The 58145-nt window shown below is 47.9% G+C and overlaps 12 non-coding genes across 12 annotated transcripts; 10 read left to right on the top strand and 2 right to left on the bottom strand.

The window, feature by feature from the left end:
• Positions 1–21202: 21202 nt before the first annotated feature.
• trnaq-cug (transfer RNA glutamine (anticodon CUG)) lies at positions 21203–21274 on the top strand. Its single transcript has one exon. It is a non-coding gene; the product is annotated as a tRNA-Gln (tRNA).
• Positions 21275–23031: 1757 nt separating this feature from the next.
• On the top strand, positions 23032–23103 carry trnaq-cug (transfer RNA glutamine (anticodon CUG)). The gene has a single exon. It is a non-coding gene; the product is annotated as a tRNA-Gln (tRNA).
• Positions 23104–25574: 2471 nt separating this feature from the next.
• Positions 25575–25646, top strand: trnaq-cug (transfer RNA glutamine (anticodon CUG)). The gene has a single exon. It is a non-coding gene; the product is annotated as a tRNA-Gln (tRNA).
• A 5669-nt stretch (positions 25647–31315) lies between these two features.
• On the top strand, positions 31316–31387 carry trnaq-cug (transfer RNA glutamine (anticodon CUG)). Its single transcript has one exon. It is a non-coding gene; the product is annotated as a tRNA-Gln (tRNA).
• Positions 31388–33146: 1759 nt separating this feature from the next.
• On the top strand, positions 33147–33218 carry trnaq-cug (transfer RNA glutamine (anticodon CUG)). Its single transcript has one exon. It is a non-coding gene; the product is annotated as a tRNA-Gln (tRNA).
• A 3468-nt stretch (positions 33219–36686) lies between these two features.
• Positions 36687–36758, bottom strand: trnaq-cug (transfer RNA glutamine (anticodon CUG)). The gene has a single exon. It is a non-coding gene; the product is annotated as a tRNA-Gln (tRNA).
• A 630-nt stretch (positions 36759–37388) lies between these two features.
• On the top strand, positions 37389–37460 carry trnaq-cug (transfer RNA glutamine (anticodon CUG)). Its single transcript has one exon. It is a non-coding gene; the product is annotated as a tRNA-Gln (tRNA).
• A 2584-nt stretch (positions 37461–40044) lies between these two features.
• On the top strand, positions 40045–40116 carry trnaq-cug (transfer RNA glutamine (anticodon CUG)). Its single transcript has one exon. It is a non-coding gene; the product is annotated as a tRNA-Gln (tRNA).
• An 8850-nt stretch (positions 40117–48966) lies between these two features.
• On the top strand, positions 48967–49038 carry trnaq-cug (transfer RNA glutamine (anticodon CUG)). Its single transcript has one exon. It is a non-coding gene; the product is annotated as a tRNA-Gln (tRNA).
• A 2144-nt stretch (positions 49039–51182) lies between these two features.
• trnaq-cug (transfer RNA glutamine (anticodon CUG)) lies at positions 51183–51254 on the bottom strand. Its single transcript has one exon. It is a non-coding gene; the product is annotated as a tRNA-Gln (tRNA).
• A 3011-nt stretch (positions 51255–54265) lies between these two features.
• trnaq-cug (transfer RNA glutamine (anticodon CUG)) lies at positions 54266–54337 on the top strand. Its single transcript has one exon. It is a non-coding gene; the product is annotated as a tRNA-Gln (tRNA).
• A 2907-nt stretch (positions 54338–57244) lies between these two features.
• On the top strand, positions 57245–57316 carry trnaq-cug (transfer RNA glutamine (anticodon CUG)). Its single transcript has one exon. It is a non-coding gene; the product is annotated as a tRNA-Gln (tRNA).
• Positions 57317–58145: the final 829 nt, after the last annotated feature.

Here is a 58145-nt window from a genome sequence, read left to right as displayed (position 1 = left end):
TCAACGCAGTAGATGCTCGCTCAATGAATCATTTTAAATCTGAGGTCGATAGATTTTTGCGAGCCGAGGATATGGAGCCGATGCAGGTGGATGGAGTTAGGATACAGATCAGTCAGGATCTCACCGAATGGCGGAACAGGCTCGAGGGGCTGAATGGCCTCCTCCTGTTCCGATGTGTATTGAGTATCCAATCTTACCGGTTTCTAAAAGCCAGGTCCACCTTCAGCAACCTTTTCGCACTTGAAGAAATAGCAGAGAGGACACGGGGAGGCAGGAGTCACTAACTCATCGAATCGTGCAGCATGGAAGGAGGCCATTCAGCCCATCAGTCCTGTGCTGGCTCTTTGAAAGAGCGATCCAATTAGTCCCACTCCCCTGCTCTTTCCCCACACCCCTGAAAATGTTTTGAAGTATAGGCACTGAGTACAAAAGCAAGGAAGTTATCCTCAACCTTTATAAAACACTGGTTAGGCCTCAGCTGGAGTATTGGGTTCAATTCTGGGCACCGCAGTTTAGGAAGGATGTGAAGGCCTTGGAGAGGGTGTGGAAGAGATTTACTAGAATGGAACCAGGGATGAGGGACTTCAGTTATGTGGATAGACTGGAGAAGCTGGGATTGTTCTCCTTGGAACAGAGAAGGTTGAGAGGAGATTTGATCGAGGTGTTCAAAATCATGAGGGGTTTTGATAGAGTAAATAAAGAGAAACTGTTTCCAGTGACAGAAGGGTCAGTAACCAGAGGACACAGATTTAAGGTGATCGGCAAAAGAACCAGGGGCGACATGAGGAAACATTTTTTTACACAGCGAGTTGTTCTGATCTGGAATTCACTGCCTGAAAAGGTGGTGGAAGCAGATTCAATCGTAACTTTCAAAAGGGAATTGGATAAATATTTGAAGGGATGAATTTACAGGGTTATGGGGAAAGAGCAGGGGAGAGGGACTAATTGGACAGGTCTCTCAAAGAGCTGGCACAGGCTCGATGGGCCGAACGGCCTCCTTCTGTGGTGTGCCTCCTATGATGTCCCATTCCCTTATGAAAGTTATGACTGAATCTCCTTCTCCTATCCTTTCCGGCCTTGCATTCCAGTGGACAAATTGGTCCTAAGAAGCTTTCGATAAGGTCGAGACTTAAGGCGGTGATAACGAGGCGTGGAATTAAAGGGATAAGGATGGTGACTGGGCAGAAAAAAGAAAGAAAGAAAGAACGTGCATTTATATAGCACCTGTCACAACCTCAGGGTGCCCCAAAGCACGTTACAGCCAGTGAGTTATTTTTGAAGTGTAGGAAATGCGGCAGCCAACTTGGGCACAGCAAGATCCCACAAACAGCAATGAGATAATGACCAGATAATCTGTTTTGCTGATGTTGGTTGAGGGATGAACAACGGCCAGAACATGAGAAATAGGAGCAGGAGTAGGCCATTCGGCCCCTCGAGCCTTCTCCGCCATTCAATCAGATCATGGCTGATCTTCGACCTCAACTCCACTTTCCCGCCCGATCCCCATGTTCATTAGAGTCCAAAAACCTACCGATCTCAGCCTTGAATATGCTCAACGACTGAGCATCCACAGCCCTCTGGGGTAGACACCGGGCCGGGAGCTCGCCTGCTCGTCTTCCAATAGTGGCCGAGGGATCTTTCACAGTCTCCTGAGGGGGCAGAAGGGCCCTCGATTTAATGTCTGATCCGAGAGACCCTGAATGTGTGAATAAGAGCCTGAATTACCAGTCCCTGTGAGCCCATGAGCTTCTAACTCTGAGGGGTGAGATGCTACCCACTGAGGCACAGCAAAGTCTGGAAGCCACAGCAAGTTTCTCGGAAAGGAGACGTGCAGGGAGTGGCCGGTGTCGGGGTAGATCTGCCTGACTGTTAAATAGAGGTGAACTGGGTTTGGACTTTAGGACAACCATACCACTATATTCGGATGGAAGCAAACAGTCAAGTTGTTAAAAGTTATTTAGAAACTTGTATTTTTGGTTTTGCTTACTCATGCATGATTACACAACCTCGGTCCTGAGAGAAAGGATTTAATTCCCTCTCTGAAGTGTTAGAACAGTTCAACACGTGACCAAAAACAGGAAGCTTCTCACTCTGCGGCTGACCAGAAAATCGATCCCAGTTCTGAAGAAATGTTTACAGTCAAGTCAACAGGCAACAGGTCATTGGGTCATTGGTCATCGGGTCATCAGGTCATTGGAGAACAGGTCATCAGGTCGCTGACCTTCAAGTCACTGGGCATAGATCCACTGAACCAGGAGTAGTCTGAGCCAGGAGTTGCCTGCACCGGGAGTTGTCTGAACCGGGAGTTGTCTGAACCGGGAGTTGTCTGAACCGGGAGTTGTCCTGCACCGGGAGTTGTCTGAACCGGGAATTGTCTGAACCGGGAGTTGTGTGAACCGGGAGTTGTCCTGCACCGGGAGTTGTCTGAACCGGGAGTTGTGTGAACCGGGAGTTGTCCTGCACCGGGAGTTGTCTGAACCGGGAGTTGTCTGAACCGGGAGTTGCGTGAACCGGGAGTTGCCCTGAACCGGGTGTTGTCTGAACCGGGAGTTGCCCTGAACCGGGTGTTGTCTGAACCGGGAGTTGTCTGAACCGGGTGTTGTCTGAACCGGGCGATGCCCTGAACCGGGAGTTGCCCTGAACCGGGAGTTGTCTGAACCGGGAGTTGTCTGAACCGGGAGTTGTCCTGCACCGGGAGTTGTCTGAAACGGGAGTTGCCTGAACCGGGAGTTGTCCTGCACCGGGAGTTGTCTGAACCGGGTGTTGTCTGAACCGGGAGTTGTCTGGACCGGGAGTTGTCTGAACCGGGAGTTTTCTGAACCGGGAGTTGTCCTGCAACGGGAGTTGTCTGAACCGGGAGTTGTCTGAACCGGGAGTTGTCTGAACCGGGAGTTGTCTGAACCGGGAGTTGTCTGAACCGGGAGTTGTCTGAACCGGGTGTTGTCTGAACCGGGAGTTGTCTGAACCGGGAGTTGTCCTGCACCGGGAGTTGTCTGAACCGGGAGTTTTCTGAACCGGGAGTTGTCTGAACCGGGAGTTGTCTGAACCGGGAGTTGTCTGAACCGGGAGTTGTCCTGCACCGGGAGTTGTCTGAACCGGGAGTTGCCTGAACCGGGAGTTGTCTGAACCGGGAGTTGTCTGAACCGGGAGTTGTCCTGCACCGGGAGTTGTCTGAACCGGGAGTTGCCTGAACCGGGAGTTGTCCTGCACCGGGAGTTGTCTGAACCGGGTGTTGTCTGAACCGGGAGTTGTCTGAACCGGGATTTGTCTGAACCGGGAGTTTTCTGAACCGGGAGTTGTCCTGCACCGGGAGTTGTCTGAACCGGGAGTTGTCTGAACCGGGGGTTGTCCTGCACCGGGAGTTGTCTGAACCGGGAGTTGCCTGAACCGGGAGTTGTCCTGCACCGGGAGTTGTCTGAACCGGGTTTTGTCTGAACCGGGAGTTGTCTGAACCGGGAGTTGTCTGAACCGGGTGTTGTCTGAACCGGGCGATGCACTGAACCGGGAGTTGCCCTGAACCGGGTGTTGTCTGAACCGGGAGTTGCCCTGAACCAGGTGTTGTCTGAACCGGGAGTTGTCTGAACCGGGAGTTGTCTGAACCGGGAGTTGTCTGAGCCAGGAGTTGTCTGAACCGGGAGTTGTCTGAACCGGGAGTTGTCCTGCACCGGGAGTTGTCTGAACCGGGAGTTGTCTGAACCGGGTGTTGCCTGAACCGGGCAATGCCCTGAACCGGGAGTTGCCCTGAACCGGGTGTTGTCTGAACTGGGAGTTGCCCTGAACCGGGTGTTGTCTGAACCGGGAGTTGTCTGAACCGGGAGTTGCCCTGAACCGGGTGTTGTCTGAACCGGGAGTTGTCTGAACCGGGTGTTGTCTGAACCGGGCGATGCCCTGAACCGGGAGTTGCCCTGAACCGGAAGTTGTCTGAACCGGGAGTTGTCTGAACCGGGAGTTGCCCTGAACCGAGTGTTGTCTGAACCGGGAGTTGTCTGAACCGGGTGTTGTCTGAACCGGGCGATGCCCTGAACCGGGAGTTGCCCTGAACCGGGAGTTGTCTGAACCGGGAGTTGTCTGAACCGGGAGTTGCCCTGAACCGGGTGTTGTCTGAACCGGGAGTTGTCTGAACCGGGTGTTGTCTGAACCGGGCGATGCCCTGAACCGGGAGTTGCCCTGAACCGGGAGTTGTCTGAACCGGGAGTTGTCTGAACCGGGAGTTGCGTGAACAGGGAGTTGTCTGAACCGGGAGTTGCCTGAATCGGGAGTTGTCTGAACCGGGAGTTGCCCTGAACCAGGAGTTGCCCTGGAGCGAGAGTTGTCTTAACCAGGAGTAGTCTGAACCGGGAGTTGTCTTAACCAGGAGTAGTCTGAACCGAGAGTTGTCTGAACCAGGAGTAGTTTTAACCAGGAGTAGTCTGAACCGGGAGTTGTCTGAACCGGGAGTTGTCTGAACCGGGAGTTCCCTGAACCGGGAGTTGTCTGAGCCGGGAGTTGCCTGAACCGGGAGTTGTCTGAACCGGGAGTTGTCTGAACCGGGAGTTGTCTGAACCGGGAGTTGTCTGAACCGGGAGTTGTCTGAACCGGGAGTTGTCTGAACCGGGTGTTGTCTGAACCGGGAGTTGTCTGAACCGGGAGTTGTCCTGCACCTGGAGTTGTCTGAACCGGGAGTTTTCTGAACCGGGAGTTGTCTGAACCGGGAGTTGTCTGAACCGGGAGTTGTCTGAACCGGGAGTTGTCCTGCACCGGGAGTTGTCTGAACCGGGAGTTGCCTGAACCGGGAGTTGTCCTGCACCGGGAGTTGTCTGAACCGGGAGTTGTCTGAACCGGGAGTTGTCTGAACCGGGAGTTTTCTGAACCGGGAGTTGTCCTGCACCGGGAGTTGTCTGAACCGGGAGTTGTCTGAACCGGGAGTTGTCCTGCACCGGGAGTTGTCTGAACCGGGAGTTGCCTGAACCGGGAGTTGTCCTGCACCGGGAGTTGTCTGAACCGGGTGTTGTCTGAACCGGGAGTTGTCTGAACCGGGAGTTGTCTGAACCGGGTGTTGTCTGAACCGGGCGATGCACTGAACCGGGAGTTGCCCTGAACCGGGTGTTGTCTGAACCGGGAGTTGCCCTGAACCGGGTGTTGTCTGAACCGGGAGTTGTCTGAACCGGGAGTTGTCCTGCACCGGGAGTTGTCTGAGCCAGGAGTTGTCCTGCACCGGGAGTTGTCTGAGCCAGGAGTTGTCCTGCACCGGGAGTTGTCTGAACCGGGAGTTTTCTGAACCGGGAGTTGTCTGAACCGGGAGTTGTCTGAACCGGGAGTTGTCTGAACCGGGAGTTGTCCTGCACCGGGAGTTGTCTGAACCGGGAGTTGCCTGAACCGGGAGTTGTCCTGCACCGGGAGTTGTCTGAACCGGGTGTTGTCTGAACCGGAAGTTGTCTGAACCGGGAGTTGTCTGAACCGGGAGTTTTCTGAACCGGGAGTTGTCCTGCACCGGGTGTTGTCTGAACCGGGAGTTGTCTGAACCGGGGGTTGTCCTGCACCGGGAGTTGTCTGAACCGGGAGTTGCCTGAACCGGGAGTTGTCCTGCACCGGGAGTTGTCTGAACCGGGTGTTGTCTGAACCGGGAGTTGTCTGAACCGGGAGTTGTCTGAACCGGGTGTTGTCTGAACCGGGCGATGCACTGAACCGGGAGTTGCCCTGAACCGGGTGTTGTCTGAACCGGGAGTTGCCCTGAACCGGGTGTTGTCTGAACCGGGAGTTGTCTGAACCGGGAGTTGTCTGAGCCAGGAGTTGTCTGAACCGGGAGTTGTCTGAACCGGGAGTTGTCCTGCACCGGGAGTTGTCTGAACCGGGAGTTGTCTGAACCGGGTGTTGCCTGAACCGGGCAATGCCCTGAACCGGGAGTTGCCCTGAACCGGGTGTTGTCTGAACTGGGAGTTGCCCTGAACCGGGTGTTGTCTGAACCGGGAGTTGTCTGAACCGGGAGTTGCCCTGAACCGGGTGTTGTCTGAACCGGGAGTTGTCTGAACCGGGTGTTGTCTGAACCGGGCGATGCCCTGAACCGGGAGTTGCCCTGAACCGGAAGTTGTCTGAACCGGGAGTTGTCTGAACCGGGAGTTGCCCTGAACCGGGTGTTGTCTGAACCGGGAGTTGTCTGAACCGGGTGTTGTCTGAACCGGGCGATGCCCTGAACCGGGAGTTGCCCTGAACCGGGAGTTGTCTGAACCTGGAGTTGTCTGAACCGGGAGTTGCCCTGAACCGGGTGTTGTCTGAACCGGGAGTTGTCTGAACCGGGTGTTGTCTGAACCGGGCGATGCCCTGAACCAGGAGTTGCCCTGAACCGGGAGTTGTCTGAACCGGGAGTTGTCTGAACCGGGAGTTGCGTGAACAGGGAGTTGTCTGAACCGGGAGTTGCCTGAATCGGGAGTTGTCTGAACCGGGAGTTGCCCTGAACCAGGAGTTGCCCTGGAGCGAGAGTTGTCTTAACCAGGAGTAGTCTGAACCGGGAGTTGTCTTAACCAGGAGTCGTCTGAACCGAGAGTTGTCTGAACCAGGAGTAGTCTTAACCAGGAGTAGTCTGAACCGGGAGTTGTCTGAACCGGGAGTTGTCTGAACCGGGAGTTCCCTGAACCGGGAGTTGTCTGAGCCGGGAGTTGCCTGAACCGGGAGTTGTCTGAACCGGGAGTTGTCTGAGCTGGGAGTTGCCTGAACCGGGAGTTGTCTGAACCAGGAATTGTATGAACCGGGAGTTGCCGGAACCGGGAGTTGTCTGAACTAGGAGTTACCTGAACCGGGAGTTGCCCTGAACCGGGAGCTGTCTGAACCAGGAGTTGTCTGAACCGGGAGTTGCCTGAACCGGGAGCTGTCTGCACTGGGAGTTGTCTGAACCGGGACTTGTCTGAACCGGGAGTTGCCCTAAACCGGGAGTTGCCTGAACCGGAAGTTGCCCTGAACCGGGATCTGTCTGAACCGGGAGTTGTCTGAACCGGGAGTTGCCTGAACCGGAAGTTGCCCTGAACCGGGATCTGTCTGAACCGGGAGTTGTCTGAACCGGGAGTTGCCTGAACCGGGAGTTTTCTGAACCGGGAGTTGTCTGAACCGGGAGTTGTCTGAACCGGGAGTTGCCCTGTACCGGGAGTTACCTGAAACGGGAGTTGTCTGAACCGGGAGTTTTCGGAACCGGGAATTGCCTGAACCGGGAGTTGCCCTGAACCGGGAGTTGCCTAAACCGGGACTTGCCAGAACCGGGTTTTGTCTGAACCGGGAGTTTTCTGATCCAGGAGTTGTCTGAACCAGGAGTTGTCTGAACCGGGTGTTGTCTGAACCGGGAGTTGCCCTGAACTGGGAGTTGCCCTGAACCGGGTGTTGTCTGAACCGGGAGTTGCCTGAACCGGGAGTTGCTTGAACCGGGTGTTGTCTGAACCGGGAGTTTTCTGAACCGGGAATTGCCTGAACCGGGAGTTGCCCTGAACCGGGAGTTGTCTGAACCGGGAGTTTTCTGAACCAGGAGTTGTCTGAACCAGGAGTTGTCTGAACCGGGTGTTGTCTGAACCGGGAGTTGCCCTGAACTGGGAGTTGCCCTGAACCGGGAGTTGCCCTGAACCGGGTGTTGTCTGAACCGGGAGTTGCCCTGAACCGGGAATTGCCCTGAACCGGGAGTTGCCCTGAACCGGGAGCTGCCTAAACCGGGAGTTGCCTGAACCAGGTGTTGTCTGAACCGGGAGTTTTCTGAACCAGGAGTTGTCTGAACCAGGAGTTGTCTGTACCTGGAGTTGCGTGAACCGGGAGTTGTCTGAACCGGGAGTAGCCTGAACCGGGAGTTGCATGAACCGGGAGTTTTCTGAACCAGGAGTTGTCTGAACCGGGAGTTGCCTGAACCAGGTGTTGTCTGAACCGGGAGTTTTCTGAACCAGGAGTTGTCTGAACCAGGAGTTGTCTGCACCGGGAGTTGCGTGAACCGGGAGTTGTCTGAACCGGGAGTAGCCTGAACCGGGAGTTGCATGAACCGGGTGTTGTCTGAACTGGGATTTGCCTGTATCGGGAGTTGTATGAACCGGGGTTTGCCCTGAACCGGGAGTTGCCTGAACTGGGAGTTTTCTGAACCAGGAGCTGTCTGAACCGGGAGTTGTATGAACCAGGAGTTGCCCTGAACCGGGATTTGTCTGAACCGGGAGTTGAGTGAACCGGGAGTTGTCTGAACCGGGTGTTGTCTGAACCGGGAGTTGCCCTGAACCGGGTGTTGTCTGAACCGGGAGTTGTCTGAACCGGGTGTTGTCTGAACCGGGCGATGCCCTGAACCGGGAGTTGCCCTGAACCGGAAGTTGTCTGAACCGGGAGTTGTCTGAACCGGGAGTTGCCCTGAACCGAGTGTTGTCTGAACCGGGAGTTGTCTGAACCGGGTGTTGTCTGAACCGGGCGATGCCCTGAACCGGGAGTTGCCCTGAACCGGGAGTTGTCTGAACCGGGAGTTGTCTGAACCGGGAGTTGCCCTGAACCGGGTGTTGTCTGAACCGGGAGTTGTCTGAACCGGGTGTTGTCTGAACCGGGCGATGCCCTGAACCGGGAGTTGCCCTGAACCGGGAGTTGTCTGAACCGGGAGTTGTCTGAACCGGGAGTTGCGTGAACAGGGAGTTGTCTGAACCGGGAGTTGCCTGAATCGGGAGTTGTCTGAACCGGGAGTTGCCCTGAACCAGGAGTTGCCCTGGAGCGAGAGTTGTCTTAACCAGGAGTAGTCTGAACCGGGAGTTGTCTTAACCAGGAGTAGTCTGAACCGAGAGTTGTCTGAACCAGGAGTAGTTTTAACCAGGAGTAGTCTGAACCGGGAGTTGTCTGAACCGGGAGTTGTCTGAACCGGGAGTTCCCTAAACCGGGAGTTGTCTGAGCCGGGAGTTGTCTGAACCGGGAGTTGTCTGAACCGGGAGTTGTCTGAACCGGGAGTTGTCTGAACCGGGAGTTGTCTGAACCGGGTGTTGTCTGAACCGGGAGTTGTCTGAACCGGGAGTTGTCCTGCACCGGGAGTTGTCTGAACCGGGAGTTTTCTGAACCGGGAGTTGTCTGAACCGGGAGTTGTCTGAACCGGGAGTTGTCTGAACCGGGAGTTGTCCTGCACCGGGAGTTGTCTGAACCGGGAGTTGCCTGAACCGGGAGTTGTCCTGCACCGGGAGTTGTCTGAACCGGGAGTTGTCTGAACCGGGAGTTGTCTGAACCGGGAGTTTTCTGAACCGGGAGTTGTCCTGCACCGGGAGTTGTCTGAACCGGGAGTTGTCTGAACCGGGAGTTGTCCTGCACCGGGAGTTGTCTGAACCGGGAGTTGCCTGAACCGGGAGTTGTCCTGCACCGGGAGTTGTCTGAACCGGGAGTTGTCTGAACCGGGAGTTGTCTGAACCGGGTGTTGTCTGAACCGGGTGTTGTCTGAACCGGGAGTTGCCCTGAACCGGGTGTTGTCTGAACCGGGAGTTGTCTGAACCGGGAGTTGTCCTGCACCGGGAGTTGTCTGAGCCAGGAGTTGTCCTGCACCGGGAGTTGTCTGAACCGGGAGTTTTCTGAACCGGGAGTTGTCTGAACCGGGAGTTGTCTGAACCGGGAGTTGTCCTGCACCGGGAGTTGTCTGAACCGGGAGTTGCCTGAACCGGGAGTTGTCCTGCACCGGGAGTTGTCTGAACCGGGTGTTGTCTGAACCGGAAGTTGTCTGAACCGGGAGTTGTCTGAACCGGGAGTTTTCTGAACCGGGAGTTGTCCTGCACCGGGTGTTGTCTGAACCGGGAGTTGTCTGAACCGGGGGTTGTCCTGCACCGGGAGTTGTCTGAACCGGGAGTTGCCTGAACCGGGAGTTGTCCTGCACCGGGAGTTGTCTGAACCGGGTGTTGTCTGAACCGGGAGTTGTCTGAACCGGGAGTTGTCTGAACCGGGTGTTGTCTGAACCGGGCGATGCACTGAACCGGGAGTTGCCCTGAACCGGGTGTTGTCTGAACCGGGAGTTGCCCTGAACCGGGTGTTGTCTGAACCGGGAGTTGTCTGAACCGGGAGTTGTCTGAGCCAGGAGTTGTCTGAACCGGGAGTTTTCTGAACCGGGAGTTGTCCTGCACCGGGAGTTGTCTGAACCGGGAGTTGTCTGAACCGGGTGTTGCCTGAACCGGGCAATGCCCTGAACCGGGAGTTGCCCTGAACCGGGTGTTGTCTGAACTGGGAGTTGCCCTGAACCGGGTGTTGTCTGAACCGGGAGTTGTCTGAACCGGGAGTTGCCCTGAACCGGGTGTTGTCTGAACCGGGAGTTGTCTGAACCGGGTGTTGTCTGAACCGGGCGATGCCCTGAACCGGGAGTTGCCCTGAACCGGAAGTTGTCTGAACCGGGAGTTGTCTGAACTGGGAGTTGCCCTGAACCGGGTGTTGTCTGAACCGGGAGTTGTCTGAACCGGGTGTTGTCTGAACCGGGCGATGCCCTGAACCGGGAGTTGCCCTGAACCGGGAGTTGTCTGAACCGGGAGTTGTCTGAACCGGGAGTTGCCCTGAACCGGGTGTTGTCTGAACCGGGAGTTGTCTGAACCGGGTGTTGTCTGAACCGGGCGATGCCCTGAACCGGGAGTTGCCCTGAACCGGGAGTTGTCTGAACCGGGAGTTGTCTGAACCGGGAGTTGCGTGAACAGGGAGTTGTCTGAACCGGGAGTTGCCTGAATCGGGAGTTGTCTGAACCGGGAGTTGCCCTGAACCAGGAGTTGCCCTGGAGCGAGAGTTGTCTTAACCAGGAGTAGTCTGAACCGGGAGTTGTCTTAACCAGGAGTCGTCTGAACCGAGAGTTGTCTGAACCAGGAGTAGTCTTAACCAGGAGTAGTCTGAACCGGGAGTTGTCTGAACCGGGAGTTGTCTGAACCGGGAGTTGTCTGAACCGGGAGTTGTCTGAGCCGGGAGTTGCCTGAACCGGGAGTTGTCTGAACCGGGAGTTGTCTGAGCTGGGAGTTGCCTGAACCGGGTGTTGTCTGAACCAGGAATTGTATGAACCGGGAGTTGCCGGAACCGGGAGTTGTCTGAACTAGGAGTTACCTGAACCGGGAGTTGCCCTGAACCGGGAGCTGTCTGAACCAGGAGTTGTCTGAACCGGGAGTTGCCTGAACCGGGAGCTGTCTGCACTGGGAGTTGTCTGAACCGGGACTTGTCTGAACCGGGAGTTGCCCTAAACCGGGAGTTGCCTGAACCGGAAGTTGCCCTGAACCGGGATCTGTCTGAACCGGGAGTTGTCTGAACCGGGAGTTGCCTGAACCGGGAGTTTTCTGAACCGGGAGTTGTCTGAACCGGGAGTTGTCTGAACCGGGAGTTGCCCTGTACCGGGAGTTACCTGAAACGGGAGTTGTCTGAACCGGGAGTTTTCGGAACCGGGAATTGCCTGAACCGGGAGTTGCCCTGAACCGGGAGTTGCCTAAACCGGGACTTGCCAGAACCGGGTTTTGTCTGAACCGGGAGTTTTCTGATCCAGGAGTTGTCTGAACCAGGAGTTGTCTGAACCGGGTGTTGTCTGAACCGGGAGTTGCCCTGAACTGGGAGTTGCCCTGAACCGGGTGTTGTCTGAACCGGGAGTTGCCTGAACCGGGAGTTGCTTGAACCGGGTGTTGTCTGAACCGGGAGTTTTCTGAACCGGGAATTGCCTGAACCGGGAGTTGCCCTGAACCGGGAGTTGTCTGAACCGGGAGTTTTCTGAACCAGGAGTTGTCTGAACCAGGAGTTGTCTGAACCGGGTGTTGTCTGAACCGGGAGTTGCCCTGAACTGGGAGTTGCCCTGAACCGGGAGTTGCCCTGAACCGGGTGTTGTCTGAACCGGGAGTTGCCCTGAACCGGGAATTGCCCTGAACCGGGAGTTGCCCTGAACCGGGAGCTGCCTAAACCGGGAGTTGCCTGAACCAGGTGTTGTCTGAACCGGGAGTTTTCTGAACCAGGAGTTGTCTGAACCAGGAGTTGTCTGTACCTGGAGTTGCGTGAACCGGGAGTTGTCTGAACCGGGAGTAGCCTGAACCGGGAGTTGCATGAACCGGGAGTTTTCTGAACCAGGAGTTGTCTGAACCGGGAGTTGCCTGAACCAGGTGTTGTCTGAACCGGGAGTTTTCTGAACCAGGAGTTGTCTGAACCAGGAGTTGTCTGCACCGGGAGTTGCGTGAACCGGGAGTTGTCTGAACCGGGAGTAGCCTGAACCGGGAGTTGCATGAACCGGGTGTTGTCTGAACTGGGATTTGCCTGTATCGGGAGTTGTATGAACCGGGGTTTGCCCTGAACCGGGAGTTGCCTGAACTGGGAGTTTTCTGAACCAGGAGCTGTCTGAACCGGGAGTTGTATGAACCAGGAGTTGCCCTGAACCGGGATTTGTCTGAACCGGGAGTTGACTGAACCGGGAGTTGTCTGAACCGGGTGTTGTCTGAACCGGGAGTTGCGTGAACCGGGAGTTGTCTGAACTGGGAGTTGCCTGAACCGGGAGTTGTCTGAACCAGGAGTTGTCTGAACCGGGAGTTGCCTGAATCGGGAGTTGTATGAACCGGGAGTTGTCTGAACCGGGAGTTGCCTGAACCGGGTGTTGTCTGAACCAGGAGTTGTCTGAACCGGGAGTTGCCTGAATCGGGAGTTGTATGAACCGGGAGTTGCCCTGAACCAGGAGTTGAATGAACCGGGAGTTGCCCTGAACCGGGAGTTGCCCTGAACCGGGAGTTGTATGAACGGGGAGTTGTCTGAACCGCGAGTTCCCTGAACCGGGAGTTGACTGAACCGGGAGTTGTCTGAACCGGGAGTTGAGTGAACCGGGAGTTGCCTGAATCGTGAGTTGCCTGAACCGGGAGTTTTCAGAACCGGGAGTTCCCTGAACCAGGAGTTGCCTGAACCAGGAGTTTTCTGAACCGGGAGTTGCCCTGAACTGGGAGTTGTCTGAACCGGGAGTTGCCTGAACCGGGAGTTGTCTGAACCGGGAGTTGCCTGAACCGGGAGTTGCCCTGAACCAGGAGTTGTCTGAACCGGGAGTTGTCTGAACCGGGAGTTGCCCTGAACCAGGAGTTGCCTGAACCGGGAGTTGCCCTGAACCAGGAGTTGTCTGAACCGGAAGTTTTCTGAACCGGGAGTTGTCTGAACCGGGAGTTGTCTGAACCGGGAGTTGCCTGAACCGGGAGTTTTCTGAACCGGGAGTTGCCCTGAACCAGGGGTTGTCTGAACCGGGAGTTGTCTGAACCGGGAGTTGCCTGAACCAGGAGTTGTCTGAACCGGGAGTTGTCTGAACCGGGAGTTGCCTGAACCAGGAGTTGTCTGAACCGGGAGTTGTCTGAACTGGGAGTTGTCTGAACCGGGAGTTGCCTGAACCAGGAGTTGTCTGAACCAGGAGTTGCCTGAACCAGGAGTTGTCTGAACCGGGAGTTGTCTGAACCAGGAGTTGCCTGAACCAGGAGTTGTCTGAACCGGGAGTTGTCTGAACTGGGAGTTGTCTGAACCGGGAGTTGCCTGAACCAGGAGTTGTCTGAACCGGGAGTTGTCTGAACTGGGAGTTGTCTGAACCGGGAGTTGTCTGAACTGGGAGTTGTCTGAACCGGGAATTGCCCTGAACCGGGAGTTGTCTGAACCGGGAGTTGTCTGAACCGGGAGTTGTCTGAACCAGGAGCTGTCTGAACCGGGAGCAAATTGATTGCATTCCACGGTGGGTGTTTTCCTCGTTGGAAGCTCTCGAATGGCCCTCACAATCTGCTTGTCTGCCCCACACGAGACTTCCTTCCGCACTGTGTTTTTACGGCTCTAACACTACAAAATATATCTCACAATATCAGTTCCTCTTTACCATCCATTTCGTTCCCCCCACCTCCTGTCTAAGATGTGAGTGGCTTCCTCCATCTGGCATAGAGATGCTTGACGATCCCTCTGAGGTTCGAAACCAACAGATTGGTTTCGAGCCAATTTTCAGACCCAGATCCGAACAGAAAACCAACGTCTCTCGGGGGGCGGGGGGGAATTCTCCCAGAGTTTGTTGAGAGAATCCAGAACAGACTCTAGAATGTGTTTGTGGTAAAGGGCAGATTGTGCTGGTCGACCTGGTCCCTCTCTCCCTCTCTCCTTTTCTTTGCTTGTTTGTAATTAATGTATTTTCAAATAAATTGAAGCCCCTGGAATAAAAAGGGGCAGTGGCAGCATGGATACAAAATTGGCTCAGTGACAGGAAACAGAGAGTAGTGGTGAGCGGTTGTTTTTCGGACTGGAGGGAGGTGTACAGTGGTGTTCCCCAGGGGTCAGTGCTGGGACCACTGCTTTTCTTGATATATATTAATGACTTGGACTTGGCTGTACAGGGCACAATTTCAAAATTTGCTAGTGACACCAAATTTGGAAGGGTAGTGAACAGTGAGGAGGATAGTGATAGACTTCAAGAGGATATAGACAGGCTGGTGGAATGGGCGGACACGAGGCAGATAACATTTAACACAGAGAAGTGTGAAATGATATATTTTAGTCGGAAGGATGAGGAGAGGGAATATAAACTAAATGGTACAATTCTAAAGGGGTACAGGAACAGAGAGATCTGGGAGTACATGTACATCTTTGAAGGTGGCAGGGCAGGTTGAGAAAGCGGTTAAAAAAGCAGACGGGATCCTGGGCTTTATAAATAGAGGCACAGAGTACAAAAGTAAGGAAGTCATGTTGAACCTTTTATAAAACACTGGTTCGTCCACAACTGGAGTATTGTGTCCAATTCTGGGCACTGCACTTTCGGAAGGATGTGAAGGCCTTAGAGAGGGTGCAGAAGAGATTTACTGGAATGATTCCAGGGATGAGGGACATTAATTATGTGGATAGACTGGAGAAGCTGGGGTTGTTCTCTTTGGAACAGAGAAGGTTGAGAGGAGATTTGATCGAGGTGTTCAAAATCATGAAGGGTACAGACAGAGTAGATAGAGAGAAACTGTTCCCATTGGTGGAAGGGTCAAGAACCAGAGGACATGGATTTAAGGTGATTGGCAAAAGAACCAAAGGTGAGATGAGGAAAAACTTTTTTACGCAGCGAGTGGTTATGATCTGGAATGCACTGCCCGAGGGGGTGGTGGAGGCAGATTCAATCATGGCCTTCAAAAGGGAACTGGATAAGTACTTGAAGGGAATAAATTTGCAGGGATACCTGAATAGGGCGGGGGAGTGGGACCAGCTGGATTGGTCTTGCATGGAGCCGGCACGGACTCGATGGGCTGAATGGCCTCCTTCCGTGCTGTATCCTTTCCATGATTCTAAACCTGAACATTGGTTTTGCCTGCACAACATGTGTGATAGTCTTTCAACATCCGAATTCACAGGAGGGACCTGAGCAGATAATGTACGGAGACACTTCAGTGCAGTACGGAGGGAGTGCTACATTGCCTGAGCTTCTGCTCTTTGGTTGGGATGGGTGGGGCCCCTGCTCAGGAAGGTGTGTATAAGATGTCACACCACAGTTGGAGGAACAAAAAGTTCTCCTGCTTTCCTGGCCATCACTCCAACTTCAAACAGCACCAGCAAATTAACTGGTCACTCATCTCACTAACCGTTTGTGGGAGCTTGCTGTGCAGAAACTGGGGACCATGTCCATCTATGTAACATCAATCACTACACCTCATATATCATTCGTTGGTAGTGAAACATTCGGGGATGTACCGAGGACATCAGGCTCCATGGATATTCAAACTTTTTTTCAATGTATTCCTCGGTCAGTAATCTATCATGGTCATGGTTCATTTGTCGAACAGAGCATGGCGAACCCAGAGTGTCACAGAATGAAGGGGTTTGGGTTGCTAGTAGATTCAGACCTGGACAACATCCAGGCTTGGACTGATAAGTGGCAAGTAACATTCGCGCCAGACAAGTGCCAGGCAATGACCATCTCCAACAAGAGAGAGTCTAACCACCTCCCCTTGACATTCAACGGCATTACCATCGCCGAATCCCCCACCATCAACATCCTGGAGGTCACCATAGACCAGAAACTTAACTGGACCAGCCACATAAATACTGTGGCTACAGCGCAGGTCAGAGGCTGGGTATTCTGCGGTGAGTGACTCACCTCCTGACTCCCCAAAGCCTTTCCACCATCTCCATGGTACAAGTCAGGAGTGTGATGGAATACTCTCCACTTGCCTGAACACTCAAGAAGCTCGACACCATCCAGGACAAAGCAGCCCGCTTGATTGGCACCCCATCCACCACCCTAAACATTCACTCCCTTCACCACCGGCGCACAGTGGCTGCAGTGTGTACCATCCACAGGATGCACTGCAGCAACTCGCCAAGGCTTCTTTGACAGCACCTCCCAAACCCACAACCTCTACCACCGAGAAGGACAAGGGCAGCAGGCACATGGGAACAACACCACCTGCACGTTCCCCTCCAAGTCACACACCATCCCGACTTGGAAATATATCGCCGTTCCTTCATCGTCGCTGGGTCAAAATCCTGGAACTCCCTTCCTAACAGCACTGTGGGAGAACCTTCACCACACGGACTGCAGCGGTTCAAGAAGGCAGCTCACCACCACCTTCTCAAGGGCAATTAGGGATGGGCAATAAATGCCGGCCTCGCCAGCGACGCCCACATCCCATGAATGAACAAAAAAAAAGATTGAGAAGGCAGCTGATGGATGTCATGTGCCTGAGGAGAGAGAGGTGTTGAGAAAAGACTGAACTGGAACAGTTGGGAACAGGTAAAATAAGATAAGATCGGTTTGTTGAGGGAAGGTCATGCTTGGCCAACCTGACTGAATCCTTTGAAGAAGTAACAGAGAGAGTAGACAAGGGTAATGCGATAGATGTAATATATTTGGAATTTCAAAAGGCCTTCGATAAGGTACGACATTGTCAACCCATGACTAAGGTCAGAGCAGGTGGAGTGAGGGGACAAAGGACAAATGGGCCAAAGTGCAGGAGGACATTAATAAACTCACAGAATAGGCGTGTAATTGGCAAATGAATTTCGATGTAAAGAGGTGTGAGGTGGTGGATTTTGGCAGGAAGAATGAGGTCACACACAGTTTGGACAATAAGGGCCGTTCTTTCAGCGCTGCATGTCTCCCAAAGTGCCAATATGGCGTCTTGGCTGCGCCCGTACGTTTCTAGCGTGACGTGTGCCGGACGCCATCTTGGTATAGGAGTTAGCGCAGGCGCAGATAACGAACGCTGGAATCATGTAAAGTAGGGAGAAAATGGCTTCAATCAGTGTACAACGCTGATTTAAAGTGATAGACACCATTTTGGGACTTAACGCTCAACTCAACGCACAGTCTTAACCCCGACCATCTGAACGTGTCTCAGAGTGTCTGGAGGACCCCCCACCGGGGCTATTTAAAGGGACCATGCAGGATTTACAGGTTAGTGGCTGGATTATTGATTCTGGCTGCCCAGACATTTGTAACTGTTTTTGGAGGTCTCCTGGACTTCAATACTGGGACACGGGGACATAGCCGAACATTTAGAGACAGGACGTGCAGGAGTGAAGTTAGGAAATGATTCTACACACAAAGGGTGGGAGATGTTTGGAACACTCTTCTGCAAACGGCAGTTGATGCTCACTCAATTGAGAATGTTAAATCTGAGATTGATAGATTTCTGTGAACCAAGTGTATTAAGGGATATGGGGCTAAGGCGGGTATATGGAGTTAGGTCACAGGTCCCCCCTGATCTGATCGAATGGTGGAACAGGATGGAGGGGCTAAATGCCACCGCCACTTGCTGCCTCCTGATATGTGCCAGCTTCTCCTGCAAGAAAGCGGGACGTGTGGTGGGTGATGTGCCTATCATGGTTGAATAGCTGCCAATGTGTGTGGCCTGTGAGTTGTGGGTGGGCGGCTTGAAACAGTGGTAATGTGTAAGGGTGAGAGGGTTGAGTACTGATGGAAAGAGTTTGTTGGTATGTGGGTGATGGGGGTGTAGTGTGTGGTGCAGTTGGTAGGAGACGCCACTTGACAGTTGACCTCACTCACCTTGACCACTCATGTCAAAGCATTGAACTTCTTCCTGCACTGCATCCATGTTCATGATGCTGTGCTCCTGGCATTGACTTCGTCCCCCGCTGCCTCCCACTGCCTTTTGATATATGTCTGGGCGGCCTCTTGCTCCCCACCTCCATTCCCTACCCCTGCAGATATAGGATGTCCCTCCTTCTGTCCACCTCTTGCACCAAGGTCTGTAGTGCATCAGCAGAGAACGTTGGTGCACGGACTCTCACAGGCCTGGTCCCCACTCAGATCGGCAGATTGGTGAGGCCTGGTGTGCAGATTGGACGATGTGGTTCTAACCACCTCCCCTTGACATTCAACGGCATTACCATCGCCGAATCCCCCACCATCAACATCCTGGGGGTCACCATTGACCAGAAACTTAACTGGACCAGCCATATAAATACTGTGGCTACGAGAGCAGGTCAGAGGCTGGGTATTCTGCGGCAAGTGACTCACCTCCTGACTCCCCAAAGCCTTTCCACCATCTACAAGGCACAAGTCAGGAGTGTGATGGAATACTCTCCACTTGACTGGATGAGTGCAGCTCCAACAACACTCAAGAAGCTCGACACCATCCAAGATAAAGCAGCCCACTTGATTGGCACCCCATCCACCACCCTAAACATTCACTCCCTTCACCACCGGCGCACTGTGGCTGCAGTGTGTACCATCCACAGGATGCACTGCAGCAACTCGCCAAGGCTTCTTCGACAGCACCTCCCAAACCCGCGACCTCAACCACCTAGAAGGACAAGGGCAGCAGGTACATGGGAACACCACCACCTGCACGTTCCCCTCCAAGTCACACACCATCCCGACTTGGAAATTTATCGCCGTTCCCTCATTGTCGCTGGGTCAAAATCCTGTAACTCCCTTCCTAACAGCACTGTGGGAGAACCGTCACCACACGGACTGCAGCGGTTCAAGAAGGCGGCTCACCAACACCTTCTCAAGGGCAATTAGGGATGGGCAATAAATGCCGGCCTCGCCAGCGACGCCCACATCCCGTGAACGAATAAAAAAGAAAAACATTTAGCAGTGTGCAACCTTTATTCAATGTTTTGACATAACTCATCAGTGTGGGAGCTGCATCTGTGTTCTACGTGTGCGATGTCTGATCTCCGTTCAGACTCCATGCAGACAGCAGGCTGTTATTTTCAGCAAATAACAGGTACCAGCTCCCTTTAAGAGATTTTTCAGAGACAGCCTGACTTTAAGGGGTTGGAGCTCCCCCTGCTGGTGGAAAGTGTGAATTGCATGGAATCCTCGGCCTGATTTCCAATGCTGATTGGACGTCAGTCCTCAGGCCTGAGCAAAGTCTGGTCCTGCCTGCACCGGGACCATTGGTCGTGGGGTAATCGGGCATCGTGCTACCCCCGCCCAATAACAGGCCCGATCCAATGTTTCCATCCTATGAGTAGAAATGGGATTGAGGAGCAAAGGGAGAGACACAAATCATTAAAAGTAGAGACGCAGGTTAATAAGGCCGTAAAAAGGCAAACCAAACACTGGGGTTCATTTCTAGAGGGATAGAATTGAAAAGCAGGGAAGTTATGTTAAACTTGTATCGAACCTTGGTTAGACCACACTTGGAGTATTGGGAACAGTTCTGGTCTCCATGTTATAGAAAGGATAGAGAGGCACTGGAGAAGGTGCAAAAAAGATTCACAAGGATGATACCAGAACTGAGAGGACATCCTGATCAGGAAAGGCTGAACAGACTGGGGCTCTTTTCTCTAGAAAAGAGAAGACTGAGGGGTGACCTGATCGAGGTCTTCAAGATTATGAAAGGGTTTGACAGGGTAGACGTGGAGGAGATGTTTTCACTTTTGGGGGAGACCAGAACTAGAGGTCATGTTTTCACATCTAGATCAGACACTAAAGTGACTGAGGACTGCTTTTCAAAGCAGGTCATGTCAATATTAACAAGGCAGGTAACGCCCATGAGCGTGAGAGAGAATCTGATTGGACGACTCGCATTTCTATCACCCTTTAACATCGAAAAATGTCCCAGGGTGCTTCACAGGAGCGTAATCAAAAATATGGGATGTTGAACCAAGGGAGGAGATGTGATGAGGGGGGGTGACCGAGAGCTCGGTCATAGAGGTTGCTTTTAAGGAGGGTCTGAAAGGAGGGGAGGGAGGTGGAGAGGCGGAGAGGTTTAGGGAGGGAACGAGAGAGCGTGGGGCCTAGGCGGCTGAAGAAAGGAAGGACCTGCATTTATATAGCACCTTTCAAGGCCTCAGGACGTCCCAAGGCAATTCACTGCCAGTGAATTACTTTCGAAGTGTCGTCACTGTTATAAACGCAGCAAGATCACAAAACAGGAATGAGGCAATGAATTTATTTGGTGATGTTGGTTGAGGGATAAATATTGGCCAGGATCCCGTGGAGAACACCCCTAACCTCCTTCGAAATATTGTCATGGGATCTTTTACGTCCACCTGAGAGAGCAGAGGAGGCCTCAGTTTAACATCTCATCCAAAAGACGGCACCTCTGACAGTGCAGCACTCCCCCAGTACTGCTCTGGGAGCGTCAGCCTGGATTAGTGTGCACAAGTCTATGGATTGGGACATGAACCCAGAACCTTGTGATCCAGAGGGGAGAGTGAGACATGATGTCACCTTTGTGAAGGATAAGTCATGTCCAACAAACATGGTTGCATTCATTGAGGAGGGATCAAATGTGGTAGTGTCCATTAATATTATTTATATGGACTTCCAGAAGGCGTTCGACAAGGTTCCACATAAGAGGCTGTGAACAAAAATGAGACTGCATGGAATTGGAGGCAACATATTGAGATGGGGAGGGAATTGGTTCGGAGGGAGGACACAGAGAGTCGGGGTAATGGGTGTGGACTCCAATTGTCAGGATGTGACGAGTGGTGTCCCCCAGGGATCTGTACTGGGGCCTCAGCTTTTCACTATATGACTTGGATGAAGGAAGAGAGAGCCTTATATCCAAGTTTGCTCATGAAACTAAGTTAGATACCACAGTCAATGGGAGCAGGAAGTGCCCTGTGCACCCAAGCACAGGTCATTAATCTATAACAAAACGTGCAGTGGTCCTAATACTGACCCCTGGGGAACACCACTGTATACTTCCCTCCAGTCTGAAAAACAACCGTTGACCACTCCTCTCTGCTTTCTGTCCCTGAGACAATTTTGCATCCACACTGGAACTGTCCCTTTAATTGTTTAAACGAGTCCAGTGACTGTGAACAGGTCAGAGAGTTGGAGAAAGCACAAGTTATTGGGGGTTCCATGGTGTAATGGTGAGCACTCTGGACTCTGAATCCAGTGATCTGAGTTCAAATCTCAGTGGAGCCTGTTTTGGATCAATCCCTGTGTTTCCCATATGAAAGGAGTCACTTTTTAAAATGTGCACAGATCGATTCCTGAGTATAACATTCAAAAATCCTCCAGCCACGTGAGCTGCTCCTGCAATCCATGTTACTGGAGCTCTCAGTCCACATCATTGCACAATGGCAGATTTTTTTCTTGTCTGTATCAAAGGGTCACAGAATGTTACAGCACAGAAGGAGGCCATTTGGACCATCGTGCCTGTGCTGCTCTTTGAGAGACCTATCCAATTCGTCCCTCACCCCTGCTCTTTCCCCAGAGCACTGAAAATTCATCCCTTCAAATATTTATCCAATTCCCTTTTGAAAGTTACTATTGAATCTGCTTCCACCACCTTTTCAGGCAGTGAATTCCAGATCAGAACAACTCGCTGTGTAAAAAAATGTTTCCTCATCTCGCCTCTGGTTCTTTTGCCGATCACCTTAAATCTGTGTCCTCTGGTTACTGACCCTTCTGTCACTGGAAACAGTTTCTCTTTATTTACTCGATCAAAACCCTTCATGATTTTGAACACCTCGATCAAATCTCCCTTCAACCTTCTCTGTTCTAAGGAGAACAATCCCAGCTTCGCCAGTCTCCCAAACTGCGGTGCCCAGAATTGAACCCAATACTCCAGCTGAGGCCGAACCAGTGTTTTATAAAAGTTCATCATAACTCCCTTGCTTTTGTACTCTGTGCCTCTATTAATAAAGCCCAGGATCCCGTATGCTTTTTTAACAGCCTTCTCAACCTGTCCTACCACCTTCAAAGATTTGTGTACATTCACCCCCAGGTCTCTCTGTTCCTGCATCCACGTGAAAATTGTCCCATTTAGTTTATTTTGCCTCTCCTCATTCTTCCTACCAAAATGTGTCACTTCACACTTCTCTGTGTTAAATTCCATCTGCCATGTGTCTGCCCATTTCACCAGTCTGTCTATATCCTCCTGAAGTCTGTTACTATTCTCCACATTGTTTACTACATTCCCGAGTTTCGTGTCATCTGCAAACTTTGAAATTATACCCTCGATACCCAAGTCCAGGTCATTAATATATATCAAAAAGAGCAGTGGTCCTGATATCCACTCTTGGGGAACACCACAGTCTACAACCGTTCACCACTACTCTCTGCTTTCTGTCCCGAAAGCAATTTTGTATCCACGCTGGGACTGACCCTTTAATTGTTAATTCATCAGTTGAATGGATTCACCTCTTCACATCGGACGACAGGACCCACTGAACTGGAGTGAGGAGAGATCAGTGACTGTGAATGGTCAGAGTGCTGGAGAAAGGGACTGGGCATTAGTTATTGGTTCCATGGTGTGATGGTGAGCACTCTTGACCACAAATCCAATCATCTGAGTTCAAATCACAGTACAACTTCAATTTATGGTGTCACTGTTGTTTGTAAATTTTGGACAAATGAGAAAAGACACCTGTAACCAGTCACTGACACTGGACAGTTTTCTGCCTGAATCATTGAGAATCGAGCTCCTGGTCCAGATTTCAGATCATAATCTCAGCCTGTCTTTCCCTTTCCCCAATCAGCAGCAGAGAAATTGTTTGTTGGTCACACCAAACTTTCTCCATCAGTGCCTTGCAATGTTTATACACTGATTATCCGGCAAGACTGCAATACGAGCTGCGCTGAGCAGTGTGAAACAGGAGCAGTGACGAGGGAAGTGATAGACTTGACGGTAGCTGTGTGATTGTTTGAATGGTGGGAGATCAACTCAATCCCTGTGTGGTTCCATGGTGTAATGGGGAGCACTCTGGACTCTGAATCCAGCGATCTGAGTTCAAATCTCAGTGGAACCTGTTTTCGATCAATCCCTGTGTTTCCCATATGAAAAGAGTCACTTTTTAAAATGTGTCCACAGATCGATTCCTGAGTTTAACATTCAAAAATCCTCCAGCCACGTGAGCTGCTCCTGCAATCCATGTTACTGGAGCTCTCGGTCCAGATCATTGCACAATGACAGATATTTTCTGGTCTGTATCAAAGAATCACAGTATCACAGAATGTTGCAGCACAAATGGAGGCCATTCGGCCCATTGTGCCTGTGCCGACTCTTTGAACGAGATATCCAATTAGTCCCACTCCCCTGCTCTTTCCCCACAGCCCTGAAAGTAATTAACTCTCAAATATTTGTTCAATGCTGCGTTTCACTGCAGTAAATGACAGACTTTTTTTCTTGTCCGTGTCATCGAATCACAGTATCACAGAATGTTACAGCACTGAATGAGGCCATTCGGCCCATCGTGCCTGTGCTGCTCTTTGAAAGAGCTATCCAGTGGCAGCATGGTACGAAATTGGCAAAGGGTCAGAAAGCAGAGAGTAGTGGTGAACGGTTGTTTTTCAGACTGGAGGGAAGTATACAGTGATGTTCCCCAGGGGTCAGTATTAGGACCACTGCTCTTTTTGATATATATTAATGACCTGGACTTGGGTATAGAGGGTATGATTTTAAAGTTTGCAGATGACACGAAACTCGGGAATGTAGTGAACAATGTGGAGGATAGTAACAGACTTCAGGAGGATATAGACAGACTGGTGAAATGGGCAGACACATGGCAGATGAAATTTAACACAGAGAAGTGTGAAGTGACACATTTGGGCAGGAAGAATGAGGAGAGGCAAAATAAACTAAATGGTACAATTTTAAAGGGGGTACAGGAACAGAGAGACCTGGGGGTGAATGTACACAAATCTTTGAAGGTGGCAGGACAGGTTGAGAAGGCTGTTAAAAAAGGAATATAGGATCCTGGGCTTTATTAATAGAGGCACAGAGTACAAAAGCAAGGAAGTTACGCTAAACTTTTATAAAACACTGGTTAGGCCTCAGCTGCAGTATTGGGTTCAGTTCTGGGCACCGCACTTTAGGAAGGATGTGAAGGCCTTAGAGAGGGTGCAGAAGAGATTTACTAGAATGGTTCCAGGGATGAGGGACTTCAGTTATTGGAGAGACTGGAGAATCTGGGGTTGTTCTCCTTAGAACAGAGAAGGTTAAGAGGAGATTTGATCGAGGTGTTCAAAATCATGAAGGGTTTTGATAGAGTAAATATAGAGAAACTGTTTCCAGTGACAGAAGGGTCGGTAACCAGAGGACACAGATTTAAGGTGATCGGCAAAAGAACCAGAGGCGACATGAGGAAACATTTTTTTACACAGCGAGTTGTTCTGATCTGGAATTCACTGCCTGAAAAGGTGGTGGAAGCAGATTCAATAGTAACTTTCAAAAGGGAATTGGATAAATATTTCAAGGGATGAAATTACAGGGCTCTGGGGAAAGAGCGGGGGAGTGGGCCGAATTGGATCGGTCACTCAAAGAGCAGCACAGGCACGATGGGCCGAATGGCCTCCATCTGTGCTGTAACATTCTATGATTCTGTGATTCTTTGATGCAGAGAAGAAAAAAAGTCTGTCATCGTGCAACGATCTGGACTGAGAGCTCCAGTAACATGGATTGCAGTGGCAGCTCACGTGGCTGGAGGATTTTTGAATGTTATGCTCAGGAATCGATCTGCGGACACATTTTGAAAAGTGACTCCTTTCACATGGGAAACACAGAGATTGATCCAAAACAGGTTCCACTGAGATTTGAATTCAGATCACTGGATTTAGAGTCCAGAGTGTTCCCCATTACACCATGGAACCCACACAGGGGCTGAGTTGAGCTCCCACCATTCAAAGACACTTGGCTCTTTTCTCAGCACGGCAATGTCGATACATCACTGACCCCTCGAGGCGACTGGCAAAACTCTCCCACCAGCAAAATTGCAAGCACTGGACAATTCCATCTCCACACTTCCACTTTGGCTCGGCCCTTTCTCATCCATACCTTCAGCTTCCCCACTCTCCCCTCTGCTCAGTATCGATGCTCAGACAATCACACAGCTACAGTCAAGTCTATCACTTCCCTCGTCACTGCTTCTGTTTCACACTGCTCAGCGCAGCTCGTATTACAGTCTTGCTGGATAATCAGTGTATAAACATTGCAAGGCACTGATGGTGAAAGTTTGGAGTGAAAAGAAAATGTAAACAATTCCTTCATTTCAAGAAACAGTGCTTTGAATTTCGACAAGTTTTCCTGCTGAATGCAGATTGCAGAGAAAAGTTCAGCAAACACCATTCTTTTGTGCAGTGAAACGCAGCATTGCACAAAAAACAACTTTCTCTGCTGCTGATTGGGGAAAGGGAAAGCGGAGTGACCATTGACATCACACATGGGGCAAGTGCACTCGATGTTGGTCTGTGCATGGGCACTCGTGAACTCCTCACTGAGTGTGGTTCCATGGTGTAATGGGGAGCACTCTGGACTCTGAATCCAGTTGTCTGAGTTCAAATCTCAGTGGGACCTGTATTGCATCCGTCCCTGTGATTCCGATATAAAAGAAATCATAATTTGGAAAATATGGACACAGATCAACAAATCGAATCCTAAAATTTATAGCATGCAGTAAGGCCGTTGTACCTGTGCTGCTCTTTGAGAGACCAATCCAATTAGTCCCACTCCCCTGCTCTTCCCCCAGAGCCCTGCAAATTCTTTCCCTTGAAATATTTATCCAATTCCCTTTTGAAAGTTACTATTGAATCTGCTTCCACCACCTTTTCAGGCAGTGAATTCCAGATCAGAACAACTCGCTGTGCAAAAAAATGTTTCCTCATGTCGCCTCTGGTTCTTTTGCCGATCACCTTAAATCTGTGTCCTCTGGTTACCGACCCTTCTGTCACTGGAAACAGTTTCTCTTTATTTACTCTATCAAAACCCTTCATGATTTCAAACACCTCGATCAACAATTATCTTAACCTCTTCTGCTCTAAGGAGACAGTCAGCAGGGATTTGTTAAGGGGAATGTCATGTCTGACAGACTTGATTGAAGTTTTTGAGGAGGGTCGATGAGGGTCGTGCATTTGATGTTGTCGACATGGATTTAGCAAGGCTTTCGACAAGATCCCACATGGCAGACTGGTCATAAAAATACAAGCCCATGGGATCCAAGGGAGAGTGGGTAGTTGGATCCATAATTGGCTCAGTGGCAGGAAGCAAAGGGTAATGGTCGACAGGTGTTTTTGTGACTGGAAGGCTGTTTCCAATGGGGTTCCACAGGGCTCAGTACTGGGTCCCTTGCTTTTTGTGATATATATTAATGATTTGGTCTCAAATGTAGGGGGGCATGATTAAGAAGTTTGCAGATGATACAAAAATTGGCCATGTGGTTGATAGTGAGGAGGAAAGCTGGAGACTGCAGGAAGATATCAATGGACTGGTCAGGTGGGCAGAAAAGTGGCAAATGGAATTCAATCCAGAGAAGTGTGAGGTAATGCATTTGGAGAGAGCAAACAAGGCAAGGGAATAGACAATAAATGGGAGGATACTGAGAGGTGTAGAGGAAGTGAGGGACCTTGGAGTGCATGTCCTCAGATCCCTGAAGGTAGCAGGGCAGGTAGATAAGGTGGTTAAAAAGGCATACGGGATACTTTCCTTTATTAGCCGAGGCATAGAATATAAGAGCAGGGAGGTTATGCTGGAACTGTATAAAATATTGGTTCGGCCACAGCTTGAGGACTGTGTACAGTTCTGGTCACCACATTACAGGAAAGATGTGATTGCACTAGAGAGGGTACAGAGGAGATTTACGAGGATGTTGCCAGGTCTGGAGAATTTTAGCGATGAGGAAAGATTGGATAGGCTGGGGTTGTTTTCCTTGGAACAGAGGAGGCTGAGGGGAGATTTAATTGAGGTGTATTATGAGGGGCCTTGATAGAGTGGACAGGAAGGACCTATTTCCCTCAGCAGAGAGGTCAATATTCAGGGGGCACAGATTTAAAGTAATTGGGAGAAGGATTAGAGGGGAGCTGAGGAGAAATGTTTTCACCCAGAGGGTGGTGGGGGTCTGGAACTCACTGCCTGAAAGGGTGGAAGAGGCAGAAATCCTCAACTCATTTAAAAGGTACTTGGATGTGCACTTGAAGTGCCGTAAACTACAAGGCTACGGACCAAGAGCTGGAAAGTGGGATCAGGCTGGGTTCCTCATTTTCTGCCGACACGGACATGATGGGCCGAATGGCCATTCTATGATTCTATAATTCCAAGTTTACATCTTACAGAGAATTACATAGAAGGTACAGCACAGAAACAGGCCATTCGGCCCAACAGGTCCATGGTGCCTCCTCCCTCCACACTTCATCTCACCCTATCAGCAAATCCTTCTATTCCTTTCTCCCTCACGTGTTTATCTAGTTTCCCCTTCAATGCATCGATGCGAGTCGCCTCAACTATTCCTTGTGATCACGAGTTCCACATTCTCACCACTCTCTGGGTAAAGAAGTTTCTCCTGAATTCCCGATTGGATTTATTAATGACTATCTTATAATTCAGGTGTCATGTCCAAATGATCTGGAGTCAGGAAAGATTCCAGTTTCTGTGAATCGTGGGAGAGCTGGAGAAAGCAGAGTTTTCAGGATCAGGCCGAGTGGGTTCCACGGTGTAATGGTGAGTACTTTGGATTTTAAATCCAGTGATCTGAGTTCAAATCTCAGTGATCTGAGTTCAAACCTGAATTCTTCTTGTTCCAGCTATTTGGGACGAATAAGTATAAAAACACCTGGAAACCAATCACTGATGCTCGGTGTTTTTCTGCCTGAATCAATGAGGATCGAGCTCCTGGTCCAGATTTCAGATCATAATCTCAGCCTGTCTTTCCCTTTCCCCAATCAGCAGCAGAGAAAGTTGTTTTTTGTGCAATGCTGCGTTTCACTGCACAAAAGAATGGTGTTTGCTGAACTTTTCTCTGCAATCTGCATTCAGCAGGAAAACTTGTAGAAATTCAAATCCCTGTTTCTTGAAATGCAGGAATTCCTTGGATCGTGTTCGTGCCCTCGAGCAAAGCCCTCGAGAGTGGATTAATAAAGGAAAGGCAGCACGGATTTGTTAAAGGAAAATTGGGCGTTAAATTGGGCCGTGTAACGCCCGTTGTTTCAGTGCGACACGGCCTCTCCGACATCCACGATGGCGTCTTGGATCCGCACGCACGTTTCCAGCGTGACGTGCGCCAGACGCCATCTTGGTATCGGAGTTAGCGCAGGCGCAGATAACGAACGCTGGAATCATGTAAAGTAGGGAGAAAATGGCTTCAATCAGTGTACAACGCTGATTTAAAGTGATAGACACCATTTTGGGACTTAACGCTCAACTCAACGCACAGTCTTAACCCCGACCATCTGAACGTGTCTCAGAGTGTCTGGAGGACCCCCCACCGGGGATATTTAAAGGGACCATGCAGGATTTACAAGTTAGTGGCTGGATTATTGATTCTGGCTGCCCAGACATTTGTAACTGTTTTTGGAGGTCAGCTACACTTTAAAATGGGGACATAGCCAAACATTTAGAGCCAGGACGTGCAGGAATGAATTTAGGAAATGATTCTACACACAAAGGGTGGGAGAAGTTTGGAACACTCTTCTGTGAACGGCAGTTGATGCTCACTCAATTGAGAATGTTAAATCTGAGATTGATAGATTTCTGTGAACCAAGGGTATTAAGGGATATGGGGCTAAGGTGGGTATATGGAGTTAGGTCACAGGTCCACCCTGATCTGATCGAATGGTGGAACAGGCTCGAGGGGCAAAATGCCACCGCCACTTGCTGCCTCCTGATATGTGCCAGCTTCTCCTGCACGAAAGCGGGACCTGTGTCTGGGTGATGTGCCTATCATGGTTGAATAGCTGCCAATGTGTGTGGCCTGTGAGTTGTGGGTGTGCGGCTTGAAACAGTGGTAATGTGTAAGGGTGAGAGGGTTGAATACTGATGGAAAGAGTTTGTTGGTATGTGGGTGATGGGGGTGTAGTGTGTGGTGCAGTTGGTAGGAGACGCCACTTGACAGTTGACCTCACTCACCTTGACCACTCATGTCAAAGCATTGAACTTCTTCCTGCACTGCATCCATGTTCATGATGCTGTGCTCCTGGCATTGACTTCGTCCCCCGCTGCCTCCCACTGCCTTTTGATATATGTCTGGAGGGCCTCTTGCTCCCCACCTCCCTCCCCTACCCCTGCAGATATAGGATGTCCCTCTTTCTGTCCACCTCTTGCACCAAGGTCTGTAGTGCATCAGCAGAGAACCTTGGTGCACGGACTCTCACAGGCCTGGTACCCACTCAGATCGGCAGATTGGTGAGGCCTGCTGTGCAGATTGGAGGATGTGGGATTTAGCAGTGTGCAACCTTTATTCAATGTTTTGACATAACTCATCAGTGTGGGAGCTGCATCTGTGTTCTCCGTGTGCGATGTCTGATCTCCGTTCAGACTCCGTGCAGACAGCAGGCTGTTATTTTCAGCAAATAACAGGTACCAGCTCCCTTTAAGAGATTTTTCAGAGACAGCCTGACTTTAAGGGGTTGGAGCTCCCCCTGCTGGTGGAAAGTGTGAATTGCATGGAATCCTCGGCCTGATTTCCAATGCTGATTGGTCGTCAGTCCTCAGGCCTGAGCAAAGTCTGGTCCTGCCTGCACCGGGACCATTGGTCGTGGGGTAATCGGGCATCGTGCTACCCCCGCCCAATAACAGGCCCGATCCAATGTTTCCATCCTATGAGTAGAAATGGGATTGAGGAGCAAAGGGAGAGACACAAATCATTAAAAGTAGAGACGCAGGTTAATAAGGCCGTAAAAAGGCAAACCAAACACTGGGATTCATTTCAAGAGGGATAGAATTGAAAAGCAGGGAAGTTATGTTAAACTTGTATCGAACCTTGGTTAGACCACACTTGGAGTATTGGGAACAGTTCTGGTCTCCATATTATAGAAAGGATATAGAGGCACTGGAGAAGGTGCAAAAGAGATTCACAAGGATGATACCAGAACTGAGAGTACATCCTGATCAGGAAAGGCTGAACAGACTGGGGCTCTTTTCTCTAGAAAAGAGAAGACTGAGGGGTGACCTGATCGCGGTCTTCAAGATTATGAAAGGGTTTGACAGGGTAGACGTGGAGGAGATGTTTTCACTTTTGGGGGAGACCAGAACTAGAGGTCATGTTTTCACATCTAGATCAGACACTAAAGTGACTGAGGACTGCTTTTCAAAGCAGGTCATGTCAATATTAACAAGGCAGGTAACGCCCATGAGCGTGAGAGAGAATCTGATTGGACGACTCGCATTTCTATCGCCCTTTAACATCGAAAAATGTCCCAGGGTGCTTCACAGGAGCGTAATCAAAAATATGGGATGTTGAACCAAGGGAGGAGCTGTGAGGAGGGGGGGTGACCGAGAGCTCGGTCATAGAGGTTGCTTTTAAGGAGGGTCTGAAAGGAGGGGAGGGAGGTGGAGAGGCGGAGAGGTTTAGGGAGGGAACGAGAGAGCGTGGGGCCTAGGCGGCTGAAGAAAGGAAGGACCTGCATTTATATAGCACCTTTCAAGGCCTCAGGACGTCCCAAGGCAATTCACTGCCAGTGAATTACTTTCGAAGTGTCGTCACTGTTATAAACGCAGCAAGATCACAAAACAGGAATGAGGCAATGAATTTATTTGGAGATGTTGGTTGAGGGATAAATATTGGCCAGGATCCCGTGGAGAACACCCCGAACCTCCTTCGAAATATTGTCATGCAATCTTTTCCGTCCACCTGAGAGAGCAGAGGAGACCTCAGTTTAACATCTCATCCAAAAGACGGCACCTCTGACAGTGCAGCACTCCCCCAGTACTGCACTGGGAGCGTCAGCCTGGATTAGTGTGCACAAGTCTATGGAGTGGGACATGAACCCAGAACCTTGTGGTTTAGAAAGTGCCCTGTCCACCCAAGCACAGGTCATTAATCTATAACAAAACGTGCAGTGGTCCTAATACTGACCCCTGGGGAACACCACTGTATACTTCCCTCCAGTCTGAAAAACAACCGTTGACCACTCCTCTCTGCTTTCTGTCCCTCAGACAATTTTGTATCCACTCTGGAACTGTCCCTTTAATTGTTCAATCAATTCCAGTGTCTGTGAACAGGTCGGAGAGTTGGAGAAAGCACCACAGTTCTTGTGGGTTCCATGGTGTAATGGTGAGCACTCTGGACTCTGAATCCAGTGATCTGAGTTTAAATCTCAGTGGAGCCTGTTTTGGATCAATCCCTGTGTTTCCCATATGAAAGGAGTCACTTTTTAAAATGTGTCCACAGATCGATTCCTGAGTATAACATTCAAAAATCCTCCAGCCACGTGAGCTGCTCCTGCAATCCATGTTACTGGAGCTCTCAGTCCACATCATTGCACGATGACAGATTTTTTTCTTGTCTGTATCAAAGGGTCACAGAATGTTACGGCACAGAAGGAGGCCATTTGGCCCATCGTGCCTGTGCTGGCTCTTTGAGAGACCTATCCAATTCGTCCCTCACCCCTGCTCTTTCCCCAGAGCCCTGTAAATTCTTTCCCTTCAAATATTTATCCAATTCCCTTTTGAAAGTTACTATTGAATCTGCTTCCACCACCTTTTCAGGCAGTGAATTCCAGATCAGAACAACTCGCTGTGTAAAAAAATGTTTCCTCATGTCGCCCCTGGTTCTTTTGCCGATCACCTTAAATCTGTGTCCTCTGGTTACTGACCCTTCTGTCACTGGAATCAGTTTCTCTTTATTTACTCCATCAAAACCCTTCATGATTTAGAACACCTCGATCAAATCTCCCTTTAACCTTCTCTGTTCGAAGGAGAACAATCCCAGCTTCTCCAGTCTCCCAAACTGCGGTGCCCAGAATTGAACCCAATACTCCAGCTGAGGCCTAACCAGTGTTTAATAAAAGTTCATCATAACTCCCTTGCTTTTGTACTCGATGCCTCTATTAATAAAGCCCAGGATCCCATATGCTTTCTTAACAGCCTTCTCAACCTGTCCTGCCACCTTCAAAGATTTGTGTACGTTCACCCCCAGGTCTCTCTGTTCCTGTACCCCCTTTAAAATTGTACCATTTAGTTTATTTTGCCTCTCCTCATTCTTCCTACCAAAATGTGTCACTTCACACTTCTCTGTGTTAAATTTCATCTGCCATGTGTCTGCCCATTTCACCAGTCTGTCTCTATCCTCCTGAAGTCTGTTACTATTCTCCACATTGTTTACTACATTCCCGAGTTTCGTGTCATCTGCAAACTTTGAAATTATACCCTCGATACCCAAGTCCAGGTCATTAATATTTATCAAAAAGAGCAGTGGTCCTGATATCCACTCTTGGGGAACAGCACAGTCCACAACCGTTCACCACTACTCTCTGCTTTCTGTCCCGAAAGCAATTTTGTATCCACGCTGGGACTGACCCTTTAATTGTTAATTCATCAGTTGAAAGGATTCATCTCTTCACATCGGACGACAGGACCCACTGAACTGGAGTGAGGAGAGATCAGTGACTGTGAATGGTCAGAGAGCTGGAGAAAGGGAATGGGCATTAGTTATTGGTTCCATGGTGCAATGGTGAGCACTCTTGACTATAAATACAGTCATCTGAGTTCAAATCTCAATATAACTTCAATTGATGGTGTCACGGTTGTTTGTAAATTTTGGACAAATGAGAAAAGACACTTGTCACCAGTCACTGATACTGGACAGTTTTCTGCCTGAATCAATGGATCGAGCTCCTGGTCCAGATTTCAGATCATAATCTCAGCCTGTCTTTCCCTTTCCCAAATCAGCAGCAGAGAAATTGTTTGTTGGTCACATCAAACTTTCTCCATCAGTGCCTTGCAATGTTTATACACTGATTATCTGGCAAGACTGTAATACGAGCTGCGCTGAGCAGTGTGAAACAGGAGCAGTGACGAGGGAAGTGATAGACTTGACGGTAGCTGTGTGATTGTTTGAATGGTGGGTGATCAACTCAATCCCTGTGTGGTTCCATGGTGTAATGGTGAGCACTCTGGACTCTGAATCCAGTGATCTGAGTTCAAATCTCAGTGGGACCTGTTTTGGATCAATCCCTGTGTTTCCCATCTGAAAGGAGTCACTTCTGAAAATGTGTCCACTGATCGATTCCTGAGTGTAACATTCAAAAATCCTCCAGCCACGTGAGCTGCTCCTGCAATCCATGTTACTGGAGCTCTCAGTCCACATCATTGCACAATGAGAGATATTTTCTGGTCTGTATCAAAGAATCACAGTATCACAGAATGTTGCAGCACAAATGAAGGCCATTCAGCCCATCGTGCCTGTGCCAGCTCTTTGAACGAGATATCCAATTAGTCCCACTCCCCTGCTCTTTCCCCAGAGCCCTGAAAGTAATTAACTCTCAAATATTTATCCAATTCCCTTTTGAAAGTTACTATTGAATCTGCTTCCACCACCTTTTCAGGCAGTGAATTCCAGATCAGAACAACTCGCTGTGTAAAAAAATGTTTCCTCATGTCGCCTCTGGTTCTTTTGCCGATCACCTTAAATCTGTATCCTCTGGTTACCGACCCTTCTGTCACTGGAATCAGTTTCTCTTTATTTACTCGATCAAAACCCCTCATGATTTCGAACACCTCGATCAAATCTCCTCTTAACCTTCTTTGCTCTAAGGAGAACAATCTCAGCTTCTCCAGTCTATCCACGGAACTGAAGTCCCTCATCCCTGGAATCATTCTCGTAAATCTCTTCTGCACCCTCTCTAAGGCCTTCACATCCTTCCTAAAGTGCGGTGCCCAGAACTGAACACAATACTCCAGTTGTGGACGAACTAGTGTTTAAAAAAGGTTCATCATAACTTCCTTGCTTTTGTACTCCATGCCTCTATTAATAAAGCCCAGGATCCCATATGCTTTTCTTTAACAGCTTTCTCAACCTGTCCTGCCACCTTCAAAGATTTGTGTACATTCACCCCCAGGTCTCTCTGTTACTGTACCTCCTTTATAATTGCACCCTCTGGTGTATTTTGCTTCTCCTCATTTTTATCACCAAAATCTGTCACTTCTCACTTCTCTGCTTTAAATTTCATCTGCCACGTGTCCGCCCATTCCACCAGCCCGTCTATATCCTCTTGAAGTCTATCACTATCCTCCCCACTGTTCACTACACTTCCAAGTTTTGTGTCATCTGCAAATGTTGAAATTGTGCCCTGTACAGCCAAGTTCAAGTCTTTAATATATATCAAGAAAAGCAGTGGTCCCAGCACTGACCCCTGGGGAACACCACTGTACACCTTCCTCCAGTCCGAAAAACAACCGTTCACCACTACTCTCTGTTTCCTGTCACTCAGTCACTTTCATATCCATGCTGCCACTGCCCCTTTTATTCCATGGGCTTTATCCTTGCTGACAACCTATTATGCGGCACTTTATCAAATGTCTTTTGAAAGTCCAGATACACCACATCAACCGCACTGCCCTCATCGACCCTCTCTGTTACCTCATCAAAAACTCAATCAAGTTAATTAAACACGATTTGCCTTCAACAAATCCGTGCTGCCTTTCCTTAATTAATCCACACTTGTCGAAGTGACTGTTAATTCTGTCCCGGATTATTGTTTCTAAAAGTTTCCCCACCACCGAGGTTAAACTGACCGGCCTGTAGTTGCTGGGTTTATCCTGACACCCTTTTTTGAACAAGTGTGTAACATTTGCAATTCTCCAGTCCTCTGGAACCACCCCAGTATCTCAGGTCAGATCAGGAATCAGACCTCAGGTGAAAGGACCAACTGACCTGGAGTCAGGACAGTTTCCAGTGACTGTGAATGGTCAGAGAGATGGAGCAAGCAGAAATACAACAGTTATTGGTTCCATGGTGTAATGGTGAGCACTCTGGCATTTAAATCCAGTGACTTGAATTCAAATCTCAATCAAACCTCTGTTTGACTTGTCCCAACTGATTGGCACAAGTAATAAGGCATCTAAAAGCCAATCACTGATGCTGGGCAGTTTTCTACCTTAATCAATGAGGATCAAGCTCCTGGTCTCGATTTCAGATCATAATCTCAGCCTGTCTTTCCCTTTCCCCAATCAGCAGAAGAGAAAGTTGTTTTTTGTTCAATGCTGTGTTTCACTGCAGAAAATGACAGATTTTTTTCTTGTCCGTGTCATAGAATCACAGTATCACAGAATGTTCCAGCACAGAAGGAGGACATTCGGCCCATCGTGCCTGTGCTGCTCTTTGAAAGAGCTACCCAATGGCAGCATGGAAATGAAATTGGCTATGGGACAGAAAGCAGAGAGTAGTGGTGAACGGTTGTTTTTCAGACTGGAGGGAAGTATACAGTGGTGTTCCCCAGGGGTCAGTATTAGGACCACTGCTCTTCTTGATATATATTAATGACCTGGACTTGGGTACAGAGGGTTTAATTTCATAGTTTTCAGATGACACGAAACTCAGGAATGTAGTAAACAATGTGGAGGATAGTAACAGACTTCAGGAGGATAGAGACAGACTGGTGAAATGGGCAGACACATGGCAGATGGAATTTAACACAGAGAAGTGTGAAGTGACACATTTTTGTCGGAAGAATGAGGAGAGGCAAAATAAACTAAATGGTACAATTTTAAAGGGGTTACAGGAACAGAGAGACCTGGGGGTGAATGTACACAAATCTTTGAAGGTGGCAGGACAGGTTGAGAAGACTGTTAAAAAAGGAATATAGGATTCTGGGCTTTATTAATAGAGGCACAGAGTACAAAAGCAAGAAGTACCGCGAAACATTGAAAAAACACTGGTTGGGCCTCAGCTGGAGTATTGGGTTCAGTTCTGGGCACCGCACTTTAGGAAGGATGTGAAGGCCTTAGAGAGGGTGTGGAAGAGATTTACTGGAATGGTACCAGGGATGAGGGACTTCAGTTATTGGATAGACTGGAGAAGCTGGGGTTGTTCTCATTGGAGCAGAGAAGGTTCAGAGGAGATTTGATCGAGGTGTTCAAAATCATGAAGGGTTTTGATAGAGTAAATAAAGAGAAACTGTTTCCAGTGACAGAAGGGTCGATAACCAGAGGACACAGATTTAAGGTGATCGGCAAAAGAACCAGAGGCGACATGAGGAAACATTTTTTTACACAGCGAGTTGTTCTGATCTGGAATTCACTGCCTGAAAAGGTGGTGGAAGCAGATTCAATAGTAACTTTCAAAAGGGAATTGGATAAATATTTCAAGGGAAAGAATTTACAGGGCTCTGGGGAAAGAGCAGGGGAGTGGGACTAATTGGATCGGTCTCTCAAAGAGCAGCACAGGCATGATGGGCCGAATGGCCTCCATTTGTGCTGTTACATTCGATGAAACAATGATATTTGATACAGACAAGAAAAAGATCAGACATTGTGTAATGATGTGGACTGAGAGCTCCAGTAACATGGATTGCAGGAGCAGCTCACGTGGCTGGAGGATTTTTGAATGTTATGCTCAGGAATCGATCTGTGTGCACATTTTAAAAAGTGACTCCTTTCATATGGGAAACACAGGGATTGATCCAAAACAGGTTCCACTGAGATTTGAACTCAGATCACTGGATTCAGAGTCCAGAGTGCTCACCATTACACCATGGAACCACACAGGGATTGAGTTGAGCTCCCACCATTCAAAGACACTTGGCTCTTTTCTCAGCACGGCAATGTCGATACATCACTGACCCCTCGAGGCGACTGGCAAACCTCTCCCACCAGCAAAACTGCAAGCACTGGACAATTCCATCTCCACCCTTCCACTTTGGCTCGGCCCTTTCTCATCCATACCTTCAGCTTCCCCACTCTCCCCTCTGCTCAGTATCGATGCTCAGACAATCACACAGCTACCGTCAAGTCTATCACTTCCCTCGTCACTGCTTCTGTTTCACACTGCTCAGCGCAGCTCGTATTACAGTCTTGCCGGATAATCAGTGTATAAACATTGCAAGGCACTGATGGAGAAAGTTTGGAGTGAAAAGAAAATGTAAACAATTCCTTCATTTCAAGAAACAGTGCTTTGAATTTCTACAAGTTTTCCTGCTGAATGCAGATTGCAGAGAAAAGTTCAGCAAACACCATTCTTTTGTGCAGTGAAACGCAGCATTGCACAAAAAACAACTTTCTCTGATGCTGATTGGGGAAAGGGAAAGCGGAGTGACCATTGACATCACACATGGGGCAAGTGCACTCGATGTTGGTCCGTGCATGGGCACTCGTGAACTCCTCACTGAGTGTGGTTCCATGGTGTAATGGGGAGCACTCTGGACTCTGAATCCAGTGATCTGAGTTCAAATCTCAGTGGAACATGTTTTGGATCAATCCCTGTGTTTCCTGCATGAAAGGAATCACTATTTAAAATATGTGTTTTGGTCAATTTATAAAATGCAGAATCTTCCTCCACGGGTGCCATTTGGCCTGTTGTGTCTGTGCTGGACAGAAAAGAGCTTTTCGATCTAATTCCAGCTCTTGGTCCGTAGCCTTGTAGTTTACATTTTAAAAATTATACCCTTGATACCCAAGTCCAGGTCATGAATATATATCAAAAAGAGCAGTGGTCCTAATACTGACCCCTGGGGAACATCACTGTATACTTCCCTCCAGTCTGAAAAACAACCGTTCACCACTACTCTCTGCTTTCTGTCCCTTGGACAATTTTGTATCCACGCTGGGACTGTCCGTTTTGTTGTTGATTCTTAAGCTGAAAGGATTCACCTCTTCGGGTCAGACGACGTGACCAACTGAACTGGAGACAGGAGAGATCAGTGGCTGCGAAATGTTGGAGAATTGGAGGAACTCGCACTACAGGGGGTTCCATGGTGTAATGGTGAGCACTCTGGACTCTGAATCCAGTGATCTGAGTTCAAATATCAGTCGGACCTCAATTCTTCTTGTCCCATCTGTTTGGGATAATCAAATCAAATAGCAGTTTGAAAACCACTCTCTGACATTGGGTCATATTCTGTCTTGATCAATAAGGATCAAGCTCCTTGTCTGAATTTCAGATCATAATCTGAGCTTCCCTTTCCCAAATAAGCACAAGAGAAAGTTGTTTTCTGTTCAATGCTGCATTTCACTGCAGAAAATGACAGAATCACAGTAACAATGCAGAAGGAGGCTATTCGGCCCATTGTTCTTCTGCTGCTCTTTCAAAGAACTATCCAATTCGTCTCTTTCCCCAGAGTCCTGTCAATTCTTTCCCTTCAAATATTTCTCCAATTCCCTTTTGAAAGTTACTCTTGAATCTGATTCCACCACCTTTTCAGGCAGTGAATTCCATTGAGAAATAAAATCTCCACGGGAAAAGTGATCCATCCCTGCCGAACTAAAGAAGTTAAGGATAGTATTAGATTAAAGAAGAGGCCTATAATGTTGCCAGGAAGAGTAGTAAGCCTGAGGATTGGGAGAGTTTTAGAAACCAGCAAAGGAACTGAAAGTAATTAATATCAGTAGGAAATAGTCATTGAGAAACTAATGGGACTAAAAGCTGATAAATCCCCTGGACCTGATGGTCGACATCCCAGGGTTCGAAAAGAGGTGGCTGCAGAGATAGTGGATCCATTGGTTGTGATCTTCCAGAATTCTCTAGATTCTTGAACGGTCCCAGCGAATTGGAAAGTGGCAAATGTAACCCCACTAGTCAAGAAAGGAGGGAGAAAGAAAACAGGGAACTACAGGCCAGTTAGCCTGACATCAGACATCGGGAAAATGCTGGAACCCATTATTAAGGAAGTGGTAACAGGGCACTTAGAAAATCATAATATGATCAGGCAGAGTTAACATGGTTTTATGAAAGGGAAATCGTGTTTGACAAATTTATTAGAGTTTTTTGAGGATGTAACTAACAAGGTAGATAAAGGGGAACCAGTGGATGGAGTATATTTGGATTTTCAAAAGGCATTTGATAAGGTGCCACACAAAAGGTTCTTCCACAAGATCAGGACTCGTGGGTTAACAGACAGAAAACAGAGAGTAGGGATAAACGGGTCATTCTCAGGTTGACAGGCTGTAACGAGTGGGGTATCGCAAGGATCAGTGCTTGGGCCTCAGCTATTTACAATCTATATTAATGACTTAGATGAAGGGACCGAGTGTAATGTATCCAAGTTTACTGATGATACAAAGCTGGGTGGGAAAGTAAGCTGTGAGGAGGACACATAGAGTCTGCAAAGGGATATAGACAGGTTAAGTGAGTGGGCAAGAAGGTGGCAGATGGAGTATAATGTGGGTAATGTGAGATTATTCACTTTGGTAGGAAGAATAGAAAAACAGAATATTTTATAAATGGTGAGAAACTATTAATGTTGGTGTTCAGAGAGACTTGGGTGTCCTCGTACAAGAAACACAAAAAGTTAGGATGCAGGTACAGCAAGCGATTAGGAAGTCAAATGGAATGTTGGTCTTTATTTTCTCTGCAATCTTCATTCAGCAGGCAAACTTGTAGAAATTCAAATCCCTGTTTCTTGAAATACAGGAATTGCTTGGATCGTATTCTTGCCCTCGAGCAAAATTTACATTTACTTTTCAAGCCAAACTTTCTCCATCAGTGCCTTGCAATGTTTATACACTGATTATCCGGCAAGACTGTAATACGAGCTGCGCTGAGCAGTGTGAAACAGAAGCAGTGACGAGGGAAGTGATAGACTTGACGGTAGCTGTGTGATTGTCTGAGCATCGATACTGAGCAGAGGGGAGAGTGGGGAAGCTGAAGGTATGGATGAGAAAGGGCCGAGCCAAAGTGGAAGTGTGGAGATGGAATTGTCCAGTGCTTGCAGTTTTGCTGGTGGGAGAGGTTTGCCAGTCGCCTCGAGGGGTCAGTGATGTATCGACATTGCCGTGCTGAGAAAAGAGCCAAGTGTCTTTGAATGGTGGGAGATCAACTCATCCCTGTGTGGGTTCCATGGTGTAATGGTGAGCACTCTGGACTCTGAATCCAGTGATCTGAGTTCAAATCTCAGTGGAACCTGTTTTGGATCAATCCCTGTGTTTCCCATGTGAAAGGAGTCACTTTTTAAAATGTGTCCACAGATTGATTCCTGAGGATAACATTCAAAAATCCTCCAGCCACGTGAGCTGCTCCTGCAATCCATGTTACTGGAGCTCTCAGTCCAGATCGTTGATTAATGACAAATCATAATCTCAGCCTGTCTTTCCCTTTCCCAAATCAACAGAACAGAAAGTTTGTTTTTTGTTCAATGCTGCGTTTCACTGCACAAAATGACAGATTCTTTTCTTGTCTGTATCATAGAATCTCAGTATCACAGAATGTAACAGCACAGAAGGAGGCCATTCAGCCCATCGTGCCTGTGCTGCTCCTTGAAAGACAAATCCAATTAGCCCCACACCCCTGCTCTTTCCCCAGAGCCCTCTAAATTTATTCCCTTGGATTATTTTCGATGGGGTAACAGAGAGGGTCGATGAGGTCAATGCGGTTGATGTTGTGTATATGGACTTCCAAAAGGTGCTCTCCTCAGAGCAGAGAAGGTTAACAGGAGATTTCAATGATCTGGACTGAGAGCTCCAGTAACATGGATTGCAGGAGCAGCTCACGTGGCTGGAGGATTTTTGAATGTTGTCCTCAGGAATCGATCTGTGGACACATTTTGAAAAGTGACTCTTTCCTGTGGGAAACACAGGGATTGATCCAAAACAGGTTCCACTGAGATTTGAAGTCAGATTGTTGGATTCAGAGTCCAGAGTGCTCACCATTACACCATGGAACCACACAGGAACAGAGTTGATCTCCCACCATTCAAAGACACTTGGCTCTTTTCTCAGCACGGCAATGTCGATACATCACTGACCCCTCGAGGCTTTTTGATATATATTAATGACTTGGACTTGGGTGTCAAAATTTGCAGATGAAGCAAAGCTTGGAAGTGTAGTAAACAGTGAGGAGGATAGTGATAGATTTCAAGAGGATATAGACAGGCTGGTGGAATGGGCGGACACGTAGCAGATGAAATTTAAACAGGGAAGTGCAAAGTGATACCTTTTGGCAGGAAGAATGAGGAGAGGCAATAAAAACTAAATGGTACAATTTTAAAGAGGGTGCAGGAACAGAGAGACCTGGGGGTGAATGTACACAAATCTCTGAAGGTTGCAGGACAGGTTGAGAAAGTGGTAAAAAAGTATCCGGGATCCTGGGTTTTATAAATAGAGGCACAGAGTACAAAAGCAAGGAAGTTATGATGAACTTTTATAAAACACTGGTTAGGCCATAACTGGAGTATTGTGTCCAGTCCTGGGCACTGCACTTTAGGAAGGATGTGAAGGCCTCAGAGAGGGTGTGGAAGAGATTTACTGGAATGATTCCAGGGATGAGGGACTTCAGTTACGTGGATAGACTGGAGATGCTGGGATTGTTCTCCTTGGAGCAGAGAAGGTTAAGAGGAGATTTGATCGAGGTGTTCAAAATCATGAAGGATTCTGATAAAGTAAATAAAGAGAAACTGTTCCCATTGGTGGAAGGGTCGAGAACCGGAGGACACAGATTTAAGGTGATTGGCAAAAGAACCAAAGACAACATGAGGGAAAACATTTTTACACAGCGAGTAGTTATAATCTGGAATGTTCTGCCTGGAAGGAGTTGGAAGCAGATACAATCGTGGCTTTCAAAAAGGAATTGGATAAATACTTGAAGGGAAAAAATTTGCACGACTACAGGGAAAGAGTGATGAATGGGACCAACTGGATTGCTCTTACAATGAGCCAGCACAGGCTCGATGGGCCGAATGGCCTCCTTCTGTGCTGTAACCATTCCATGATTCTATGATTCGAAGTTTACATCCCACAGAGAATTACATAGAAGGTACAGCACAGAAACAGGCCATTCGGCCCAACAGGTCCATGGTGCCTCCTCCCTCCACACTTCATCTCACCCTATCAGCAAATCCTTCTATTCCTTTCCCCTCATGTGTTTATTGAGCTTCCCCCTTTAAATGCATCTATACGAGTCGCCTCAACTACTCCTTGTGGTAACGAGTTCCACATTCTGATCACTCTCTGGGTAAAGAAGTTTCTCCTGAATTCCCGATTGGATTTATTAGTGACTATCTTATAATTATGGCCCCTAGTTCTGGTCTCCCCAACATGTCAGAACATCTTGTCTACATTTACCCTGTCAAACCCTTTCATCATCTTAAAGACCTCTATCAGGTCACCCCTCAGTCTTCCCTTTCAGAGAGAAAAGAGTCCCAGCCTGTTCAATCTTTCCTGATAGGTATAACCTCTCAGTTCTTGGATCATCCGAGTAAATCTTTTTTTCACCCTCTCCAATGATTCGATACACTTTTTATAATATGGAGACCAGAACTGTTCCCAATGCTCCAAGTGTGGTCTAACCAAGGTTATATCCAAGTTTAACATAACTTCCCTGATTTTCAATTCTGTCCCTGAAAAATGACTCCCAGTGCTCGATCTTCCTCTCTCTCCAAACTTTCTCCATCAGTGCCTTGCAATGTTCATACACTGATTATCCGGCAAGACTGTAATACGAGCTGCGCTGAGCAGTGTGAAACAGAAGCAGTGACGAGGGAAGTGATAGACTTGACGGTAGCTGTGTGATTGTCTGAGCATCGATACTGAGCAGAGGGGAGAGTGGGGAAGCTGAAGGTATGGATGAGAAAGGGCCGAGCCAAAGTGGAAGGGTGGAGATGGAATTGTCCAGTGCTTGCAGTTTTGCTGGTGGGAGAGGTTTGCCAGTCGCCTCGAGGGGTCAGTGATGCATCGACATTGCCGTGCTGAGAAAAGAGCCAAGTGTCTTTGAATGGTGGGAGCTCAGCTCAATCAATGTGTGGGTTCCATGGTGTAATGGTGAGCACTCTGGACTCTGAGTTCAAATCTCAGTGGGACCTGTTTTGGATCAATCCCTGTGTTTCCCATATGAAAGGAGTCACTTTTTAAAATGTGTCCACAGATCGATTCCTGAGTATAACATTCAAAAATCCTCCAGCCACGTGAGCTGCTCCTGCAATCCATGTTACTGGAGTTCTCTGTTCTAAGGAGAACAATCCCAGCTTCTCCAGTCTCTCCACATAACTGAAGTCCCTCATCCCTGGTCCCATTCGAGTAAATCTCTTCCACACCCTCTCTAAGGCCTTCACATCCTTCCTAAAGTGCGGTGCCCAGAATTGAACCCAATAGTTCAGCTGAGGCCTAACCTGTGTTTTATAAAACTTTAGCGTAACTTCCTTGCTTATGAACTCTATGTCTCTATTAATAAAGCCCAGGATATCATTTGCCTTTTTAACAGCCTTCTCAACTTTCCCTGAAAACTTCAAAGATTTGTGTACATTCACCCCCAGGTCTCTCTGTTCCTGTAACCCCTTTAAAATTGTACCATTTAGTTTCTATTGCCTCTCCTCATTCTTCCTATCAAAATTTATCACTTCACACTTCTTTGTGTTAAATTCCATCTGCCATGTGTCTGCCCATTTCACCAATCTGTCTATATCCTCCTGAAGTCTGTTACTATCCTCCACATTGTTTACTACATTCCTGAGTTTCGTGTCATCTGCAAACTTTGAAATTATACCCTCTATACCCAAGTCCAGGTCATTAATATATGTCAAAAGAGCAGTGTTCCTAATACTGACCCCTGGGGAACACCACTGTATACTTCCCTCCAGTCCGAAAAACAACCGTTCACCACTACTCTCTGTTTCCTGTCTCTTCGCCAATTTTGTATCCATGCTGCCCACTGTCCCTTTTATTCTGTGGGTTTCTACTTTGCTGACAAGCCTGTTATATGGCACTTTATTAAATGCCTTTTGGAAGTCCATATACACAACATCAACCGCATTGCCCTCATCGACCCTCTCTGTTACCTCATCAAAAATAATCGAAGGGAAAGAATTTACGGGGCTCTGGGGAAAGAGCAGGGCTGTGGGTCTAATTGGATCGGTCTCTCAAAGAGCAGCATGGACACGATGGGCCGAATCGCCTCCTTCTGTGCTGGAACATTCTCTGATACTGTAATTCGGGCAAGAAAACAATCTGACATTTTGTGCATTGAAACACAACATTGAACAAAAAACAACTGTCTCTTCGGCTGATTTGGGAAAGACAGGCTGAGGTTAAGATCTGAAAACTGGACCACATGATCGATACTCATTGATTAAGGCAGAAAAATGCCAGGCAACGATTGGCTTCCAGATGCCTTTCACTTGTCAACGGGGACAAAAAGAACTCAGGTTCCACTGACATTTGAACTCAGATCACTGGATTCAGAGTCCAGAGGGCTCACCATGACACCATGGGCAGGACTGGAACCAATGTCCTAGGGGGAGTGTTTGCTAGTGCTGTTGGGGAGGGTTTAAACTAATGTGGCAGGGGGATGGGAACCGATGCAGGAAGTCAGTGGGAAATAAAGTGGTGACAGAAACAAAAGGCAGTAAGGGAGAGTGTACAGAACATGACCGGACAGATGGTCTGAGAAAGCAGGGCAAAGACCAAGGGAAGACTAGATTAAACTGCATTTATTTCAATGCAAGAAGTCTGATGGGCAAGGCAGATGAACTCAGGGCATGGATGGGTACATGGGACTGGGATGTTATAGCTATTACTGAAACATGGCTAAGGGAGGGGCAGGACTGGCAGCTCAATGTTCCAGGGTACAGATGCTATAGGAAAGATAGAGCAGGAGGTAAGAGAGGAGGGGGAGTTGCGTTCTTGATTAGGGAGAACATCACGGCAGTAGTGAGAGGGGATATATCCGAGGGTTCGCCCACTGAGTCCATATGGGTAGAACTGAAAAATAAGAAGGGAGAGATCACTTTGATAGGATTGTACTACAGACCCCCAAATAGTCAACGGGAAATTGAGGAGCAAATATGTAAGGAGATTACAGACAGCTGCAAGAAAAATAGGGTGGTAATAGTAGGGGACTTTAAACTTCCCAACATTGACTGGGACAGCCATAGCATTAGGGGCTTGGATGGAGAGAAATTTGTTGAGTGTATTCAGGAGGAATTTCTCATTCAGTATGTGGATGGCCCGACTAGAGAGGGGGCAAAACTTGACCTCCTCTTGGGAAATAAGGAAGGGCAGGTGACAGAAGTGTTAGTGAGGGATCACTTTGGGACCAGTGATCATAATTCCATTAGTTTTAAGATAGCTATGGAGAAGGATAGGTCTGGCCCAAAAGTTAAAATTCTAAATTGGGGAAAGGCCAATTTTGATGGTATTAGACAGGAACTTTCAGAAGTTGATTGGGAGAGTCTGTTGGCAGGCAAAGGGACGTCTGGTAAGTGGGAGGCTTTCAAAAGTGTGTTAACCAGGGTTCAGGTTAAGCACATTCCTTATAAAGTGAAGGGCAAGGCTGGTAGAAGTAGGGAACCTTGGATGACTCGGGAGATTGAGGCACTAGTCAAAAATAAGAAGGAGGCATATGACATGCATAGGCAGCTGGGATCAAGTGGATCCCTTGAAGAGTATAGAGATTGCCGGAGTAGAGTTAAGAGAGAAATCAGGAGGGCAAAAAGGGGATATGAGATTGCTTTGGCAGATCAGGCAAAGGTGAATCCAAAGAGCTTCTACAAATACATAAAGGGCAAAAGGGTAACTAGGGAGAGAGTAGGGCCTCTTAAGGATCAACAAGGTCATCTAAGTGCGGAACCACAAGAGATGGGTGAGATCCTGAATGAATATTTCACATCGGTATTTACGGTTGAGAAAGGCATGGATGTTAGGGAACTTGGGGAAATAAATAGTGATGTCTTGAGGAGTGTACATATTACAGAGAGGGTGGTGCTGGAAGTCTTAACGCGCATCAAGGTAGATAAATCTCCGGGACCTGATGAAATGTATCCCAGGACGTTATGGGAGGTTAGGGAGGAAATTGCGGGTCCCCAAGCAGAGATATTTGAATTATCCACCGCTACAGGTGAGGTGCCTGAAGATTGGAGGGTAGCAAATGTTGTGCCTTTGTTTAAGAAGGGCGGCAGGGAAAAGCCTGGGAACTACAGACCAGTGAGCCTGACATCTGTAGTGGGTAAGTTGTTAGAGGGTATTCTGAGGGACAGAATCTACAGGCATTTGGAGAGGCAGGGACTAATTAGGAACAGTCAGCATGGTTTTGTGAGAGGAAAATCATGTCTCACGAATTTGATTGAGTTTTTTGAAGGGGTAACCAAGAAGATAGATGAGGGCTGTGCAGTAGACGTGGTCTACATGGACTTCAGCAAAGCATTTGACAAGGTACCGCATGGTAGGTTGTTACATAAGGTTAAATCTCATGGGATCCAAGGTGAGGTAGCCAATTGGATACAAAATTGGCTTGACGACAGAAGACAGAGGGTGGTTGTCGAGGGTTGTTTTTCAAACTGGATGCCTGTGTCCAGCGGTGTGCCTCAGGGATCGGTGCTGGGTCCGCTGTTATTTGTTATTTATATTAATGATTTGGATGAGAATTTAGGAGGCATGGTTAGTAAGTTTGCAGATGACACCAAGATTGGTGGCATTGTGGACAGTGAAGAAGGTTATCTAGGATTGCAACGGGATCTTGATAAATTGGGCCAGTGGGCCGATGAATGGCAGATGGAGTTTAATTTAGATAAATGTGAGGTGATGCATTTTGGTAGATCGAATCGGGCCAGGACCTACTCCGTTAATGGTAGGGCGTTGGGGAGAGTTATAGAACAAAGAGATCTAGGAGTACAGATTCATAGCTCCTTGAAAGTGGAGTCACAGGTGGATAGGGTGGTGAAGAAGGCATTCAGCATGCTTGGTTTCATTGGTCAGAACATCGAATGCAGGAGTTGGGATGTCTTGTTGAAGTTGTACAGGGCATTGGTGAGGCCACACTTGGAGTACTGTGTACAGTTCTGGTCACCCTATTATAGAAAGGATATTATTAAACTAGAAAGAGTGCAGAAAAGATTTACTAGGATGCTACCGGGACTTGATGGTTTGACTTACAGGGAGAGGTTAGACAGACTGGGACTTTATTCCCTGGAGAGTAGGAGGTTAAGGGGTGATCTTATAGAAGTCTATAAAATAATGAGGGGCATAGATAAGGTCGATAGTCAAAATCTTTCCCCAAAGGTAGGGGAGTCTATAACGAGGGGGCACAGATTTAAGGTGAGAGGGGAGAGATACAAAAGGATCCAGAGGGGCAATTTTTTCACTCAAAGGGTGGTGAGTGTCTGGAACGAGCTGCCAGAGGCAGTAGTAGAGGCGGGTACAATTTTGTCTTTTAAAAAGCATTTGGACAGTTACATGGGGAAGATGGGTATCGAGGGATATGGGCCAAGTGCAGGCAATTGGGACTAGCTTAGTGGTATAAACTGGGCGACATGGACATGTTGGGCCGAAGGGCCTGTTTCCATGTTGTAACTTCTATGATTCTATGATTCTATGAATTCTGGGCACCGCACTTTAGGAAGGATGTGAAGGCCTTAGAGAGGGTGCAGAAGAGATTTACTAGAATGGTTCCAGGGATGAGGGACTTCAGTTCCGTGGATAGACTGGAGAAGCTGGGGTTGTTCTCCTCAGAACAGAGAAGGTTAAGAGGAGATTTGATTGAGGTGTCCAAAATCATGAAGGGTTTTGATAGAGTAAATAAAGAGAAACTGTTTCCAGTGACAGAAGGGTCAGTAACCAGAGGACACAGATTTAAGGTGATCGGCAAAAGAACCAGAGGCGACATGAGGAAACATTTTTTTACACAGCGAGTTGTTCTGATCTGGAATTCACTGCATGAAAAGGTGGTGGAAGCAGATTCAATAGTAACTTTCAAAAGGGAATTGGATAAATATTTGAGAGTTAATTACTTACAGGGCTCTGGGGAAAGAGCAGGGGAGTGGGACTAACTGGATTGCTCGTTCAAAGAGCCAGAACAGGCACGATGGTCCGAATGGCCTCCTTCTGTGCTGGAACATTCTGTGATACTGTGATTCTATGACAAGGACAAGAAATAAATCTGTAATTTTCTGCAGTGAAACACAGCATTGCACAAAAAACAACTTTCTCTTCTGCTGATGACAGAAAGACAGGCTGAAATCCAGAAGCTCAATCCTCATTGATTCAGGCAGAAAACTGCCCAGGAGCAGTGATTAGTTTTCAGGTGTTTTTAATTTGTTTGTCCCAAACAGCTGGAACAAAAAGAACTCAAGTTCACATTAAGGTTTGAACTCAGATCACTGGATTCAGAGTCCAGAGTGCTCACCATTACACCATGGAACCCCCACAGGGATTGAGTTGATCTCCCACCATTCAAAGACACTTGGCTCTTTTCTCAGCACGGCAATGTCGATACATCACTGACCCCTCGAGGCGACTGGCAAACCTCTCCCACCAGCAAAACTGCAAGCACTGGACAATTCCATCTCCACACTTCCACTTTGGCTCGGCCCTTTCTCATCCATACCTTCAGCTTCCCCACTCTCCCCTCTGCTCAGTATCGATGCTCAGACAATCACACAGCTACCGTCAAGTCTATCACTTCCCTCGTCACTGCTTCTGTTTCACACTGCTCAGCGCAGCTCGTATTACAGTCTTGCCAGATAATCAGTGTATAAACATTGCAAGGCACTGATGGAGAAATTTTGGAGTGAAAAGGAAATGTAAACAATTCCTTCATTTCTAGAAACAGTGCTTTGAATTTCTACAAGTTTTCCTGCTGAATGCAGATTGCAGAGAAAAGTTCAGCAAACACCATTCTTTTGTGCAGTGAAACGCAGCATTGCACAAAAAACAACTTTCTCTGCTGCTGATTGGGGAAAGGGAAAGCGGAGTGACCATTGACATCACACATGGGGCAAGTGCACTCGATGTTGGTCTGTGCATGGGCACTCGTTAACTCCTCACTGAGTGTGGTTCCATGGTGTAATGGGGAGCACTCTGGACTCTGAATCCAGTGATCTGAGTTCAAATCTCAGTGGAACCTGTTTTGGATCAATCCCTGGGTTTCCCATACAAAAGCAGTAATAATTTAAAATATGCACACAGGTCAATTAATAGAACCATTGAAATTTGCTCCTCTGAAGGATGCATTCAGCCCATTGTGTCTGTCGTGGCCAGAATATTGCTATTCCATCTCAAGCCACTTCCCAGCTCTTGGTCCGTAGCCTTGTAGTTTACGGCACTTCAGGTGCATATCCAAGTACCTTTTAAATGAGTTGAGGGTTTCTGCCTCTTCCACCCTTTCAGGCAGTGAGTTCCAGACTCCCACCACCCTCTGGGTGAAAACATTTCTCCTCAGCTCCCCTCTAATCCTTCTACCAATTACTTTAAATCTATGCCCCCTGGTTATTGACCTGTCTGCTAAGGGAAATAGGTCCTTCCTGTCCACTCTATCGAGGCCCCTCATAATACACCTCAATTAAATCTCCCCTCAGCCTCCTCTGTTAGAAAGAAAACAACCCCAGCCGATCCAATCTTTCCTCACAGCTAAAATTCTCCAGTCCTGGCAACATCCTCGTAAATCTCCTCTGTACCCTCTCTAGTGCAATCACATCTTTCCTGTAATGTGGTGACCAGAACTGTACACAGTACTCAAGCTGTGGCCTAACCAATGTTTTATACAGATCTCCCTGCTCTTATATTCTTTGCCTTGGGTAATTAAGGAAAGTATTCGATATACCTTTTTAATGTCCTTATCCACCTGTCCTGCTACCTTCAGGGATCTGTGGACATGCACTCCAAGGTCCCTCACTTCCTCTACACCTCTCAGTATCCTCCCATTTATTGTCCATTCCCTTGCCTTGTTTGCTCTCTCCAATTGCATCACCTCACATGTCTATGGATTGAATTCCATTTGCCACTTTTCTGCCCACCTGACCAGTCCATTGATATCTTCCTGCAGTCGACAGCTTTCCTCCTCACTATCAACCACATGGTTCATCTGCCATGTGTCTGCCCATTTCACCAGTCTGTCTCTATCCTCCTGAAGTCTGTTGCTATCCTCCACATTGTTTACTACATTCCTGAGTTTCGTGTCATCAGCAAACTATGAAATTATACCCTCTATACCCAAGTCCAGGCCATTAATATATATCAAGAAGAGCAGTGGTCCTAATACTGACCCCTGGGGGACACCACTGTATACTTCCCTCCAGTCTGAAAAACAACCGTTCACCACTCCTCTCTGTTTCCTGACTCTTCACCACTTTTGTATCCATGCTCCCACTGCCCCTTTTATTCCATGGGCTTCAAATTTGCTGACAAGCCTGTTATGTGGCACTTTTTCAAATGCCTTTTGGAAGTCCATATACACAACATCAACCGCATTGCCCTCATCGACCCTCTCTGTTACCTCATCAAAAATAATCGAAGGGAAAGAATTGACAGGGCTCTGGAGAAAGAGCAGGGGTGTGGGACTAATTGGATCGGTCTCTCAAAGAGCCAGCACAGGCACGATGGGCCGAATGTCCTCCTTCTGTGCTGGAACATTCGATGATACTGTGATTCCATGACACGGACAAGAAAAAAATCTGTCATTTTCTGCAGTGAAACTCAGCATTGAACAAAAAACAACTTTCTCTGCTGCTGATTGGGGAAAGGGAAAGACAGGCTGAGATTATGATCTGAAATCGAGACCAGGAGCTCGATCCTCATTGATTGAGGCAGAAAACTGCCCTGCAGTGATTGGTTTCCAGGTGCCTTTTACTTAATTATCCCAAACAGCTGGGACAAGAAGAATTCAGATTCCACCAAGATTTGAACTCAGATCACTGGATTCAGAGTCCAGAGTGCTCACCATTACACCGTGGAACTGAGACTTTATGTCTTTAGAAAACTCTACTTTCTCCAGCTCTCCGAACATTCACAGAAACTGGAATCTCTCCTCACTCCAGTTCAGTGGGACTTGATGTCTGACGTGAAGAGGTGAATCCTTTCAACTTCAGAATTAAAATTCACAGCCAAGAAAGAAATCAGACATCGAGCAATGATCTGGACTGAGAGCTCCAGCAAACAGGAGCAGCTCACGCGGCTGGAGGATTTTTGAATGTTATATTCAGGAATCGATCTGTCTGCACATTTTAAAAAGTGACTCCTTTCACATGGGAAACACAGGGATTGATCCAAAACAGGTTCCACTGAGATTTGAACTCAGATCACTGGATTCAGAGTCCAGAGTGCTCCCCATTACACCATGGAACCCACACAGGGATTGAGCTGAGCTCCCACCATTCAAAGACACTTGGCTCTTTTCTCAGCACGGCAATGTCGATACATCACTGACCCCTCGAGGCGACTGGCAAACCTCTCCCACCAGCAAAACTGCAAGCACTGGACAATTCCATCTCCACCCTTCCACTTTGGCTCGGCCCTTTCTCATCCATACCTTCAGCTTCCCCACTCTCCCCTCTGCTCAGTATCGATGCTCAGACAATCACACAGCTACCGTCAAGTCTATCACTTCCCTCGTCACTGCTCCTGTTTCACACTGCTCAGCGCAGCTCGTATTACAGTCTTGCCGGATAATCAGTGTATAAACATTGCAAGGCACTGATGGAGAAAGTTTGGAGAGAGAGGAAGATCGAGCACTGGGGTTCATTTCTAGAGGGATAGAATTGAAAAGCAGGGAAGTTATGTTAAACTTGGATAGAACCTTGGTTAGACCACACTTGGAGCATTGGGAACAGTTCTGGTCTCCATATTATAAAAAGTGTATCGAATCATTGGAGAGGGTGAAAAAAAGATTTACTCGAATGATCCAAGAACTGAGAGGTTATACCTGTCAGGAAAGATTGAACAGGCTGGGACTCTTTTCTCTGGAAACGTGAAGACTGAGGGGTGACCTGATAGAGGTCTTTAAGATTATGAAAGGGTTTGACAGGGTGAATGTAGACAAGATGTTCTGACTTGTGGGGAGACCAGAACTGGGGGCCATAAATATAAGATAGTCAGTAATAAATCCAATCGGGAATTTCGGAGAAACTTCTTTGCTCAGTGAGTGGTGAGAATGTGGAACTCGTTACCACAAGGAGTAGTTGAGGTGACTCGTATCGATGCATTTAAAGGGGGAAGCTCAATAAACACATGAGGGGAAAGGAATAGAAGGATATGCTGATAGGGTGAGCTGAATTCAGGTGGGAGGAGGCACCATGGACCTGTTGGGCCGAATGGCCTGTTTCTCTGCTGTACCTTCTATGTAATTCTCTATAAGATATCAACTTCAAATCAAAGAATCATAGAATCGTTACAGCACAGAATGAGGCCATTCAGATTCCCTTTATTAATCCACACTGAAGGGGAAGTTTGGGATTGATCCAACTCAGGGTCCATTGAGATTTGAATTCAGATCGGTGGATTCAGAGTTTAGAGAGCTCACCATTACACCATGGAACCACAAACTGTAAAGAGTTTCCTTTCTCCAGCTCTCTGACCATTCACAGTCACTGATCTCTCCTCACTCCAGATCAGTGGGTCCTGTCGTCTGATGTGAAGAGGTGAATCCTTTCAACTTAAGAATTAACAATTAAAGGGACAGTCCCAGCGTGGATACAAAATTGGCTAAAGGACAGAAAGCAGAGAGTAGTGGTTAACGGTTATAGACTGTGGTGTTCCCCAAGAGTGGATATCAGGACCACTGCTCTTTTTGATATATATTAATGACCAAGACTTGGGTATAGAGGGTATAATTTCATATTTTGCAGGTGACCCGAAACTCGGGAATGTAGTAAACAATGTGGAGGATAGTAACAGACTTCAGGAGGATAGAGACAGACTGGTGAAATGGGCAGACACATGGCAGATAACCGTGTCGTTGATAGTGAGGTAGAAAGCTGTCGACTGCAGGAAGATATCAATGGACTGCTCAGGTGGGCAGAAAAGTGGCAAATGGAATTCAATCCAGAGAAGTGTGAGGTAATGGATTTGGGGAGAGCAAACAAGGCAAGGGAATAGACAATAAATGGGAGGATACTGAGAGCTGTAGAGGAAGTGAGGGACCTTGGAGTGCAAGTCCACAGATCCCTGAAGGTAGCAGGACAGGTCGATAAGGTGGTTAAAAAGGCAAACAGTTGAGGGGTGATTTAATTGAGGTGTATTATGAGGGGCCTCGATAGAGTGGACAGGAAGGACCTATTTCCCTTAGCAGAGAGATCAGTGAGCAGAAGGCATAGATTTTAAAGTAATTGGTACAAGGATTAGAGGGAAATGTTTTCACCCAGAGGGTGGTGGGAGTCTGGAACTCACAACCTGAAAGGGTGGAAGAGGCAGAAACCCTCAACTCATTCAAAAAGGTACTTGGATATGAACTTGAAGTGCCGTAAACTACAAGGCTACGGACCAAGAGCTGGAAAGTGGCTTGACAAAGAAAAGCAATATTCTGGCCACGACAAACACAATGGGCTGAATGGCATCCTTCAGAGCAGTAAATTTCAATGGTTCTGTTAATTGACCTGTGCACATATTTTAAATTATTATTGCTTTTGCATGGGAAACCCAGGGATTGATCCAAAACAGGCCCCAGAGAGATTTGAACTCAGATCACTGGATTCAGAGTCCAGAGTGCTCCCCATTACACCATGGAACCACACTCAGTGAGGAGTTAACGAGTGCCCATGCACAGACCAACATCGAGTGCACTTGCCCCATGTGTGATGTCAATGGTCACTCCGCTTTCCCTTTCCCCAATCAGCAGCAGAGAAAGTTGTTTTTTGTGCAATGCTGCGTTTCACTGCACAAAAGAATGGTGTTTGCTGAACTTTTCTCTGCAATCTGCATTCAGCAGGTAAACTTGTAGAAATTCAAAACACCGTTTCTTGAAATGAAGGAATTGTTTACATTTTCTTTTCACTCCAAACTTTCTCCATCAGTGCCTTGCAATGTTTATACACTGATTATCCGGCAAGACTGTAATACGAGCTGCGCTGAGCAGTGTGAAACAGAAGCAGTGACGAGGGAAGTGATAGACTTGACGGTAGCTGTGTGATTGTCTGAGCATCGATACTGAGCAGAGGGGAGAGTGGGGAAGCTGAAGGTATGGATGAGAAAGGGCCGAGCCAAAGTGGAAGTGTGGAGATGGAATTGTCCAGTGCTTGCAGTTTTGCTGGTGGGAGAGGTTTGCCAGTCGCCTCGAGGGGTCAGTGATGTATCGACATTGCCGTGCTGAGAAAAGAGCCAAGTGTCTTTGAATGGTGGGAGATCAACTCAATCCCTGTGTGGGTTCCATGGTGTAATGGGGAGCACTCTGGACTCTGAATCCAGTGATCTGAGTTCAAATCTCAGTGGGACCTGTTTTGGATCAATCCCTGTGTTTCCCATATGAAAGGAGTCACTTTTTAAAATGTGTCCACAGATCGATTCCTGAGTATAACATTCAAAAATCCTCCAGCCACGTGAGCTGCTCCTGCAATCCATGTTACTGGAGCTCTCAGTCCACATCATTGCACAATGAAAGAATGTTTTCTTCTCTGTATCAAAGGGTCACAGTATCATAGAATGTTACAGCACAGAAGGAGGCCATTCGGCCCATTGTGCCTGTGCCAGCTCCATGTGAGCACGATCCATAAGACCAAAAGAGATCGGAGCAGGAGCAGTCCATTCGGCCCCTCGAGCCTGCTCCGCCATTTAATGAGATCATGGCTGATCTGATTTTTACCTCAACTCCACTTTCCTGCCCTTTCCCCATATCCTTTGACTCCCTTGCTGATCAAAAATGTGTTTAACTCAGCCTTGAATGTATTCAATGACTCAGCCTCCACAGCTTTTTGGAGTAAAGAATTCCAAAGATTCACAACCCACTGGGAGAAGAAATTCCTCCTCATTTCCATCTTAAACGGGCGACCCCTTATTCTGAGACTATGCCCCTAGTTTTAGATTCCCCCATGAGGGGTAACATCCTCTGAGCATCTACCCTATCGAGTCCCCTCAGAATCTTGTATGTTTCAATAAGATCTCCTCTCATTGAGGAGATGAGAGCAGATCCTTCAATTAGTCCCACAAACCTACTCTTCCCCAGAGTCCTGCAAATTCTTTCCCTTCAAATATTGATCCAATTCCCTTTTGAAAGTTACTATTGAATCTGCTTCCACCACCTTTTCAGGCAGTGAATTCCAGATCAGAACAACTCGCTGTGTAAAAAAATGTTTCCTCATCTCGCCTCTGGTTCTTTTGCCGATCACCTTAAATCTGTGTCCTCTGGTTACCGACCCTTCTGTCACTGGAAACAGATTCTCAGACTGGAGGGAGGTGTACAGTGCTCTTCCCCAGGATTTTATATGAAGACCACTGCTCTTTTTGATATATATTAATGGCCTGGAGTTGGGTACAGAGGGTATAATTTCCAAGTTTGCCGATGATATGAAACTCAGGAATGTAGTAAACAATGTGGAGGATAGTAACAGACTTCAGGAGGATATAGACAGACTGGTGAAATGGGCAGACACATGGCAGATGGAATTTAACACAGAGAAGTGTAAAGTGACACTTTTTGGCAAGAATGAAGAGAGGCAAAATAAACTAAATGGTACAATTTTCAAGGGGCTACAGGAGCAGAGAGACCTGGGGGTGAATGAACACAAATCTTTGAAGACGGCAGGACAGGTTGAGATGGCTGTTAAAAAGCAAAAGGGATCCTGGGTTTTATTAATTGAGGCATAAAGTACAAAAGCAAGGAAGTTATGCTGAACCTTTATAAAATACTGTTCGGGCCTCAGTTGGAGTATTGGGTTCAATTCTGGGCACCGTACTGGAGAATCTGGGATTGTTCTCCTCAGAGCAGAGAAGGTTAAGAGGAGATTTGATCGAGGTGTTCAAAATCATGAAGGGTTTTGATAGAGTAAATAAAGAGAAACTGTTTCCAGTGACAGAAGGGTCGGTAACCAGAGGACACAGATTTAAGGTGATCGGCAAAAGAACCAGAGGCGACATGAGGAAACATTTTTTGACACAGCGAGTTGTTCTGATCTGGAATTCACTGCCTGAAAAGGTGGTGGAAGCAGATTCAATAGTAACTTTCAAAAGGGAATTGGATAAATATTTGAAGGGAAGAAATTTGCAGGGCTCTGGGGAAAGAGCAGGGAATGGGACTAACTGGATTGCCCTGCAAAGTGCCAGCACAGGCTCGATGGGCCGAATGGCCTCCTTCTGTGCTGTAACCATTCTATGATTCCATGATTCTACATTTACATCCGACAGAGAATTACATCGAAGGTACAGCACAGAAACAGGCCATTCGGCCCAACAGGTCCATGGTGCCTCCTCCCTCCACATTTCATCTAATGCCATTCGTATATCCTTCCATTACTTGCTGCCTCATGTGTTTACCTCGGTTCCCCCTTCAATGCATCGATACGAGTCGCCTCAACTACTCCTTGTGATACTGAGTTCCACATTCTCACCACTCACTGGGTAATGAAGTTTCTCCTGAATTCCCGATTGGATTTATTACTGACGATCTTATATTTATGGGCCCTAGTTCTGGTCTTTCCCGCAAGTCAGAACATCTTGTCTCCATCTACCCTGTCAAACCCTTTCAGAATCTTAAAGACCTCTATTAGGTCACCCCTCAGTCTTCTCTTTTCTGGAGAAAAGAGTCCCAGCCTGTTCAATCTTTCCTGACAGGTATAACCTCTCAGTTCTTGTAACATCCGAGTAAATCTTTTTTTCACCTTCTCCAATCATTCTATACACTTTTTACAATATGGAGACCAGAACTGTTCCCAATACTCCAAGTGTGGTCGAACCAAGGTTCTATCCAAGTTTAACATAACTTCCCTTGCTTTTCAATTCTATCCCTCGAGAAATGACTCCCAGTGCTCGATCTTCCTCTCTCTCCAAACTTTCTCCATCAGTGCCTTGCAATGTTTATACACTGATTATCCGGCAAGACTGTAATACGAGCTGCGCTGAGCAGTGTGAAACAGGAGCAGTGACGAGGGAAGTGATAGACTTGACTGTAGCTGTGTGATTGTCTGAGCATCGATACTGAGCAGAGGGGAGAGTGGGGAAGCTGAAGGTATGGATGAGAAAGGACCGAGCCAAATTGGAAGGGTGGAGATGGAATTGTCCAGTGCTTGCAGTTTTGCTGGTGGGAGAGGTTTGCCAGTCGCCTCGAGGGGTCAGTGATGCATCGACATTGCCGTGCTGAGAAAAGAGCCAAGTGTCTTTGAATGGTGGGAGCTCAACTCAATCCCTGTGTGGGTTCCATGGTGTAATGGTGAGCACTCTGGACTCTGAATCCAGTGATCTGAGTTCAAATCTCAGTGGGACCTGTTTTGGATCAATCCCTGTGTTTCCCATATGAAAGGAGTCACTTTTTGAAATGTGTCCACAGATCGATTCCTGAGTATAACATTCAAAAATCCTCCAGCCACGTGAGCTGCTCCTGCAATCCATGTTACTGGAGCTCTCAGTCCAGATCATTGCTCGATGACAGTTTTTTTTCTCAGCTGTGAATGTTAATTCTTAAGTTGAAAAGATTCACCTCTTCACGTCAGACGTCAAGTCCCACTGAACTGGAGTGAGGAGAGATTCCAGTTTCTGTGAACGGTCGGAGAGCTGGAGAAAGTAGAGTTTTCTCAGAGCTAAATGTTCAGTTCCATGGTGTAATGTTGAGCACTCTGGACATTGAATTCAACAAATCGAGTTAAACCTCCCTTTTTGTTCTCCCATCTGTTTGAAAATATGGGACAAACAAATAAAATGCACCTGGAACCCAATCATTGCTCCTGGACAGTTTTCTGCCTCAATCAATGAGGATCGAGCTCCTGGTCTCGATTTCAGAGCATAATCTCAGCCTGTCTTTCTATAGTCTATCATCGGTCCATTGTATCTCTTTGAGAGACCGATCCAATTAGTCCCACTCCCCTGCTCTTTCCCCTCAGGTCTTTAAATTATTTCCCTTCAAATATTTATCCAATTCCCTTTTGAAAGTTACTATTGAATCTGTTTCCACCACCTTTTCAGGCAGTGAATTCCAGATCAGAACAACTCGCTGTGTAAAAAAATGTTTCCTCATGTCGCCTCTGGTTCTTTTGCCGATCACCTTAAATCTGTGTCCTCTGGTTACTGACCCTTCTGTCACTGGAAACAGTTTCTCTT

Source organism: Heptranchias perlo, unplaced genomic scaffold (assembly GCF_035084215.1).
Source record: "Heptranchias perlo isolate sHepPer1 unplaced genomic scaffold, sHepPer1.hap1 HAP1_SCAFFOLD_526, whole genome shotgun sequence".
Taxonomy (NCBI): domain Eukaryota; kingdom Metazoa; phylum Chordata; class Chondrichthyes; order Hexanchiformes; family Hexanchidae; genus Heptranchias; species Heptranchias perlo.
This window is presented reverse-complemented; position numbering and strand designations above follow the sequence as displayed.